The 72089-nt window shown below is 34.2% G+C and overlaps 3 protein-coding genes and 1 pseudogene across 3 annotated transcripts in view; 2 read left to right on the top strand and 2 right to left on the bottom strand.

Moving 5' to 3' along the window:
• Positions 1 to 28029: 28029 nt before the first annotated feature.
• LOC100721792 (olfactory receptor 1165-like) lies at positions 28030 to 28980 on the bottom strand. Its single transcript, XM_003467887.2, has one exon. It carries the CDS (start codon positions 28978 to 28980, stop codon positions 28030 to 28032), a length of 951 nt encoding a protein of 316 aa, XP_003467935.2.
• Positions 28981 to 36086: 7106 nt separating this feature from the next.
• Positions 36087 to 37018, bottom strand: LOC100716537 (olfactory receptor 1165-like; annotated as a pseudogene).
• A 9949-nt stretch (positions 37019 to 46967) lies between these two features.
• LOC100716816 (olfactory receptor 5D14-like) lies at positions 46968 to 48041 on the top strand. The gene has a single exon (XM_003467821.4). It carries the CDS (start codon positions 46968 to 46970, stop codon positions 48039 to 48041), a length of 1074 nt encoding a protein of 357 aa, XP_003467869.4.
• Positions 48042 to 71728: 23687 nt separating this feature from the next.
• The window catches only part of LOC100717088 (olfactory receptor 8K3-like), a 942-nt gene continuing 581 nt past the window's right edge, over positions 71729 to 72089 (top strand). The window contains exon 1 of the mRNA XM_003467822.2: positions 71729 to 72089. This exon is cut by the window's right edge and continues 581 nt beyond it. Within this exon, the coding sequence (XP_003467870.1) occupies positions 71729 to 72089 (361 nt within the window).

The raw sequence follows: 72089 nt of genomic DNA, 5'->3' as shown, positions 1-72089 counted from the left end.
CAAAATTCTATTTATTTTGACTACAAGAGAACTGTGGTTTTCTCTCTTGATTTCATCCTAGTTTTTTCATTGAGATTCCTCTGTCTTCTCTAAAGTCAAACCAATACTTTAGTAATCTAAAATAATTAATATAAACCTGCCTATTATCTTTTAGTAGGTAAGTGATAAAAGCAATATTTTATAAATAATAGAAAACAGTTAGTGATTGTGATATATATATTACTCTGTGACTACGCAGAGGAGAAAAATAATGAGTAATATTAGTAATAGCAGGTAACACAATAATTCATAAAGAATAAGAATATGGTGGGAAAGTAACAACAATTCACGTAACAGTTTAATGAATAAAGCATGACTGGAGAAGAATACATCATGGGCAATGTTAATTGGATATCTAAGTCGGGCACATATGGGGAAAGCCAAGCTGAACAATGAACATTGTATATATTAATTAATAAATAGCATTTGGAATCTATAGTGTCCCTAGTTTCCAACAAAAAACAACTATGGAAATTTATATTGCTGCAAGAAATATTTTAATTTGACAGGAGTGTGACTGAGAAAAAGTAGCACATATTTGTATGGTAGTGACCACAGTTTATACATAATTTATGCAAAGAAGATACTATGGAATTGATCTTACTGGGAGGTTCATATCCTACAGGAATGAGGCTGGGGTAATTAGCAGTAAATGTAATACATTAAGAAACTTGCAGAAGAATGGGAAAATATAGTTGTGGCTTGGACTAGCAATGTAAAATGAAGTTCTACAGCATTATTATCATGCCAGCAAAAAAGATTCCCAAAATGCTTCTTTGTAGATAGATGTCTCTGCTAGATCCTAATCTTCTCAGTTTTATGAACTTCTCAAATTAACAACACTTATTATGAGCATAAAAAATTTTTCACTACCGCACATCGTATCATTTATTTTAACACAAGTTCATTAACGACTTTTCTGTACCCATTCTTCTGATTAAATATAATACCAACCCCACTTTTATTTCCCCTTTTCAAACTATGTAATGTCATCAGGAAATAAGCAAGAAATGCTATGATATATCTTTAATGTTATCCTCTAGTCTGTTATGCCTTCCACAGCTTTAAACTATTGAAAACCATAAGTAAGAGACATTTTACTATGGTCTAAGTTTTAAATGTAGATTGTCTGTTGCTTTTGTCATTATTGTCTTTGAGACATCAACCTTCTAGAGTTTGTACTTTGAAAAGTGAAGAACTTTTATTACTTAAAATATTTTATAATTGCAGATGCAACATAATTTTCTGTGACAAGCATTTGGAGAATATGAAATATCCCACTAACAATACCACATTACTATTGCAAAAAATTTTAAATATGAGTAAAATTTCTCCATGTATTGTTAAAGCATGACTGCAAAATGTGTTGAACATTAAATTACTAGAAATAGAAAAACATAAAAAGGAAAAACAAAACAATCAATATAATATTGCAGTTACCACTCGGTAAAGGCTATAATACTATACAACTTTTGAATAGTTTAAGTCAATTCTCACAGATTAAAAATGAATAAAAAATAAATGGAAAAATCATTGTATGTTATTACGGCCTTTTGCATCCGTATTTACTGGGGAGGTTGATCTGCAGTTTTCTTTTTCAGTTGCATTATTCCCTGATTTTGGAACCAGGGAAATATCTGATTCCAGGAATGATTTCGCTTTCCTTTCAATTACTTTAATGATTTTCAGCATTAAAAACATTGCATCATTACTAAATTTTGTGCAACATTCAACAGTGAATTAATTTGGGCCTGGAATTTTCTTTGTTGGTAGTTTTTAATTTATTGTCAATATCATCAGGTAGTATTCATTTACTAAGAATTCTTATAACTTCTTGACTTAGTTTTGGCAGTTTGATTGTGTATAGGAATCTGCCATTTCTCTTGTGTTTTCCATCTTATTGGAATATCGATCCTCATAGTAGGTATAGATGATTTCCTTAATTTCTGTGTGATCCATTGTGATTTCAATTTTCATTCTTATCTCGTTGAATTTGTGATTCTTCTATCCTCTTTTTGATGAGAGTGGCTAATGGCTCCACAATTTAATTTATTTCAAAGACAATTTTTTGAATCAGTGGTTCTCTACTGATTCTTCGTCTTTATTGCTTTAATTTCATGTCTTTTCTTTAAAATTTACGCCCTTATAGGTGCTGGGGCTTAATTTGTGCTCTTTTGTTAGAAGCTTGCAGTTTAACATTAGTCTGTTTATTTCAGCTCATTCTATTTTTCTGATGTGTGAGTTCATCGCTATAAATCTGTTTGCTATGACTGTTTTCATTGCATCCCTTAAAGTTCCGTATGTTGCAATGGTAGTATCGTTTAATTGTATGTACTGTTCAATTTCAACTTTAATTTCTTCTGTAACTCATTGATTGTTCAAGATAATGTTGCTTAATTTCCATACAATAATGCAGATTTTGTGATATCCTTTGTCATTATTTTAAGTTTTATTGCACTGTGCTCAGATTGTATACATGGGATGATTTCAGTTCATCTACATTTGTATAATCATGTTTTGCCAGTTAATATATGCTGTATTTTGGAGGATGTTCCATGTGCAACTGAAATGAATGTGTATTTTGACTTTTTTGGGTATAACACTGCAGACATCTCCCGAATCCATGTGTTCATAGTTTTGTTTTTATTTGAATATTTCTATATTGATTTTTTTCTCAATATTATTCTCAAAAGTTAAATAAACCAGACCTATATGTGTAAACACTGTATTGTCTCAATGGTGTAAGAAATTGATTGAATAAACAAGTCCCAAAAGTACAAGATAAATTGTGACTTGAGGAAAAAGCATTCAAAGGAAAAGACAAACTGTGATGGGGAAAGGGGTAAGGAAGGAAGGGAAAAAGAAAACAAATTATATTTATATGCAAGATGATTAAGATAGTTACACAGCTAGTTTCTCTTTGCTCATTGCAAAGGAAGGTTTGTGCTAATACTGTTTGGATGAGATATTATGTCTATATTTTCTACTCTGAATAACTACTAAGAAGATAGCAATATGCAATGTATTACTAATTATAACTCTCATACTATCCTGTTTTGAAATTATATTTTATCTTTAAAAATCATTACATATATTTTCTCTAGTAAAAGTATTTTCACTGTCCTGGTACTTTCCCTTCCATGAAGACAGTTGAACATGATGGTATAGAGTCCAATAATTTCAAATATGGCATGCTGCATAATGCTTATGCTTTTTTATTTTAAAGATATTAACACAAAAAAGGACAGAACAAAGCAGACATAACGGAAAAATGTAAGCCACACAGCACTTCCAACAAATCAACTAGGTATTAACAGTAGCTACCATAAGGTCACTTTCTTTGAAATAGTTGAGCATGCCTTCATATACAATAGTATCAAAGATAACAAAATATTCTAAAACCATTCAAGAGAATGAAAGTACTACAGGGCATTCGGAACCAAATAATAGTAAATGCACAATGACTACTATATTATCTCATTTTCATAGGAAATTTGTTTCATAGGACATTTTATATAAACTTGTGTGATGTATTTCACACGTATTGAAATCCAATAAGACAAAAATGCTACAGCCAATGGAAATAGGAGACCAAAAGCATGGTAGGACTTCAAAGCAAGATGATATAAAATCGTCAATGGTTGCCATAATGTCTTGTTTTCTTCCAAATAGCTGTACATATCATCAGATATAAAAAAATCAAACAAAACAGAATAAAGCCATTCCAACAAATGAAAGGAAACATTATAAGATTTCAAAACAATGTAAAGGGGAGTCATAATTACCATAAAATGTTATGTACTCTTACCATTTCTTACACTAGGGAAACTATATGGTATTTATACATGTGAGTTTGATTTATTTTGCTTATGAGAATGGTTTCAAGTTGTATCTATTTATTTACAAATATCTCAGTGTGATAATTTTTTATAGCTGAGTAGTCCTCCATTGTTTAAAATACCAAAGCTTTTTTATCCGTTGCTCAGTTGATGGACACTAAGCTTGTTTCCAACATCCGGCTATTACAAATTGTGCTGCTATAAACATGGGTGTACATATATCTCTGTGGTATGATTCTTTGAGTTCTTCTGGGAATATGCCTAAAAGTTGAATAGCCAGAACAAATGGGACTTCCAATCCCAGTTTTTGAAGGAATCTTCAGACTGACCTCCACAAAGGTTGCAGTCTACACTCCCACTAACAGTGCAGGATAGTTTCTTTATCCCCACAGCTTCTCCAGGATTTGTTGTTGATAGTTTTCCTGATCCCGACCAATCTTTCTGGAGTGAGATGAAATCTCAGTGTTGTTTTAATTTGCATTTCACTAATGAGAAATGCTGATGAACTTTTTTTGGTATTTATTTGCCATATGTATTTCTTCATCTGCGAACTGTGTATTCAAATTGGATGAACATTTTTGGATTGGGTCTCTGAATTTCGGGTGTCTGGTTTTTTTTGTTTTTTGTTTTTGTTTTTTTTTTATAACTCTTTATATGTTTTAGACAGAAGTCCTTTGTCTGAGGGACAGTTCACTAAGATTTTTTTCCCAGTTTGTGGGTTTTCTTTTCACTATGATGGAGATTTCTTTTGGCATGCAGAAACTCTTTAATAAGATGTGATCCCGGGTATTAATTGTGGGAAATATTTCCGGTGCAGTTTGATTCCTGTTCTCTACCTACCCTTATATCTTCAAGATTTTTACCTACTTTGTCTTCTAGCAGATTTAGTGTATCTGTTTTAATATTTACATTTTTTATCCATTTAGATTTTAGTTTAATTCATGGTGATAGGCACGGATCTAGTTTTAGTTTTTGGCATATAGAGAGCCAGGTTTTCCAGTACCATTTGTTAAAGAGACTATTGTTCTTCCAGTGAATATGTTTGGCTCTTTATCAAAGATAAGGTATTTGAGTGTGTTTGTGGTTGTGGTTGTATCTTCTAATCCATTCCATTGATCTTCAGATCTGCTTTTCTTCCAGTACCATTTTGATTTTATTAAAGTTGCTTTGTAGTATAACTTCAGTTCAGGGATTGTGAAGCCTCTTGTCTTGATTTGCTGCTTAGAATTGTCTTTGCTATTCTAGGTCACTTCTGGTTCCAGATGAATTTTTTGAGTGATTTCTCTAGATCTGTGAGTTATATTGCTAGTATTTTCTTTGGGATTGCATTGAATATGTATGACAGTTTTTGGAAAATGGCCATTTTCACAATATTTATTCTTTCTATTCATGAACAAGGGATGTCTTTACATTTTCTGAGATTCTCTTCAATTACTTTTTTCAGGGTTTTGTAATTTTCCCTGTATAGATCTTTCACTAGCACATAGTAGGGAGATATGTATGGTTGTTGACATACTTTGGCCTCTAATGGATTGTATTTTAACTCACCAAATTTTTTCTATATTCTTAAGAAATCTGAATACCACTTACTCTATTCCTTTAATGAAAATCTATATCTTACCTGAGACCATACCATTATTTAGGAATATACAATTTTCTCAACCCTCCTGACAAGCCCAAGAATAATAAAGATTTTCTTTACTTTGTATAGTTGTAAATATTTTTCTTTTTATTAAATGGACGTATTGCTTTAAATCATACTTGAAAACTCAGACATTATCAACATCAATGAAATATTAAGAGATTTTTCAATTCCCATATTCTTTGTATAGTGAAGTTAAACAAACACCTCATTTTCCACTTGTTCATGGTGACTGATTTCAAAATCTTTTTTTCTCAGTTTTGAGAAATTAGTACAGAAACACTATTTATTGTCATCCAATTGTGCAATATCACACTAGATAATTCCACTCATGTAGAAATGTAACTTAGCATCTGTATATCAAAATTTTCACAATCTTTCCTACACTCTGACATCTAGCAGTTAGTAGTCACTGTTCCTCTCTGGATTACAGTGAGATACAGACTTTTGTATTTCACATATGACTGCGATAATGTGATACTTGTCTATTTGTGCCTGATTAATTTCTTTTAACCAAATGTCAAATGACAGAGTTCCCTAGGGTGAGATTACTGTGTCATGTGGTAATTATAATTTTCATGCATCGAGGAACCTTTATACTGATGTCTATAATGTCTCTAAGAATTCACATTAGACTCAACCATGTTCAAAGGTTTTCATTTCTTTATATTGTTGGACCACATGATGTATGTTTTTATTATGCCACTGTGCCTGTGATTTCCATTTCTCTGGGGGTTAACAATTGAAATGTCCCTTGTATCTCTTGTCCATTTTGATATTTCAATGGAGAAAGTTGCTTGCCCAAACTTCTCTAATTTAGAGTTTTGGAGAATGGAAAAACAGGAGTTCCAGGGATCTGTTGCTTACTGACATTAAAAAACTCAGTTCTTTACCTAAAGATTCTTCTCTTCTTTTGGAAGATAATCTGGGGGGTAAGCTTCTTGATGTTCGTGATGGCGAAGCTTAATTGTCTCAACTTGATTGGCTTGGGAGCTGCCAGGAGATTGGTGTCCGTCACTTCCCGGTAAGTCTGGGTAGGTCGTGGAAGCCTCACCTGTGCATTACATCTGTTCCTGGACCTTTTATCTTGGATACTGTTCCTGTGGTCTGCTTTCTGGGAACCACAACACTCATGCATCTGGGCTAGTCAGTCAGTCATGGACTTAATTCCCTAATCATGAGCTAATTTAAATTTCTTCTCCTTTAAATTATGGGTGTCAAATATTGTGTCCCAGCAATGCAAGAGCTGACTCACACAACATTAGACTCAAAGGGATGTTTTAAATTTTGACACTAGAATCTCAAGTAACAAATGCAAAAATAAGCTGGTTGGATTAATTTGATCTAAAAAGTTTCTGATTGCAAAGGAGACAATAAAAGTGGAAAGGCATCCTGTGGAATAGAAGAAAATAATTTTGGTCTTATATGAGTAGTTAATAAGTTGATTATTAATACATGAATGACTGGACTTATGCAACTTGAATCAAGAAAAAAAATTTAAATGCATGAAATACCTGAATAAACACTTTTCCAAGGAAGATACCCACATAGTTACCTGTTACATAAAAAATGTACTTAATGTCCTTAATCATCAGGGAAATTGCAATTCAAATTTAGAGTGAGACAGCGTGTTACCAATGCCAGTGTGCCATTATGAAAAATCAAAGAAGGCAGTGTTGCCAAAGTGGTGGGGAAATGGAAACCCTTGTGTGCCTCTGATGGAACTCTCCACTTTTCTACTTGCAGCTACACAAAGGTATTTAATAATCCAGAATATTTGCTCTCCCATATTCACTGCAGCATTATTCATAACCTCCTAAGTGTCCATGGCAGATAAATGGGTAAAGAAAATTGTGTACCTAAATACAATGTGTCCTGGAAAATACAATTAAATTTAAAATTTAAAACTACTTCATTACAGAAAACTTTAAATTTAAAATTGCTTCATTATAGAAAACTACATATTGCCATTAATTCTCTGAAAGTACCCTACCTGCCTTATTTCATCGTTCTTGCCAGTCTCTCTAGCAGTTCTAGGAGTCTTTATTGTGTGGCTTTAGTGAACTGTCATGCAAAACCTGATTTCCTGAATGTGTTCAAAATCCTTCTCTTTAATGGTAATTCTGACTTTGTGGGAGACCCAAAAGTTGCACAGTAGCAGATCTGATGAATAAGGTGGGTAAGGACACACCACAGTGTGTTTGTGAGGGTGCCTGCTTTTCCTTTTAATGGCACTTGGCATCAGCATTCACCATATATTTATTGTACTTCATAAAGACACTCATGGAAGAGGACTTTCAGAAGTCCTTCAGAAAGTCAGTAAAGAGTAGGAGAAGATATTGATAAAACAAAAAGAACTAATATTTGGCCGTAAGATGTGTAAGTTCCAGCCACCAGGTGTAAAAGTGGTGACTATAATTATTGTGATACACTGTGTTCTTGAAATTTGGTTCAAGTAGATCTCAGTGATTTTAGGAGGAAAAAAATAGTATCTATGTGAGGTGATGGACATATAATTTATTCTGATACCGATATTTATTTGATATCATACATATACAATATATAAAAACTTCATGTTGTGGCTCTAAAAACATACACATTTTATTTGTCAGCCATACATCCCTAAATTGGAAAACATAATAGAGACACAAGACATATGGCCATTTCCCTTAGAGGACATGTATGAATTCTGACATAATAAGAGGCTGGGATGCAGAGGAACAGTGCGAACTGACTTCCTCCTCACAAGTCTTACAGCACCTAGAAGATCAAATCTAACTAGAGAATCTGACTTTCTATGAAAGCTGATTACATTTCCTTACAATATTTGTCCTCTAAACTGCATTAGGCAAAAGATGAAAGAGCTAAAGACAAATATCAGAAGTGCAGAGCTCGATCTGCATCAGCTTTTCTGATCTACAGAAGACAAGTGCTTATGAGACGTCAGTCAAAGCCTCAGGAGGACCACTCACTACAATGTGCAAATAAGGTACACATCAGTTGAATTTTATAGAATATGTTATTCCCTTAGCTTGAGATGTAATGACATATTTACTAATGAATGGATGGAATAAATGTGCTCCAGGATGAGTCATTATTATAAATATCTTCAGTTAAAAACTAAAAGGAGTGATTTTCTTTACCTGGCAGATATTGGATGAGGCAGAGAAAATTTTACCTTAGCTGAATTATAGCAGTGTGAAAAACATTCCTTCATGAACACTACACACCACTGTGATTTCCAAGAGGACAACCTTATGGGAGGAAAATTACACTTGGTCAGTTAATTTTCCAAGGCATAAAATTGTACATATTATAGCTGGATTCTTCATAGCACCACCTGGGTGAAGATCTATATATATTAATAGGTAGATGTGTATTGTTCCACATAAAATAAAGATTATTTGACAGACTTTATATAGATTATATACTTTATAATCAGATTACATATATGTGATTATGCTATGTATATTAGAAATATACTTTCATCATATATTAAATTGTGTCTCATATATGTAGATATAAAATTGATTTCTCTGTTAAAACAACAGTGTTTTCTTTCTTTCTTTTTTTTTTTTTTAACTGGGGATCAAACTGAAAAACTTGCACTTGCCAAGCAGGCACTTATGTCAACAGAGCTAGACTTCCAGCCTACTAGCTCTTTCCTTTCTTCCTTTATCTGTCTTTCACTGGTCTTTCTAAACCTCTTCATGGAAAAATACCCACCTTTTAGGAAACATCCTAATTTTTTGAGACAGGGTTGAAAAAAATAAAATTAAAAGCTCCCCAGTATCTCCCCATACATTATTCTCCATATTATTTCCCCCTCCCTATATTTACCATGCATTCTATGCAGAAGAATTTACTCGTAAAATATTTGGTTTTCTTCCTCACAAGTTAATGTGTAAAAATAAGAATTGTTGTGTTCTATAGGAAATCTGTTTCAATCTTTATGAGATGTTAAACTGTTTTAAGAATTCTTTTACTTTTTACCCTCTTTTGAAAACGATGAGCATTCAATGTGCTGTCACTAATACATTGTATTTCATTTTGCACTTATTTTTATTATTAAACTACTTGGTACTTTAGCTATGCAAGTATGATGACATGATAGTTTTGATATGAATTTTATTAATACTTAGCATTTTAATGCTCTTATCAATCATTTGTATACAATCTCTTGTTGAGCATTTGCTTATATATTTCATCCAGTCTTTAAATAACTCAATGGCTCAACTTCTTTTTTTTTTTTTTTTTTTTTTTTTGTTTGTTTGTTTGTTTTATCGGTACCAGGGATTGAACTCATGACTGCCTGCTTGCAAGGCAGGCGTTTACGCCACTGAGCTAAATCCCCAGCCTCCTCAACTTCTTATTTTAAGTACAAAGATTCTTACATGTTCTGCACACACATGCACATCCTTTTTCAAGACAATTGCTTTTCAAATATTTATTAATAATGTATAGCTTAAATTTTCATTTCCAGCAGGTACCACCAGTTTTTAATGTTCATTAAATTTATTTTGCAGATTTTTGGTGACCTATTATTTGGTGTTATAAGAGTATGCTTCTTCAACATCTGGGAAGATTCTTCCTATTATTTGAAGTACACATTTGTATCTTTAATATTAATGAATATATATATATATATATATATAATTAGATTTCATTTAATCCAAAATAAAACTGCACTTACTGTGGGATTATAGTTAATATACTTTTAATTAAAAAGTAGAACATAGAAAGTGTAGAAAAGATACAGAATTTCAAAATATAACATTAAGAAATCATCACTGGCTGTTATACACTGTTGTCTTAGAAGTTGTTCAAGTTACAAAATCAAAGCATAAAAAAGATTCTTTTATTTATGCACATATAAAGTTTTCCATTATTGCTAACTTATAAATCATCCCTTGTCAAATGAAATATATTAGAAAGTTTGATAAAATTTATGTCATAAGAGACACTATTTCAGATATCTATATTCTTTAATATTTCACTTCATTGTCTATTCATTCTTGAAATAAAATATGACATGCATTCATGAAAAATAAAACAATATTTTTTTGCTAGTTAACAGACATTGTAACGGTGTAGAGCAGAGGGTTGTAGATGGCCATGAAATGGTCATAAGCAATTGCAGTTAACATAAAAGTTTCTGTCACACCAAAAATACAAGCAAAAGAAAACTGCATAATATAAGCAGTGAAAGAAGTGGATCTATCTTCCACAAGCAAGTTCTCCATCAGTTTTGGTGTTACTACACTGGAAATACATAAATCTACAAAGGACAAGTGACCAAGGAAAAAGTACACAACAGTGCAAAATTTTGGATTTATCTTAGTTATTATAATCATGCCCAAATTTTCCCCTACTGTGAGAACTGTGTAAATGGACAAAAAGAGAAAAAAAAAATTGAACCCTGAGTTCTGGATACTCTGAAAATCACAGGAAAATAAATGTGGCCATGGTGCTTTGATTTCTTACAGGTGACATCATGATTACTTATGAATTTTTTAATAAGTTATTCTGAAGAGCAGACCACATTGAAAGGAAAAACAGTATCAAAGAAGTATCATGCATTTGCATAGAGAGTAATGTAAAGTTAGCTTTTCTCCAAGTGTCACCCTCATCCAATGGCAATTGCTTCTCTCTTGAATTTCTCAGCATTACAAGATCGCTAGCTGGGTCTTTAATCTCCAAATCAAAATTTCTAACATGACAACCACAATTTGTAATTTACCAAATCTCCAGGGTATTTTGCTAAAATATAAGAATCATCAATATAAAAATAGATATTAAACATTCTTTTAATAGTCATCTTTTGTTAGAACAATTAACATAGGATTTAAAGGTAATTTTAAGTCAGAAAATATTTTTTAAAAATGGAAGAGAAAATCAGAGGAAATGCACAGAATACTTTACTATGATCTAACAAATTATATATGTATCATAGAGATGAATTCATTTTGCATCTGGTGAAATGTAAATAATACTATTAATACATTTTCATTTTTCTCTTTTTCTAGGCACGATAGAGAATTAAATGACCATAGAACTTGAGAGGTTAAAAAAAGTGTTAAAGTGCATCTATTATACGTGTTTCAACTTACACTTTTAGCATTTGCTGCAGAATGTTATTTGAGATATTCATATAAGTTTATTTGTATCTGCATCAATTCCCACACTGCCTCTTGGGGTATTTTATAGGCTTTTTATTAACATTTTCTTCAACTGTTATTAATTTGTTATATTCTTTCAATTAAGTTTTCATAACCAAGTGAAATAATCTCTCTTTTATAATGAAACTGTCTGAATTAGATATGAAAGTAAAAGCAGTAAGGACATGTAAGAAGGGGCCTTGAAATAAGAGAATGAAAAAAGATATAGACATAAGGCTACAGGAGAAATGTGTCTCTAAGTTGTTGGTTGTTCATCTTTGCCAGAACAAGTATACTTAGTCCCATGAGTTCCTGCCTCTACATGAACCACAGATAAATTCAGGCATAGAGCATTCAGTGGAGCACATCCTTTCTAAGGTGTCTTGGTGGACAACTTGAAACATCTATTATTTATCACACTATTATAATTAACATTTTGATGTACAAGAAATTTTTAGTGTTGGTGTTGTGTCTATTTGGCACAATTACTAGGTCAATAGCAAAAGTGAATCTGAATAAAACTTGATAAGCTTTACCAACTTCCAAGGAATTTTATAAACACAAGTGAGCTAGAAAGAGATCTCTACTCAAATAAACCTAGGTCTAAAAGAGTTTAGAAATCACCAAAACCCCATAGATTTACCCTCACTTTTTTCCATTGCCTCTTGGTGGTGAAACACACAAAATCCATGCACTTTTTCCTGTTACTGACAATTGAGGATTTCCTGGTCAGAAAAAGATCTATTTCATCTGCAGATTAGTTTCCAAACTGAGAACAAAGATAATGAAAGATAAATGAACTGACCTGAAATCAGAAGCTATTGGTTAACTGATTGGTTCTTAAGGTTGACAAATTTCAGGTCTTATGATTCATGGAAACCTAACATTTTTTATGACAGTGGTATACTTAAGATTTACAGTCAAGTAGAATTGAATTCAATGTATGTACTGCTAATGTGACATTTTATTTCCAGTACTGAAGAAATCTTAAGGATTATGAATAAAATTCTAAAAGCTGAATCTACAGTCTTACAATCAAACTCTGGGCATGAATATATGTCACCACAGCTATGGAGACAGAGACACCAGGGGATTATGCTTGCAGTTTTCTCAGAGGACTGAAAAATGTGTAATTAGTTGTTATGCAGTCTCTTGTGTCATTGGTAGATGTTTTACCTCCTGAAGCAGTAAAAATAATGACATCACCATGCCCAGACAATGAATTACTTTTATGTATTGAATTATTGAAATAATACATTTTAACCCACCAAAGAAAAAAATAGACTTTAGCTGTTTGAAGAATGAGAAAAAATAAAGAATTGAGAGATAGTTTAAAATTTTACATTCAGATGTGCAGTGGAGAATACTGATAGATGCTACAATCGGCAAAGAGTGAATACTGCCATCACTACTACAGAATTGAGCTGTCACACACACTTTTATTTGATGCAGTAAGAAGATTATTTTCTTCTCTGATACTCTTTTCTCAACTGTCTTAATCCAAGAAGAGTGAGGTAATGGCATCTAGCACATCTCCATGGGGGATACCTTGCCAGCTACAAAGCCTAAATTCCTTAGGGCTACCTCATACAGGGCCAGCAAGCGAAGGTCAAAAGATTGTCAGGTCAGGGATATTGGTGCAGAGTTAAAGAAGCTGCAAGGAACGTGATACATTGATTGGGATCCCAAAATAAACCCAAACAAATTCCCAATTGTAGTGAAAGTACTGTATCAATGCTTCTTGTGTTTGCCTGTCTGCCTTTCTGCTGTCTTCTTTTTTATTTCTTTTTTTTAGTTGCTTTTCTTTTTTTCTTTCAAAAAGAGAAAATTCAGAAAAGAGAAACAAAAAGCAAAAGACATATACAACAGCAAGCTCAAAACAATAATTATATAGATTTTCCAAACAGAATGAAAGAAATTTAACAATGGTTCTTTTCTTTCTGTGAGAACATTTTTAATTTTTAAACATTTTTATCAGTACATATCTGCAGTACGCAATAGTGACAGTGGTCTTGGAGAGTTGATGCATGTAAATAATACACTTTACTTTTTTTAGATTGTTTTTATTTATTTAAAGAGAAAGAAAAAATACATGGAGAAAAAAAGAGTAGAAATAATACAAAATTAGAGAAAAATAAATGGTAAGAAATCACCAGCTGATAAGTTACATATTGTCATCTTAGAAATAGTTGTTCAGGTTACAAAATTAAAGTATGTAAAGTGACATTCAAATAGTGGCACTGCCAACAGTTCTGCTCAGTGATCTAACAAAAACTTAGTAGTATGCTTATCAGTTCTGCACACTTGTTTTTTTATCTTAAATAGGGTAAGATTAAACATATCAAAACATTACAAAAGAGTCCATAAAATAATTTAAAGAAATACAGATTTCAAGGTAAGTCCATTGAAGATCTTCACTGTCTATCTTTTGTTTCTAGTTTTCTTCCAAATAGTTGTCCCCAACTTCACACACATTAAATACATACTAAATATTATAGGTCTAATCAAATTATTACAAGATGATGCAGAATTTTTCGGTCTTCAAGATCTGACATTGGGGAAGACAATAATGACTACCATAGTGTCTCTCATTCTCTCAGTCGTCTCTGTGTCACTGATACCACCATGATGCCGGGCTCTTCCCAATTCCAAGATGTCTTCGAACCTGCAACAGCAACCGCAAGACCCAGTCCCTAGTACTCACTGGGACTCAATGTAGATCTTTCTCTTGGGTCCACTACACACTGCACCATTTGTCTTCACTGTGTTGCCAGCAGAGCACAGGTCAGTCAGCAAACTGCACCGTGTCTGGCTTCAGAGCTCTGAAGCGTCTTGCACGCTCTTCTGGTGCAGTGGCTTTGGCTGCTTCATGGGGTCCCAAGTCTCATTTTCCAGCAGTCACCAAGAGCCAATACAACTTTTCCCCTTGGATTCACTGCTCACTGTGCTGCAATAAGGGCCCAGGATTTGCAGAATCCCATTATTGGCCATGGTTTCAGCATGACCTTAAATCCTCCAGTCGTGCCTAGTACAGCATGGAACGGGGCTCAGTGAGTACATCAGGTTTCATCTCTCCATCCATGCTTTACTTTCCTCTTCCTAGTTTTATTTTTCCCTTTGGTTACCGCCTTGGTTAATAAGAATCATTGTCCATTCATTTGGCCCTCTCCATGCTGTCATAGTCTACCATCTAATCTCATTTCTCTGCAGAAGCTCTGCACCCAGTACCTTAGCAAGTGGGCATTTTTCTACTCCCCTAAATAATACACTTTAATACTTTGTAAGTTTTTTTTCCCTATTGGTTCTTTATCCTCTTTCTATCTGAAAGTTTTGCTTTATTTGCTAAAGATCTATCTCTCTATTTCTTAATTTGGTTATTTAAATTAGCTTTCTGTTTATACTTTGAGTATCTCATATTAGAAAAACTGTGAAACACTGAAGCTCATGTGTCTGATATGTTTTCCTAAATGTTATTGTTTTAAGGCACATCAGCTTTTTTTTTTAGAAATAAATGTATCCTTCTTTATAACTATGTGATAATCTATTGTTTATAGACCACATGTAGAATATTCTATTCTCTTGCAATCTCATAAGGTGTTATTTTTTTGACATGATTTTCATTCTTTCTGGAGTAAAATTAAAAAGTCAGTGTTATTTAAAATTTGTGTTTCTCTTATGGCCACAGAGTTTGAACATTTAAAATGAATTTATTGACTATTTGTACTAGTTGTTCTGAGAAATATCTATTCATTTCATTCAGTTATTTGGGTTTTTTTCTCCTTTTGTGGCTGATTATTTTAGTTTAGGTGAGGAATCTGATTTTTTGCATTTCTTATACATTCTGGTTGCTAATCTTCCGTTTGGGGCAAAGACATGCTGAAAATAACCTAAACTGCACAATGTATAACATAAATTAGATTATCAAGTTAAAACATTCTGCACAAGAGAATGGGGGATGTGGCTCAGTTGTAGCACTCTTGCTTTACATACACAAAGCCCTGGGTTTGATCTCCAGCACCATAAATAAATAAATAAATAAATAAATAAATAAATATGACTTTCTACACAGCAAAAGTGATAAGCAACAGACTGAACAAAATGACTCACAGAACAGGAAAAATATTACAACTACACCTCAGTGGAAAATAGTTCTTGAAAAGTTTTTCAATAGCATTCTATTTTGGAGGTACAAGAAAAGATAAAATATAGGTACAATGAAAAGACAGCAAACATTTTAAGAACTATGCATTATGGTTCTTTTTCAACATAATTTAATTTATTATGCAAAATTTATTAAGAGGCTGTCATGGTTTCTATTTGTAGCCCTTAGGCCTCATGTTTTGCATTGTGCATTTGTGATTGCTTCACAGTCTACGCTTGGATTGATGGTGTCAGTTCTACACACACCTAAGTGTGGCACCAGCATGCAATGTAATGGCAGGAAAAAGGTGTGTGTGTGTGTGTGTGTGTGTGTGTGTGTGTGTGTGTGTGTCTGTCGCTCTCTTGCCAGTTTCCAGTTTGCTGTTTGCAGGTGCTGTGAACTGCGGCCCCACCAAGACACTCTGCTTTGGAACCAACTGAGTATGGACTGAAACCTCTAAAAACTGTAAGAAATAAACCTTTCCTTTCCCAAATTTGGGCATCAGGTATTTTGTTTCAGTGACCAGTAAAAAATAACTAAGACAGGGGCATTTAGAATCAATAATCTTTTGTTACAGATACTACTTTAAAAGTATCTAATACATTTTGTTTACTATCTTTTAAAAACTAAACTAGAGTGAATTCTCATTGCTGATCTGAGTCACTAAGTACATTTTCTTAGGAGAAAGATAATCAAAGTGTTTCCTAAAGCCATTCAGTTACCAGTAAAGTGTGAGAGTGCATGAGGGTACATATCAAGTTTATCCTTCAGGAAACCTTTGTTCTCCAAACTATCGATACGTTCAGGTTTGGCTTTAGCTACATAGAGTCACCACATCTACTTGATTGACCAGGCATGTATGTAGAGATCTGATTGGTGGGGATTGATTTAAACATGAAGCATAGGTACCAAACGTTCCCTTAGAGTGTGTCAGGTTCATGAGTCTGAACCGGAAGTCATCTCTGTTCTTTCCTTTCTTCTCTCAGCTGTTTATTGCTAAAAGCCTCTCTGGGTATTCCAATAGCTTGAACTGTGAATGGAGCTTTCCGTCCAGATCATCCAAGCATAGCACTTAGGAAATAAAGTGTAGATCAAATGCTACCAAAAAATCTAATATTTTCAAATTCTTTTTTTATTGTTTTAATTAAGATATAATTTAAATCCAATGTTGTGAATAATTAAGAGATCAATTCAATGAATAAACATAAATAAAACTGTAAAGGAGATACACACACAGAAGAAAGATTATATGCGTATACATTTTGGGCAATTACATTCAGTGAGAAATCAGTTGTACACTAATTTTTCAGTGGTCTCTTTTTATGATGTTAGAACGACAATTGGACAGTTGTAAAAGAATATCTGTGAAAATTAAGGTGAAAACTATACCTACAGATAATTCAACTACCAGGAGAGCCCAAAACTTATGAGATAGAGCAAATGTGCAAAGCCAGGGGTTACAAACAGGCACAGAGCAGTCTTGAGTCCTACAACTCAGTTTGGAGACAGAAATTAAGAATAGCTAGAACACAATTTGCCTAAGAGAAACAGATACTTTCTACAGCTCAAACTGTACATGACACACTTTATTTATTTACTTATTTATCTATTTGTGGTGTCAGGAATTGAACCTAGGGCATTGTTCATGCAAGGAAAGAACACTACCAGTGAGCCACATCCCTTGTCCTTGACACACTTTAAAAGCAGAGTATTACAGATTGGTTCCCCATGCATTTTAGTCAGTCTTCATTAGGAATATTTCTACTATTCATCCCTTGAATTAAAGCTTTCATCTGCACATCCAATAATATGTCAGTAAAGCTGCAGATAGAAGCCAAGAAAATAATCAGCATGCTGTATTCTGTATTCCAACTTTATTTTAGGATATATCCACTAAAATGTTTCTTTAAAAACATTTATGTTCTAGTAGATATGTTTCTAGTTCAGCAGTTTAAAGAAAAAATAAAAGCCTATTTATTTATTTATTTATTTATTTATTTATTGGTACCAGGGATCAAACTGATAATGTAGCACTTGTCAGGTAGGCTCTTATGCCACTGTGCTAAGTCCCTGGGAATAAAAGACTATTTACCCTCACAAACACTTTGAAATATTTCTAAAACTTTGATCCATTGCTTCTTTGTGGGTAAACATTATAATCAGTTTGTCCATTTCCTTTTTATTTACTTTTTAGTCTGGTTTAAATACCTCTTGTGGTTTCTTCCCAAAATATTTCATATATTATCTAGCTCCCTGAGCAAGTGTCAGCAGTAAGATCTAGAACTTCCATCCAAGTCTCTTCTTACACCAGTTAAGGATAACTCTCAGAGACTGAAATATTTTAGGTAGATAAGGTAGTTATGAATATTACATCCTCTTAGATCAAGCTGGGCTCGCAACACAAAACAAAAAATATGGCCAAGGACACATTCACTAAAATGAGGCTGCAAGAGAAAGAGCATACCTATCTCTTTAAAAGTTGAATAAACAAAAGGGGTAGTACAGTTGTGCCACATAAACATCATTACCCCTTAGTACTTTTACTTAAAATTTTGCAAATCAGTTTGCTAAAACTAAAGATACGCCATCAGAAATTTGTTGGCCAAAAGATATATTGACAAGAACGTATAGGGCTTAAGTTCTGTCAAAGGACATCCAAACAGGAAAACAGGTGACCTGGCACAGGTAGTAATGTGGGAACAACGCTGTGCTTGTGCATTAACAGACCATGAAATGCCATTGTGAGGGTAAGGGAGAGAGATCTCCAGACCCAAGGTGAAAACTGTTTCCACCAGACTCAGTAAAACACTGGATTGATTATATTAACATGATTGTTTTCCTTATTTCTATTTCTAGTCTGCTATAGGGGCACTGAACCCAGCAATGACTACACCTAGCAACTTCAAGTCATAATCTTTCAACTGCTGGAATTACAAAACAAAAAGGAGGCATTGTTGGGGACCAGGCTGTGCAAGGCTGACTTTGAAAGGACCTCTGGATGTACTGGAAAGCACATGTTTACAGATGCTGTTTTATGGTGCTGAATCTCATTCAAATGATTAAAATGAAATAAAACTTACAATTTTAGAGATCAAGCGTTCTAATTGGCAAGGTTTACTGCCTTTTTTAAAATCCTGTTACTTTTTCCAGGCCTTTGTCTCAGATGCACACTCCACTTGCTATACCTGTTGAATTTTTGGAAACCCACTAAATAAAGGCATTTCAGAAAAGTCTTTATCTTAGCTCTCAAAGAGTTTTGATCTTCCTGAGTCCCTCAAAAACCTACTGCATTGCCTGTTTTATTTAAGCCTTCACTGTAACTTGTTAAAGAGACTAAGCGGTAGGCCAAGTCCTCAACAGAGAATTTTCTCTTCCTTTTTACCTACAGGCAGTTATAAAAGAAGAGTGACATATAATCATAGAAGTACACATACAATTTAACAAATTTTGAATGAAGCTTGTAGCACTTTTGAATAAAAATCTCCCAGTTTTACACCTATGCAGCACACATTTTAAAATAACTAAAAAGCTGTGTGTCAATATATTTGAGCATATTTTCTGTGAAAAATATCCTATGTAGATCAATTTCGTGATGCTCTCCTTCAGATCTTTTTTTCTGACACAGTAAATGGGGAGTTTAGTAAAGAGATCACAATGCACTAAAACATGGTGATTATTTTAAAAAGAGAATTACTAATTTATATTTGAGCACACAATAGTGAAGACAGACATGGTTACCAGGAGAAAGCACTGGTAGAAAATGCTTTTCCAAGACTGCCCTTTGAAGGAATCTTCATGGTAGTGGCACCTGTCACGACCTAGGGAGAAAGGGTGTTCAGGAGGCTATAAACCCATTGAATATACAAATGAATGAAAATACCAACCTGCTCAAAAAAGTATTTGATCACAGCACAGAGAGGATGGCAGAACACTCACAGCAATAGTGATTTACGGTGTTAGATCCACAGTAGGAATTTTGCAGAAGAAAATAGGAGAGTATAGAGAAAGGAGCTCATCCCACACAGAGGTTCTACCTACTTGAAATGCACAGAGCTGCACTCAACTGTGCACACAAAGTGTCACAGAGAGCCACAAGGTGGTTGTAACCATCACTGTTATCACAAACATCCATGTAGTCTCAAAATCCCATTCATAAAAGTATTGTATCATTTATTCTTTCAAGGAGGTGTTTCCACCACATTTACCTGTAAGACTTTTGATGCAAATGCAGAGGAACTGTTTTAGGATTTCAGAGATAGAAGAGACTAACATGGAAAACAGTTTTAGATGTACCCTGGCTTAGCTGAAAAATCCCAAACAACTGAGCAAAGCAAAATGGACAGATTCCTGCCTCAGACATTTGGAGAAGGGGATTGGTCTTTGGCAGTGAACTAGGTATTCGGGTTCGCAGAAGGAGAACAAAGGCAGTTCATCAAGCTGAGACACATTTGCATGTTGGCTCTGCTTGGACATTACAGGATGTTATGGGAAGGGCTGGTTATAAAACTTCACTAAATAGGCACAAAAGTTACTACTTCAAGATAACAAAAATTGAGAAAAAATAAGTGACTGCAGAAAAGTCATATGGGAACATGGAGTTTGGATGTTAATCCTGATGATCAGATTCATCCCTAGGTTTCCCAAGAAAGAGAGACTGTGGATGGACAGGAAACTCAGGAAGAGGGTTGCCAGAGGTGCGGGTATTCTGAGAAGCCCAAGAGGAGAAAAGTGACACCAGCGCTGTGATTTCTTTCATTATGTTAGAGAAAAAAACCTAACATGGAAATAAATAGCCAGAAAAATTTTAAGAAGTAGTTTATTTTGCAGTGAATTTGACTGAGGTCTGTCCGAGTCATGCCTGGCAGGGTTTTGTGTCTTTTATAGAGAGAGCAAGTAGAGAGGTTCAGAGGCAGATTTGTTGCATTACAATTGCAAAATTGCACAAAATCTTGAATTGCTAAGGGAGTTTAAACATTTTAGGTTATATTCCAAGGCCATCAGTTAACAGAGTATAGATTATGAAAAGAAGACATGTCCTGCTACATTTTAAGTTACACTGAAAGACCATCAATGATACAAAGGCAGTAAAGACAGGAGCTACGTAAATTAAGCAGTGTCCCATTATCAGGCCTGTCCAGACATGTCCACCTGGTTTGGAAGGGCATTTCTGCCAGACTTCATTTACATTTTTAATTTTACTTTCAGTTCCATGCCAGGCTCCTGGTAGAACATATCAGATATCTCTTCTTCAGCTGCTGTATTTAGCAGAGGGTATAAGAGCATGGAAGTAAGCTCCCCATGAGAAAACATTTAGGTTGAGAAAATAAAAGCACATTCATGTTTTCTGCTTTGGCTTTGCACTGTGTAATGTGAATCATCTTCCACTTCTGAAGTGACGGAATATAGAATATTCTTCTGTCCATTAGTGACTCACTTAACTGATCCATGAAACAAACAAACACATGAGAAACTGTAGTCATTATATCATGAATTTCTTCTACAAATCACACACACATACACATGTATAGTGGAAGTGTGCTTGTGTTTGACTATTGTTCAAAGTTCAACAATATACATTAAATGTACATTCAAATTTAAGCCAAATACATGGGGAGGACAAATGAAAGAACAACAACAAAAACAGGAACACTCCTTAGTGCATGAGTTAGGGGGGAGTAACAAGGAAGCCTCAATACCACCCACCATTAATGAAATTAAGAATTGTGCATCTCTTTGAGTATTTTTTAAGTCAGAGTAACAGAAATTTATTGTCTCAGTAAATGTGGTATTGAGCACTCATCACTTGTGATGTGCATATATTTTAGTGTTATATTTTCTAGAAATATTCTGTGTTTCATAAAATTCTCCATTTGAACAAGTCAAACTTTAAAAAGTATTGTCAAATAATATTGATATTTTTCAGGGCCGTTCTTACTATAATAGTATGATTAAATGCTCTATAATCCCATTGAGTTGCCTTGTGAATATTTGGACTAAGAGATGTCTTAAATTTTTAATTATTTTAATCTGATTTGAGATAGAGCATATATATTATTTTTGTTTCTGTGTCTCTTTGTCATATCTCTGTATCTGTCTCTCTGTCTTTCTATCTGTATATCTCTATCTATCTATTTATCTATCTATCTATCTATCTATCTATCTATCTATCTATCTATCTTTCTATCGGTTGGATTTTCCAGCAATTATAAACCACAAAATATGCAGTCACATGAAACTATTCAAAAAAATTATACCATGACAAATTAACTCCGTGTTTGTTTGGAATCATAATTAATGAGGTAAACTGTAAGATGCAACCATAGATCTAGGAAGAAGTTATGAACTTAAATGCAAGCTTATAAAACACACAACTATAATCTTATGTTCACACACTGAAAACTCCAATTTTTAATCTGATCTGAAATTAAATAAAAGAGAGAGGTTCTAGGAATCTTCTCAGAGCCTACCCTGGACACATGGATACGTTTACTGCATGCCACACTCCCAGGGTCCCTCATTGCTCACCCAGCTAACAACACCATCTCATTAGATGCAGGAACGTGAGCTACCTTATTTGACACATTCGTGGTGACTGGGAACCTTAAGTATAAAGTCATTATTGGAACAATGAGATAAACTGCAGTTTCATATACCTTTCTGTGTTTTACAGAATTTAATAACACAAGTCAAACAGTGAAAGTGTGTGAAGAAAAAATAAGAGAGACCTGAGCAAAGGTGAAAAGCACAGGGATACATGTGTTTCAGTGTGACACTTCTAAGTTCAACAGTATTTCTCCTTGTTTTCATCCATGTACTTAGAGGAAAGCTCAGTCTTTCAGAGTTCTACCTTGCCTGGTTCCTTTGCCTTAACTTTACATCAAAAGATGTCCATTGCTGCAAATAATAATTCAGCACATGTTTCAATATCGGATTATTAATCTTTTACAGTTTAAATTTTGCTAGAATTCTTATAGATTCCTCAAAATCAAACCCTCATCTCTACACAGCTTATTCTTTTGAACTGCCTTCTACTCTTAATATCTATCATGTAATCTAATCTCTTTGAACTACAAAATGCTATTCAGACTTAGGTATATTCCTCATTAAAACATACTTGGAATCAATGTCACAGTTTGATCATATTTAGTTGACTGATATCCCTAAACCCTGATCCTGTACTACTGATAAGAAATAACTTCAGGTAATATACATTCCATGTCTAACAAAATTCTATGTGAGATTTGTCTCAGAATTTATCATTTTGTATTTATTTATACTGCTTTCATCCCTGTTTAAAATTTCTTTTCTGTTTTAATTATTGTCTTTCATTCTATATGAATGTGTCTCACAATTTTGTCATTCCAGTGTTGCATAATGAGACACACCTTGTGCTATATATTGATATTGATTTGGTAAGCTAGATATACTTTGTCAGTAAGTCACTTTTTTCAAAATAGTTATGACACTTTATAGACATTTTAGACTGGAACCTGTCAACCTTAGTGTAAATCATGTGTTATATACCTATCCATATGTGAATCTGGTGAGTTTTTATATTTCTCTGAATCCCCTGTCCTTTTCTACAAAAAATACAACAATCCTGCATGTATTAAGTCATCTTCTTTATGACTTTTTGACTACCACTGTTACTACAAAAATATGAGTTTAAAAGAGAGCACAGATAATAATTTTCAAGCATATAAGTCTGTATTTTTTACTGTAGTAGATATTCAACAAAATCTTTTTTTCTCCTATTTCTTGACACATATTTAATAAGTTTAAAAATGTTGACAAGTATAAGCCACTCATAATTTTTGAAAAGTGCAGATAGAAAATAAGTTGTCAAAACAAATTGGCAGAATCATACTAGAAACTACACTTTTCTATATTCCATTCTAACTGTTCTGTGAGTCTTAAACATTTCTTTCAATATGCCAACATAAAGGATGTCATATTTATTTTCTTCTTATTCTTCTTTTAGAATTCTGATCCTTATCTGACTCATTTTGCCTCCATTTTTATGTGTGTGAGATTCAGGCTGTGAAAAAGGTATCTTAAGACAAAACCAAAGCACTCTTCCAAATGTGCTTCCTCCTGGAATCCTACTTCACAAACCACTGCCAGCTGTATAAAAATGGGGGATATTCAACTGACTGTCTACTCCTACTTGCTTTATTAAGATTCTTTGAATTTTATTTTAGAATTGTGCTCAAATTCCTACATACTTTTATGTGACTTTCCTTACAAAGCACTTAAATTCATGCCCTTCCTGCTGGATTACCACAGTCTGTCACATGTCTGCACAGAAAGCTTCTATTGTTGTTCCCTCCATTGAGTCACTCAGTGTCTCCAATTCCTCAAGCAGAAAACATGTTCCAATTTCTTGAGTATATTCATCCAGTCATCTTTTCCAAAAATGATTACTTATCTGTTCTTCAAATTCTAAGCACAATCCCATTGCAATATCAAACTCCTGGCCACCAACTTTAAGTCAAGTTTGGTGATTAAATAGACATCAAGTTATGCTTTCACCTGCACGCTTTAAAATAAAATTTATTATTAAGCTTCATTGCACTCACCTATGGTTATGTGTTTTAAAATAAACTTTTCCTGAAATGATTTCTTAAAAATGAGAATTAATCCTATGAAGTTGATATTTGCCAAAGCTATTAAACACATTCACAGTACTCAAATGAAGATCAAGGGTAAAATCTTGGCAAGACTCAATGATTTAGTAAAAAGTTCAATATTTGTATATCTTTCTCAGACAATGAGATATCACTCCTCCATGTTCACAGAGGTGTTCCTCTACAAGATTCTGCATTTCATACATTTCCATATGAAAATGAAAATAAAATACTTAATCATAAATCAGACATTATTCATATCTTTACTTATTGAAAACTTCTTTGATTTAATAAAGATATATTAATTATATCTAAAACTATGACATTTTATGCAAATTATTCTAGTTTCTAATTAGGGAATGAGAATTTCATTCAAAATTTATACTAAGTAACCTCTAAGAAGATAAACATTTTTTGTTAAGAAGGACAAGTACATGTAGTTTAGAGAGTCTCTCAAGACTGGATCAGACTCAGGGAACAAGTTGAATTTAAAAACAAGGTAAATTGAGCTTGGGAAATCGCACCTTAGAGAATTGTGAGTGGGTGTTTGCTGACAGCTGAACACCAGAGTGCTGGGAGAAAATTCCTTCTTCTTAATTCATAAAATAATTACCTTAAATCATTAAGCCATGTGGGAAATTGGAGAGCGTTAATTTTTTGTTCCTTCAAAAGCATGATCAACTCATCATAATCAATCTACATATTTTAATACATTTTGAACTCACTATTAAAAATATAAAATTTTTACACTTTAAAAAGTACTTATATTCTACATCAGGGGGTTTTATTTTGGTTGTTTCTTAAATTGATTCACCATACAGCATATATATCTTATATTGTGTCCTTTCTGTTTTACTTTTATTTGCATGCTTCCACATTGATTAAAATTTATAATGCACATATATTTTCAGTGGGACAATTATAGTATTTTTGAGTATATGATGCGTTTTTATTATAGAAGCTCTGTAGTAACATTGGAAGGAAATACCCTCTTCTATTTATTGTCAAAGTTGGCCTACTGTACTTGTGTTTTTGTAATGGTTAGGGCTAATAATTTTCTCTTTGGTATATAAATATGATCATACAGGTCTCCATAAGAAACAGTTAAAATCAACACTTGAAACAGTCACTGTGGAAATTTTTGGAAACAAGGGAAATAAGGTCTGAAGATGTTACCCTTGTTAGCATGAACATTGTTCCAAGAGCAAAATAAGTGCTCAAGCTCTCTTCTTCCAGACATAAATCTAGATATTTCCAAGCATCTGTTAGTGACTGTGATAGTGAGAGTCAAGCCCTCACTCCTAGGTACCAGCTACACTGCTGTGCTGAATGTCATGACACTAAAGGGCTATGAGGGGTGGCTCACTATACATTCATTCATTGTATTGTCTGGAGAAAGTTCTCTGTCAACCTACAGGAAACAAGATACTGACAAGGACACATTAGTTCCAAACAATAGCGCTCTATCATAGTCCCAGCCCTGGCATCTTCTGCTGAGATGAATTGAAATATATTATCAAAAAATGAAAAACTAATAAATTCTTGAATTTAACAGAGGAGAATGTCTTTCAGAATTCAGAGACAGAAAAATGTGGAAAATCAATTCTAAAATCATTAGAAAAGTAATGCAGTGGATTACAATAACATGCCTTTTCTTTATAACAGAGTAAAATTAATGGAAAACACGAAAATGTTTTCATTACATATAATGACTGATAATATCCATAATCTCTAATTTAGTAAATATAAATTGCAAGTAAATTCAAATGTCATATCTAAAGTTTTGACAAAATAAACAAATTTATCAATATATTAAAGACTTTATTGGAACAATAATCATAAATATCAAAAAGAAAGCTAAAATGAAGTATTCTACAATTAGAAAGTAAGTAAATGTGATGTGTTATGATAACCCTAAATGATGAAGAGGAGAAAGTACAACATAACTGCATTTTCAAATTTTGTTATTAAACATGTAAATTAATATAATGACTTTGAAATACCGAGAGCTAAACATATGCACAGTGCTCACAACATAAAGCTCATTTAAATGAATAAATTATATACTGTCCAATAATATTTAGGTACACTATGCTACAATTTTAAAATTAAAAACTCAAAATAATCACACTATACAAGGATATACACAGAATCTGGAATATTTATATGGCAAAATATTAAACAGAAACAACACTAAATTCACTACCAAATATATGAAATTTCAATAGTAATATTGGTAATTTTAAAACATGATAGGTGAAAAAAACACCAAAATATTTCATTACCTTAGTTTGTCAAAACACCAAAATATTTTATTACCTTAGTTTGTCAAGAGGAAATAAGTGGAATTTAGCAATCACTATGTTTAGGTAGAAAAATTTGTAGATAAACAAGTTTATTAATCTGATAAAAATCTTACTATAACTATTGCTGAGAGTTGGAGGTCAGTAATTTTTGGGACTTGAAAATTTCTATATATTGATCTACTTGGGAGTAAAGTGGTCGTTTAACAAGTTCTTACAATGTATTTTAAAACATAAGTGAAGACTAAAGAAATTAATCAAATTCATATTTTTGAAAGAGATTTTTCATATATATGTAAATACGTAAAATAGAAACTACTAGTAATGATTTAAGGAGATAAACAGATTCTAAATTTTTAAACAATGAACAATCTGTAATTGCTTATATGACCTTAGGAGAAATAGGGAAGTAGGTCAATTATGGATTAATTACTCTGGAGGAACTGTATTAAGTTCACTGAATACAAACATGAAGAAACAGTCAATGTTGTAGTAATGAACAATATGACTTAATAATATGTTTGTGAGAAACAATGGATGTTATACAAAATTTCTCTATTGTTAAAGTAACTACGAGGATATAAATATCAGTCGCTGATAAAGAATAAATAAATTATAGGGCAAAATATGAAATTTAATGGTTATGGTCTTGTGTCCATAAATAATTTGTATAAGCATTATGCAAAGCGAATTGAATTTTATCCTTGATTATCAGCAATATTTAAACAGTTAGTAGTGAAATATAAGAAAAAAACACGTGATGTATATAGATAGTAGCTAATATTTTCAAAATCAGTTTGTTGAAATTCTGGTCAGGTTTTCATAATTAAAGGCCAAGGTCCTCATTTTATTTGAAATGTAGTATTACAATGAGAAAAGGACTGTTTTCTAGAATTTTTTGATTATGACATATGTGTTCCTCAATATTAATCCTGTAATTTCAGCTATAATCTGTGTTCACTAAAATTTCATTAAGCAGAGTTTAAAGTCAAAACATGAAGCATGATCTCCTATATACATATTTCTTCACTGATGCTTCTATAGTGTCTGGTGGGTAGATGCTGCAATATAATTAATTCAGAAACTCAGATGAAATGGATGATTGCATTATACTATGTCACCCAGAGAAAAAATAAGTCCATCTAAACACTGAAAACTATGATGCTTTTAAAACTTTCACTGATTACATGATAATAAAAATTTACCAAAAGCTACAATATCCAAAGTAAGGTACATGAAAATATGAGACATAATTAAGACATAAAAAACATGCATTTGAGTTATGTGGATTGAGAATGCAGTTTGGATCTGACCAGCTTCTTGACGGTGTCTTTCACATCCCTGTTCCTGAGGCTGTAGATGAGGGGATTCAGCATGGGGATCAAGACTGTAAAAAGCACTGTAGCCACTTTGACCAGGAGCCATGAGCTCTTGGAGCTTGGCACACAGTAGAGAAGGAGGACAGTGCCATGGAAGATGCTGATGGTAGTCAGGTGGGAGGTACAAGTGGAGAGGGCTTTCTGGAGTCCACCTTTGGAAGGCATCCTGATGATAGTCACAACTATGACCACATAGGATGCAAGGATGATCAAGAGGCTGCAAGTTTCAGTGACTACAGAAATGATGAAACATACCATCTGGCTTAAAGAGGGGTCCGAGCAGGACACAGACAAGACAGCAGAGTACTCACAGCCAAAGTGATTTATGACGTTAGGCTCACAGAAAGACAGCTGCACAAGCGAATATGTGATTGTCAAGGAACAGGTTCCAGCCCCCATGTAAGTTCCTGCTACCAGGAGAACACAGAGCTTAGGTGACATAGTGACTGTGTAGAGCAAGGGGTTACAGACGGCCACAAACCGATCATAGGCCATCACTGCCAGCATAAACATCTCTGTAATCACACATGCACAGCCAAAGAAAAACTGTGTCATGCATCCTCTGAAGGAAATGGTTCTGTCTTCCACAATCAAGATTTCTAGCAGTTTGGGTGTAAACACACTGGAATAGCAAATATCCAAAAAGGAAAGATGGCTGAGAAAAAAGTACATGGGCGTATCAAGTTTGGGGTTGATCTTTCTGACCACGATTATGCCCATGTTCCCCAGCAGAGTGACCATGTAGATGGTCAGGAACACCAGGAAGAGGGGTATCTGGAGGTGCGGGTATTCTGAGAAGCCCACCAGGGTGAATGAGGTCACCGAGCTTTGATTTCCTAAATTAAGTAGCATGATCCTTAATTAGGAAAAAGTAGATAAAGTGAAAGGAGTGGAAGGAAAGTATGCAGCAGAACTTGAGAACGTTGGTTGGCAGAAGCTGGGTAGAGGCTCCATATAAACCACGGGAGATGAGTGTGGTCAGCAGACATACCCAAGCTCTCTGCTTCATTCTGGAATATTCTTTCAGCACATTTTGCTCTGAGCAATAAGTTTTATTCATTAACAACTTACAGTTTTTATCTGTAAAATTGCAATATTATAATTATATATAAATCAATAATTAATATAAATAGTATGTAAATTAAGCAGGGAAAAATATATTTTGAGGAAATCCAATCATAGTGGTCTTATGATTACCAATTCAGAGTTTTTGAAAAACATTAAATGTTTTAAAATATGAGAAAATATTACAAATAATTTTGAGGGAGGACAAATTTATATTGCCAAATGTTTGGTACAGAAGACAGTGTTACAATAGAAATTCTACAAGAAAAATGCATCATATAATCAAAAACAGAATTAATCATATCACTAAAATTATGTCCATTATGAAATTTAATAAGTGAGAAAACCATTAGAATAAACGTTAAACAGCTAGGACCCAATGTAAGATTTGTATGAAATGTGATCCTAAATCAATTTAAGAAACAACCAAACCAAAACCTCATCTGTGATTAAGTACTTTTTTAAATTTTGGGAGCTTCATATTTTTAATGAGTTCAAAATTTATTGAACTATGTTGGTAGATTATTATAAGTTGACAGCTTTTGAAGAAACAGAAAATTAACAAATTACAATTTCCTACATTTGATTAACGATTTAACATAATTATTTTATGAACTAGAAGGGAAAAAATTTTCTCCCACTATTCTAGTGTTCTGCTATCATCAAACACCTAGTCCCAATTCTCTAAGATATGAATTTTTACCCTTTCTCACTTTATACTATTGCTAAGAACTGTGAAAATGTTTTCCTAAGAGGTTATTTCGATGATTTGATCAATACTTCCAGTAATAATCGTATCACTACAATTTTCTATTATATGGTTACTGATAGGCTTTAAATAATATAAAATATAACGAACTACATTCTTGTAATCAAGGGTTGAGAGGCGAACAATTAGAACCAGGGCACACAGTTTGTAATATTATTTTTTGATGGTTACCCAAAGTTTAACACAAGGTAGTGCAGACAATCTGTCCACAGCACTAAAGACACAGAATATTCAGCCTAGGGCCTGGAATGCACATTAATGTCCTACATGAGTCCAAATGAAAACCTAGAGCCCATGACGGTGCCTCCCTAGAGTCCAACTGGAGGTCTAGAGCCCATGAGAAGGACTCACACCAATCTATTTTATGGATCTGTGCAGGGGAGGACCAAAGGTCAGAAGTGGAGGCTAGAACGTCTATGCCAGCGAGTGAAGGAGCTGTGCTGGTAAGTTGTGGGTTCTACACTGGAGCTGAGAATTCATACTAATAATAAAGACCGGGGCTGTCCTGAAAAGCACTATAGACATCCTCAGCAACACAGAGGTCTCGAGCTCCTCTGACGATAAGCATAGTTGAGTACATGCCAGAAAGCCAGCGTGACTAGATACTTCTGGAGACTAAATAGCACACATCTTCCCCTCCAGGATCAATAAGTGATGCTTGATGTTAGGAACAGAGATCTCAAAGTGAAACACAGCCACTCTCACCAACAAGGTCCCAAGCTCCTTTGATGATATTGATCAAATTTACACTGGGAAAGCTAGTCATGATAAGCTCCTCCAGGAGAACCCACAGCTTAAATAGCAACACTTAGAGAAATTCACAATGTCTAACTCTCTGAAGATTCACACTCTGAAACTATATTCACAACCACGTTGTTTGTTTCACATTAAAATTTTTAACATTAGGGAACTACACCCAGGGGAATTGCAATTTGTTGTAACAAGCTCAAGCTACAAGGCAATTAGGGGAAATTTTGTTTGTTACTTAAAATTTCATTTCTTCTAAATCAAAGATGTCCTGTTATTCATGTCTTAAGGGGAAAAAGCTAACTTGAATCTACATAGAGACTATACTTCTGAAAAACATAGAGAGGAAATACAGCAACAAAAACATAGCCATATCCATTCCTGTAAACTCAAAATAACAAAGTTGAATGATGACAGACAATAGCTAAAGTCATTCTTTCTTTTTTCTTTTAGAGATGGCTTAGCATGGTGTGTAAGGCAAAACTGACAGGCAAAAGATAGTTAAAACCCATATGGGCACAGAAACATTTTTGCAATAGCATCTATATTTTAAACTACTGATTTTAACATTATGATGTAATTCTAAATCCAGTTTCTCAATTTTGTCTATGATGGCACACTGGTTTTGATTAATGATTCTGAGCATATGGCACAAACTTATTTTCATCTCTCAATGGCTGGCTTCTATACAGTGAAGCTGTAATTTTCTTAATACCTGAATGTTTTAGAGTCATAGACCAATCCATGACTGCTTCAATAGGTAGATGGGGGCTGCATTGCATAAAGAGTTTGAAAAATAGTGGTGTTCTTAATTCTAGAGACCATGTCATCATCTTACATTTCAATATAGAATTATTTCAATGGAATTCTGCAAATTCAAAGTTAGAGACTTGTTTCAATGCAAGTTTCCTAGTACTCTCGGTCATGGAATCAATGAGAAATTGATTTGGTTATTAATAGTCACTTACTACCATAATAAGTACTATGAGAAACAATAGAAGAAAATATTTAAAAAGTGTTGAAGAAGTCAAAAACTCCTTTTAAGAACATATGTTATTTTTGAACAGATGTGACAAGAAGTTTGTTTTAAAAAGAATATATGGATCCAGTCCATTATTTGAAATGATTAAATGGTTTCAAAATGAAAAAAAATGTTTTATTAATTTTAAAATACAAAAATTGAACTTGTCCTCAAGGAGTCTGAAAGAAGATAAAAGGAAACACAAACTTAGATTGTAGCAGCAAAACTCTGAGATGTTATAGTAGGAAAATATTTAGATTAATTTCTTTTTAATCATTAGCAATGTGCTATTAGAGCAAAAATGTGACTTTAAACACTAAGAAACACTAATATGTTACAGAAATGAAGATATGTAATAATGAAAATATTTTCAGAAGTTATTATTTTTAGAAGTCAATAACAACATATATAAAAATGTATAAGTACTTTAATATAGTAGGGGTATTTCAAATAAATACTTAAATACAGGGTAATAAACAATAAATTAAAAGAGTTTTGAAGTTGCTGCAAAATATTAGTTTTAGCTTTCCTCATTTTGTCTTTATTTAATTTGTATCCACACATGTACCTGTGATTATGTCAGATAGGGAACTAAAAATATGACATTCTACAGATAGATATTCAAAACGATGTACACTTTGTGTATGACAAATGTTTGAAAGTATGTAAATTTTGGTCTTCCCTCCAGAGCCAGAAAGCAATGCACCATGTGAGAACTAGAGCTTCTCTAGGAGGACCAATGGTTCAAACAGTAACGCGTTGGAGAACCAACAATACCTGAGCAGTTCAATGCATTAGCTTCTCCTCCACATCTCTATTTATGATGGCAACTTTCCACAGGTGGAACATCTACACTCAGCACCATGCTGATATAATCCAGCTGGTGTTAATTTGACCACCAGTTCTTAATCCATAATCATATGATAGCTAATTATACTACTAATGACTTGTTAGTTCATCAAAAAGAATGGATTGTGTTTTCATTGTTTGATTTTGATCAGTTTTTCATGCCTATATATTGTAATCTGAATAATTACTTTGAAGATAAGAATATGATATATTAACCATAGTTGATCTCCTATTTTTTCATTTTAAAATTAAAAAAAAAAAACAGTGAGTACTACTTTGCCATAAAGAAGGAAAAATGTGAGTCATTTTAGGAAAATGGATGCACTTGTGAGACCATATGGTTAAGTGAAATAAATCAGACACACAAGCACGGTTTCTCTTGCATGAGAAACGCAAAGTGTAAATAAAGATCAACAAAAAGATAAATGATGGGAAGTAGGGAGTGAGATGTTTTTCAAAAGGAAAGGGAACTGCATATACAGTGGGAGGCAGAGAGGGAGGGAAAGGGATGAAAAGGAATCAAAATGTGCTGTGTACACAGGACAGGAGAAAGAGAAACAGCCAGGGCTCCCAGACCAATGCCCTTAGGTTGATTCAGGGCTGAACGTAGTCCAGCCCTTGCCCGACTGTGTAAGTCATCAGAAAGTGAGCTGGAGCAACAAAAGAGGCTGAGGACAATCACACTGAGACAGCAGGAACAGGCAGAAAGAGATGCTCAATTAAACGTGAATCTGAGAAAGCCATTGCCATTAAGGCAGCATTGGAGCAGGGGTGCATCTGCAGGAAGGCCTGGAACCCATCACTCAGGAAGAAAAAGCCGGAACTAGAGGCTGCTCAGCAGCAACAACTGGCCCTGAGGAAGAGCCCTGAAGATGTGAGGCTGAGGGGAAAGTGCAAAAGAGCCTGGCAGCTGGGGAGAAAGCTGCAGGGCAGCACAAAGCTGCATGGAGAAAGTGCACTGACTCCGGGATGAATTAAAAGAGACTCGGTGCCTGCAGAGCCTGTCCAAACAGGAGTCCGCCCACCAGCTACCGAAAGTCCAAGAGGCTGTTCCCAAGTGACTACAGGAAGAGGAAAGAGCACAGGACCATGCTAGATTGGCTGCATGGCATGACAGAGGCCGCTCAGCGTGTGACTGAGGAGGCCAAGGAGGTTGTGAAAGGAGCAGAGCAGGGCGTGGCAGTCTTGAAGCAGCTGACGTGGGTACAGGCTCAGAGAAGGTACAGGTGGGGGTGGAAGCACAATAACTAGAATGGCACATGCAAGAGGAGGAGGTGGTACCGCGCAAAGAGGCAGCAGTGGACATGCAGCAACAGGACACAGGGTCCAGGAAGAACTGCAGCATCTGCAAGCAAGTTCAAAGGCTGAGATCTAAACCCAGAGGCAGCACACACAGGAGACTGAGCACAAGCAGCTGCATGCACGGCTGCAGAGATCCACACGGCCCGCCCACAGCTGCAGGTGACCCTGCACCAAGGAGCAGGGCTGAGGGTTAGCTGTGGGCTCTGCACACACAGGAGGAGGAGGAGGTACAAACACAGAAGCTGCTGAGCACTTCTTGGAGGGGATGGCCTCATGCACAGAGCACCACCGAAAGCCACACTGGTTCATTTTGTCACTGGTTCTTGATTTTCCTGTAGCAAAATACTACTTTTACCACATCTGACAATATCACCCACAGCATAAATTATAAAGGTGTTTTCTATTTTATACAATAACTCATCCGTGGAATATTTGCAGGAACCTCACGAATAACTTATCTATCAACAACATAATTTTTCAAATTGCAATTATATATTGCATTAATTTCAAACTGCAAATATAATAAAATATGTTCCAAATAAGAAACTTGAAAAACTAAAGATAAACAAATTTTCCCCAATATGTTATTTTTAAACGTAAGCCATCCATGCTGTTACTTATCCTTTTTAATTCTTTTCACAGATAATTTATGGTAGTGCTACTATAATATTTCATGCTATTTTTTCTAAATTTTCAATAATACATTCTATTCTTATTATATCAGAGACATGAACATTAAAAAGACCAATATGGAGAAGTCAATGTATACAGTAAAAAGGAAACAAAAGTCATTTAGAAATAATATCCCTGAAACAAATATAGTAATGTTAATTTTGGTATTTATTTTACCACTACTCTTTGTATGTCTATCAAAAACTACACTACATTGTTATTTATTTATCCATCCTCATATTGATGATGTGACAAGTATGTATTTTCTTTCCATATTTCCAAACCCACATATAGGTTTTATTTTGTTTTTCTGTTTCTGAAAATGAACTTATAATACCCATGATAATGAGTAAAGAACTCAAATAGCAAAATCGAAATAATAAAGATATTTGCCAAATAAAAATCGGCTGTTACGCTTTCCCCAAAATTCCAGAAACATGTGAGGAAAATGCACAGATATACACAGAAGGAGCAGAAAGGAATAAACCACATGTCCCAATGCATTACCATGCAGAACATGTGATTTATTTCCAGCACATGGCAGAATCAAGCTTCAGAATGAAAGGAAATGAACAAAATATGTTCCAAACATTTTATTAAAATGTTGAAGCCATGGATCAACATGAGAAGAAACAGAAAAGACGAGCATTACAATTTCTAATTGGTACCGTGACTTAGATAATAAAGCTAGTAATGAAGAACACACGGCAGTGACAATGCTGGAGCATAAGACAACAGAGCTGTGAACCTGTGTGAACTATGCGGATCAGTGGGCTCCACTTCCTCCCTTAGTTGAAGAAAGGGAGTGGCAGTTCCCACGCTAGGTCTTGTAAGGTCTTAAAGATTTTCATTCAGGAGGCCAGGGCTTTAGCTCAGCAGCATAAGTGCCTACTTGGCAAATGCAGGGTCATTGTCATGAGTTCAATCCTCGGCATCAAAAAACAAACAAAACAAAACAAAACAAAACAAAACAAAAGATTGTCATTCACATTGTGACACTCTCACAGACAAGGTGGCCAATGACTAGAAAGAAGATGAATATTTGAGGAGCTCCATACTGGAAGCAGTGTTGTTGCTGAGCAAAACTTGTCTTGTCTCCTCAGCCTGGAGATGCACCTCCTTAGCAGAAGTGTGGTTCTTTACAGTAACACTGGTGACATATCTATATGGAGATTGTTTTTACTATAAAGTTGGCAGGCAGTTCCTTGTGTACTGAGCTATGTCCATGGTTGTTGCATTACTTTATAAATATACACAATATAAACACAAGTCTTAGTTCTAAATTTAGATTAGATCCTCTTCATTCAGACCTCCATATTTGCTACTGGGAAATCTCTTTGGATACAGCAAATAGGCAAATAATGTATTTATATTAAACTAAAAATCATTGTAAGGCATTCTGAACATTAAACAGCTTTGATTTATTTCACTTAAAGCATAGTCGTATATTACTTTGAAATTAAATCACCATCAATTTCTTTTAAAATGGATATGATCAAGATATAAAAAATGTATTTATTTGAATTGTATTGAGTGAGAAAAAATCTTAGATATTATCAGCTTCCTGACTGTCTCTTTCACATCTTTGTTCCTGAGGCTGTAGATGAGGGGATTCAGCATGGGGATCAGGACTGCATAAAGGACAGTGGGCACTTTGACCAAGAGCCAGGAGCTCTTGGAGCTGGACACACAGTAGAGAAGGAGGAGGATGCCATGGAAGATGCTGATGACAGTCAGGTGGGGGGTGCAAGGAGAGAGGGCTTTCTGGAATCCACACTTGGAGGGAATCTTGATAACAGTGATGACTATGAAGGCATAAGAGGCAAGGATGATCAGGAGGCTGCAAGCCTCACTGAAGATGGAAATAATGAAACATACCATCTGGCTGAAGGAGGGGTGAGAGCAGGATAATGAGAGGAGAGCAGAGTACTCACAGCCAAAGTGATTTATGATGTTAGACTCACAGTAGGACAGCTGCACAAGGGAATATGTGATTGTCAAGGAACACCATCCTCCCCACATGTACGCCCCTGCCACAAGGAGAGAACAGAGTGTACAGAACGCAGTGACTGTGTAGCGCAGGAGTTATAGATGGCCACAAACCGGTTATGGGCCATCACTGCCAGCATAAACATCTCTGTAATCACAAATGTGCAAGTGAAGAAAAATTGTGTCGTGCATTCTCTGAAGGAGATGGATCTGCCTTCAACAATCAAGATTTCTAGTAGTTTGGGTATAAATACACTGGGATAGCAAATATCCAAAAAAGAAAGATGGCTGAGGAAGAAGTACATGTGTGTTTGAAGTTTGGTGTTCATCTTTCTCATCACAATAATGCCCAGGTTCCCCAGAAGAGTAGATGGTTAGGAACACCATGAAGAGGGGTGCCTGGATGCGTGGGTATTCTGAGACCCCACCAGGATGAATGAGGTCACAGAGCTTTGATTTCTCCCTTTGTGTGCCATGGTTCTTCATTTAAAAATGAAGAATGAAAATAAAATTGCACAGCAGAAATGGATCTCTTTAAGTAGAAAAAATTCATGCGGGGCTCCTTACCAATGACTACAGTGGATACTTACCCTTTCCTAGTATTCTGCTTCCCTCTGGAGTCCTACATGGCCACTTACCAACAAGTGATGACACACAATTAACTCAGTCCTTTTGTCCTCTGCATTTTTGTTATCTGGAATAAAACAGTAGCATTTATCAATATTGATACTGTATGCAAATTATATGTAAATCTACCTGAACTCAGAGTGCTTCTTAATAAAATATATGACATGAAAGAAGACAAAAAAAATCAGACAGGTATTGCCCAGGTCATAGTAGTGAAAGGATCGATCATGTCAGAGGACACCATGGGAGTATTACATCTTTTTAAATTGCAACTATACATAAAATTGTAACAATTTGGAATGGGAGGCATATATTGTCAGACAGCTATGTTCTTTAATTGATATGCTGGAGTTTTACCTATTATAACATGTGGTCTAGTATCAAGTTCTCAAAATATACACAAGAGAATTTTTAACTGATCCCATCAAAAACTTGATTTAATATTATGTTGTTAAAATTACATGCTCAAATATCAGTATGTTTAATGTTCATACACATGATTCATATGAGGTGACATACTGTGGAACATTTTGGAGACAACTTTTTTCAGTATTGAGCTACATCTTATTTTTTTATTATTTATTTTAAGATAGGATTTCCTTAAGTCCCCAGGTTTTCCAGGTTGGGCTTGACTTTACAATCTTCTCTTGAAATCTGTCCCTACAAATCCCAGTCACAGAGCATCGCACTGCACATTAAATAGAAAGTTGGGTGGGCCCTTTAAAATGATATTATGCAGTTACATGTGTTCTTTTAAAAAGATTTGTTTTTCTATTCGGGCATTTGGGGTATTTTTGTTGTGATACACCACTCTGGTTCAGAATTTTGAGGTAAAATCTGTGGCTCCGGAAAGGAGGCCTCATGAATTGTGTTAATAAATGTCCTGAAAGTTGACTTAGAGTCAGAATTCCTGGAATAGTTAAGAGTACATCATTCATCCTAAGCATAACTAAATTGGCTTGCTGGAAAGCTGGAAAATGAGCTCCCTAAAGAAATGTACAATTTAAAAACTGACAGTGCCTCAATGTTCTCACATGTCTTGTGCTTCATTTTCATCAGCTACAATTTTACACCCCATTTTTTCTCCTTAAACTTACTTTTCCCATATCTCAAGCTCCTCTTTTTAAATCTTATCACTGAAATAAACCACAGCACCATCATAAGTCAATTATATACTTAAATGTGTGTTTTAAAATGTCTTTTATTAGTGTTGACTTTTATCATCTGGTTTTAAACTGAAGTATTTATTATTTTGTTTCAAAGAAAAATAAAAATACTTGAGTACTCTTTCACAGTTTTATAAATTTTCAAGACTCACTATCTTAGCAAAATCTATCTAGGCCAAAATGTCATGATTGTAGGAAGTTTGCAGTTTGTTGCAATATATATCCATTAGTTAAAATTTAAAATTAGTATTTCTAGCACCATTCGCTCCCACATAAAAGTTCATCAGAGGATGACTGATAAATCATGGCCCTCACGCTTACAAATTCAAAATTTTTTGATACACTTAAGAATTGCATTTTTATTATTACATTTGTAGGCTACTTCATATTTTTTCTTCCCATTGCTACCTGCATGACTTTGAACCCTAATTTGTCAATGCCTTGTCCAAACTTCGTACTTTAATTCAAGGCTCTCTGTTTGCCTAAAATCCTTCACTGTAATTTTAGTTTCCAATAATCTTACTGGTCTTCAGTAAATTTAACCCCACTTTTCTATGCTCCGTTACTGCTGGAATAACTGGCTTTTAAAGCATTGTTTCATCTCAATTTCAGCAGAGTAACCACAGTGCATTAAACATACTGTCTCATGGATCCAGATCAACTTGGAATGTTCAGGAAAAATACAATTTGCTTTCTTTCTCATCTCACACTCGTTTGGAATACAAACACTGTCCATCGCATTTAGTCCTTTAAAAAGCAGAATAGGACCATAGAAATTTTAAAACAATACTATAGTGCTAATTTTGTTAAATTAGTCATAACATTTGTTTGCTTTGTTTGTTTGGCCCCTCCACAGTACTGGCGATGGGACACAGGGCTCTGAACCATCAAACTCCAACCTCATCTTTTTTAAAAACAAATTGTGATTCTGAGTATACTTTGAACCTAATCCAGTTAAGAGGTAGGGAAAATTACTGGTTTTAGTAAGTAAACTAAGCTAATTTTTACAATGCTAGAAAAAGGACAAAAAGGAGTTGATACTTGTATTGTAACCCTTTCTAGTTTCAAGATTCACACTGTCTTAAACTTTCACCTATTCTCCTCCCTGTCTTCTGACATGTTGTTTTCTCACTGCATTCCCCACCATGCCTTATACTTTCTGTCCATTCCTGAGTCATGGATTGTGTTGTCAATTCAGTACAGACTGCATATGAAAAACGTAACTATCAAAAGGTCTTTCCCTCTTATTCCTGCTGCTACCATAAGAGTCAATGAAGAGCTTATAAAACTGCAACACAAATTCTCCTTAACCCTGAATAATTAAAGTGTGTTTGAGAGCAACCATTACAAAATCCATCAAATTGAAACAATTCTTTAAGGATTCTATGGCATCTCCCAAAATGAATGGAGCTTAATTTGTCAGTTCCTATCCATATTTCAAAATGGTGCTTTATGAAATAAAAAGTTACTTTGCTTTTCTAATCCATTGAAATGGTCTCATTTCTTCTTTAGTACTTTATACAATATCTCATTTCCATTGAAAGTTCCCTGAAAACTTCTCAAAGAAAAATTTTCTGAAAATATAAATAACACATTTTACTTGTTTTTCTGTATATTTATATTTTTTAAAGTATGTCATATTTTAAGTTTTGTACAAATATTGATGTTCATTTCATTTTATATTTCATCACTTTGTTAAATTTAATGAGGATCCAACTTCTATATAGCATTTCATTTAAAATACCTAGTGTCTCAAAATAACTCAAGGTCAGAAAAAACAATATGAGGACCAAGGAGAGTGTCATTTAATACCTGGAATATGACCCATCAGTTGAATTTAGCAGACATTTCTCTGTTTCTGCTCATACATGTTTTTCTCTGTCCAAAAGTTTTATTGATCTCAATCTATCTCTTATAAGAATGAAAAGATATCTAACATTGAAGCAACTCAACAAATGCCAGGTTTTCTTAATGTCAATATTTTATTTGATGATATCCTTGTCTTTTTAGTAAACCTCATGAGCAGTCTCTCTCAGTGCTAAAATGGTGTTGAGCTTTTTCTTCTTTATTTAAAAGCCCTGAGTGATTTTACATACTTGAATATAATAAAGGAGTCAACTAATGACCTTTTCCAATTACCAAGATATGTGGAAGTGGCTTAGAATTTCTCTTGAGTAAGAGAACACCCATGTGGCTAGGCTCCGTGTCCTTGTTGGTTTCTCCCCTGAATGTTTGCCTGTGGGGACACAGCCCCCTGAGACTTTGCTGACATGACCTGTAAACAAGGAAATTAATGGAAAATAACCTTGTTTTCTATTACCTACAGTATAATGTGTACATATCATTACAAAAATATAGTCCTTGAAACAAACTAACAAGTAAAAAAATACCTTCCCTCTGTAACAAATGTGACAGTTTTGAAAAGAGAAAAAATGACAATAATAATAAGAGCAACTCCATTTATTCTATTATTTTCAGCATTATTATGCCTGATGGGCATTTAATACATTTCCTTTGCGTGTTTGCATATTTCTTTAGAAAGAAACATTCTTTATGTTGTTTTAAACAATCCCTTGATGGTGAAACAAATAAAATTAATATAATGTTTTAAATATAATATCAATTGTGGAGCTTAGAAAATTTGGAATTTCTAAGTATCAGGGTTTTGCTATCGATCTAGCAGTATTCTTCAAAACATTCTTATCAATGAGCACACTGAGACTTTAAATCCATCAACGATAGCCCCCGCACATATTTCTGTAGGCGCTAAATTAGGGAAGAAAGTCAGCGGTGTTAGATGTGACCCACAAAACTATACCTACACTGATTGAAAAATATTAAAATTTTACAAAAACACAGTTAGAGTGACATTTAAAATCAAAATATACCGTGATTATTCCAATGCAATAGAGCTAGAAATGGAAAAGTTTTAGAAATTTGTAGATGAAATTCAGCAGCTATTTAGGGTTATTTTTACAAGTGTGAGCTATTTTTAGTGTGTGGCTAACAAAAATAAATGTTTGCTTTGAAATTTCTGCAGCTTACAGGTATCAAAGTTTTGGTTTAATTTTTCAATCAAAGGAAATTACCATTAAAGTACAAGACTGTAAAATCAAGTAAAGGCACTTTAAAACAGATCACTGTAATATAAAAGATTTTCTTTTTCTTTATGTTTTCTAATTTTAAACATAACTCAGAATGATATATAAGCCAAAAGTAAAAATATAAAGATAGCTGAAAGGCATGTGTTAACATAAGCAATCATAGGATTCATATTTTATAGTATCATATATCTGTATTACTAATATTCCAATTCTAAATGACAGTGATCTGCATTGGTTTTCCAAAATGGCATGAAAGTTTTGGTTATGAAGTTTGTGTATAGAATATTACTTTCTTAATATCCTCCAGCTGTGTGATTTTCTTACAGCTTTATGTAAATATTTTCATAAAATGTATAAATACTTTAGATTCAGAGAAACAGACTGTGTATATATTGTGGATTGCTCACATAAACAATGATGAAAACCACTAAGTTCTATAACAAGTCATTTTTATTACTTAAGCAGCTATACAAAAAGAAAGAATCTTTATGTAACTTAAATCTACTTGTTTACAAAGAGATAAAGTTTCTTGTTTATGGTACAAAAGTGAAATTATTTGTAAGAATTATGATAGGAGACAAGAAAGAAACATCATAGTAGACTGCAATAAGATTAGGACAATTCAGTCACTAAACCTCTTAAATATTTTTGTTCTAAAAGCATATTTATTAAACTATGCACACATGTAATACATAGATACATTTTTATGAAGCTGAGTTGGAGCATTTAACTACAATTCCTCCCTGGACAATCAACACTAACAGAAGAAGACAGCACGTTGAAAGGATTATTCAGTGTGATAAAGTGAGATTCATCCCAAAAATGCAAGAGTGTTTCAGCACATACCACAAAACGAAGTGATCCATTCCATAAAGTGGATGTGAAACACATACATTGCTATGGGCAATGCTTTTTTTCCTAAGACTTGGAATTAATAAGGATGCCATATTACAGCACTTTGTTTTCAACATAGCAATGGAACATTTAACCACAGAAATAAGGCAGATTTCTTAATAACATACAAAAAGTGAAGAAATTGAATTATTGTTGTTTTCAGTTGATGTGATAATATATAGAGCAGTCATCAGAAGTTAAAACTAAGAAATTCAGTAAAGCTGTGGCATACAAATCTAATGGAGAAAATTTGTAGTATTTCTAAATACCAGTAATGAATTATCTGCAGTGGAATTCAAAACAGCATTACATTTAAAAGATCTACCAAAAAAATAGAAATAGATCAAAGAGGTGTAAGAGCTCCACAGTCAAAATTTTAAAGCACTGGTGAAAGAAAATCAAGAATTAAAACATAGAATAAAAGATATCCAAAATGTGCACTAGAAATTATAAAAGTAAGTGCTTGCCTGGCAAGTGTAGTCCTGTTTTTGATTCCCAGGACCAATAAAAGTGAAAGGAAAAGAAATGACTAAAATAAGAAGGAAAAATTGGGATGGGGAAAGAAGAAAAGAAAGAAAAAATGCATAATTACACTACTAATCTCTTCTGGCCCAATAAAAAGAGTGGATTGTGCTTTTGTATTTAAAAAAAAAAAAAAAGGATGAAACAAAACATAAAACAAATCAGAAAAAAAAAAAAAAACCAATGTAAATGGCACAGATTTCAAAGCAAGACAATAGAAGGTCAACAGTGACCACCATAATGTCTCTTGTTTTCTTCTAAATGGCTGTCTATATCTTCACAGATAATGAATTCATACAAAACAAAATAGTATAAAACTGATTAGAACAGAGTAATAAATGCATTACCAGCATCCAAAACCAAGAAATAGAAAAAAATTAACCATGGCTGACATAATGTCTCTTATTCTCTTCAAAATAGCTTTCCAGGGGCTGGGGATTTAGCTCAGCGGCATAAGCACCTGCCTTGCAAGCAGGCGGTCGTGAGTTCGATCCCCAGTGCCGATAAAAATGAAAAAAAAAAAAAAAATAGCTTTCCGTACCTTTATGTATGTTGAAGTTAAACAATACAAAACAGATTGACAACACACTGAACAATGAATAGAAGCACTACTGGATTTCACAGCATGATGATACAGAATCAGCAATGGATACAATAATGCCTATTTCCTTTATGCATTAAAGGAAAAAAAAACAAACAAAAAACAAAACAAACAAACAAAAAACCAAACCAAACAGATTAGTAGGAATATAAGAAATAACAAAGACAAATAAATAACAATAGCAAAGTGCCCAAACAATGACGATATAAGCCTTCAAAACATGGTGGTAGCACCCGAAGTAAGGTTGATATTTTACAGTGATCTGCAAGAGTTCCTCAGGTCACCTGACAGAGGCATACAAAATTGTTCGAATCCTATGAATATTAACTGATTTGTTCTATGAACTCATAGAATTTGTAGCACAGTCACCGCAGCTATCTTAATAAGTGTGTTGATACAAATATCGATGTATTTTCTTTGTCCTTTTACTTGTTCCTCCTATTCCCTGAGATATTGTTTTTCCCCTTTGAGCATATTTTTACCCTTACACTGCAATTATTGAGAATTTTGTATTTATGTACTGTTACCTTTTCTTATCCTATAGAGACAATACTGTATTTACTAATGTGAATTTGATTTATTTCACTTATGAGTATGGTCTCAATTTGCATCCACTTACATATAAATATCTCAATGTGATCATTTTTATAGCTGAGTATTACTCCATTGTATAAAAATACCACATCTTTTTTTTTATCCATTACTCAGTTGATTGGCATTTAGGTTGTTTCCAAGATTTGGCTATTACAAATTGTGCTGATATGAACATGGGTGCACATATACCACTGGGATATGATGCTTTCAATTCTTCTGGGAATATGACCAGAAGTGCAATAGCTGGGTCAAATGGTACTCCGAATCCCAGTTTTTAAGAATGATTTCTTTAGGTTTGTGTGGTATGATAGTGATATTTTTATGGGGATTGCATTAAATCTGTATAAAAATTTTTTGAGAGGGGTATATTTTCACAATATTTGTTCTTCCTATCATTGAACAGGGAATGTCTTTCAATTTTCTGTGATCCTCTTTAATTTCTTTTCTTCCAGTTATTATAATTTTCCTGGAATAGTTTCTTTACTTGTTTTGTCAGATTGATTCCTAAGTATTTCATTTTTTTTTTGATGGTATGGTGAAGGCTGTCACTTTCTCTTATTTCTCGCTCAGTGATTTTTTCTTAGTGTATACTAATGCTGGTTAATGTTTGAATGCTTACTTTGTATCCAGCTACATTGCTGAATTTATTTATTATACATAGGAGCCTTTCAATGGAGGTTTTGAGGTCTTCTATGTAGAGTACCATGTTGCCTGCAATAATGATAATTTAACTTCTTTTTTTTCCTTTCACTACTCCTTTTATTTTCTCTTTTGTCTAGTCACTCTTGCTAGTGTTTCCATTACTACACTGAATTGGAGTGCTAATAATGGACATCCTTGTCTTGTTCATGATTTTAGTGTAAAGGCTTTAACTTTTTGGTTGTTTAATATGTTTCTGGTTCTTGGATTGTCATGGATGTCTTTTATCATATTGAGACCATATAAAGACCATCTATTCCAATTTGCTGTAAGAGTCTTACCATGTATGAGTGTTGGAACATAACAAAATCTTTTTCTGCAACTATAGAAATGATCATGTGATTGTTATTTTTGACTCTATTGGTATGGTGGACTACCTTTATTTGCATATGTTGAACCATACCTACACTTTGAGATGAACTCCCTTTATTATGGTTTATAATCTTTTAGATGATTTGCTGCATTTTGTTTGCCAATATATTATTGAGAATTTTTGCATGTATGTTTACTAGATAAATTCGCCTGTAGGTCTCTCTCTCTCTCTCTCTCTCTCTCTTCTCTCTCTCTCTCTCTCTCTCTCTCTCTCTCTCTCTCTCTCTCTCTTTCTCTCTTTCTCAGAGTCACTCTGGAAGCACTGAAGTTTGGTAACTGTGCCATTATGTATCCCGGCACATCACGGGAAGCGATCGGTAAGAATGCCCCAGTTCTTCCTTCCATATTCAAGTTGTGGCAGAGCATGCTCCATGAGGCCATGAGTTCAGCGTTGGAGAAGACAAAAGGAAGCAAAAGTCTTAGCCATAGACAGTTTGCTACATCCTCATGTGGCTGACTTTTGTCTTCATGAACAGGAATGCAGCTGATTGTTTTGCAGGCTAGTTTCACAGACTGGCAGAGAGATGATACCCATTCAAGACAGAAAGTGGAGGCTGCATAGTAAATAAATGCAATGGGACAGCCACTCAGTCATTGGTCGTGTCTGTTAAAGTACCAGAATCTCTTTCTAAAAAGCCAAATAGTTCAGTTGGATTTATTGTATAACTTTAAAATACAGAAGTGCTGATCAGTAATTGATTAGGTGTGCTAACCAAAATTCTGAACAAATCCTGTCAATCAAATAACCCTCAAAAACTATGACATATTTTTAGTTTTATGGCCCAACAGATGCTTCTACTACAAACTGGACTAGGGATAAATTTCCTTTTTGATTAGAGGTTTGCCCAAAATGGGCATGTTTCTGGTTAATTTTTGCAGAAAGACTGAAGTAGACTGCCTATCAATGCCAACTTCTGCATTCAAAATCCCCAGGATTACTCAATTTTGGAAGCTATATTTAAATTTTGGGTTTTAATTACAAAGGGAATTTTAATCATGTACAAACAAAGCCCGAAGTTGATTTCGTTATATAATTTCCTGTGAAATTTGGAGCAAATTCTACTCATTAAAGGTGACGTAAGAGAGCCACATTTGATTTAATTGCCTTATGATGCTTGCAAGGCATAATCTGGAGGTGATTCTCTAGAGCTAGAGTCCTTGAGGAAATAAACTTAGATGTAATAACCTCGGTGCTCCAGTTATATGTGGCATACAGAGAAACAGGAAAGGGTACCCTGTTTCCCTGTAGTACATAGCTTCATTCAAGCTTCCTGTGAAATAACGAAAATGTTATTTTCCTAATAGTATAACCAGGAAAAATTTTATTTTCATATTTAGCTCAATTTCTGTAAACATTATTCTGTTTGAGCCTTATAGTATTCAAGGAAGAGCTTATAGCTTGTGGAAATACTTTGTCTCAGATCCACTGAAAAAGACTTCAAAAAGAAAAGTGGGGATAAATATGCAATATTCTGTGTATATGCATGATGGAGAAATAGTCTTCTGGGAAAACTTGCTCAGTATTTCTGGTGACATTTAGTAAGATATTCAACACAGGAAGTAGCATTTATGGAAAAGAGTTTCTGAAATACATATGGTAAAGTATTAAATATATTTAATATTTTACAGAATTCTTAGGCAAGAAACACATTTTCTTAATGAATTGTATTGATTTGTTTAAATAAGTGAAATGCACATTCATTGTTCTTTGGAGCAAATATTTCACATTTTTTCCAGCATCTTCACTCTTTGATGTATTTATGTAAAAAAAAAAAAAAAAAAAAAAAAAAAAAAAAAAACAAAAAACAAGAAAAAAACCACATTTTTTGTCTGTTCTGTGACTGGGATGCTTACAGAATTTCATGATGGAACAGTCATTTACTTCCACAAACCTTGTGTTTTACAGGAACAAGTCTCCTCAAGAACACATGCAGTGCAAGAAAGCTTGGTGATGGCTGTAAGAAATCTGAGTGTGGAGACAACCTTTGCCCTCTTAGGTTTCACTGATTCCCCAGAACTTCAGATCCCTCTCTTCCTTGTATTCCTGATCATGTACATTGTCATGGTGGTAGGAAACCTTGGGATGATAATAATCATCTGGGTTAACCCCAAACTTCACATCCCCATGTACTTTTTCCTTAGTCGCCTGTCATTTGTGGACTTCTGCTACTCTGCCATTGTTACTCCCAAATTGCTTGAGAACCTGGTCATGGAAGACAAAACCATCTTCTACTGGAGCTGCATGTGGCAGTTCTACCTGTCTTGCTTTGCTGTGGTGGCTGAGTCCTTCTTGCTGGCAGTGATGGCCTATGACCGCTTTGTGGCCATCAGGAACCCCCTGCTGTACACGGGTGCTATGTCCCAGAGACTCTGTGCTCTGCTCGTGGTTGGATCCTACTTCTGGGCTCTGTTTTGCCCATTTGTGCTCTTCTGCTATGCTCTTCAGCTAAGCTTTACTGGATTTAATGTCATCAACCACTTTTTCTGTGAATATACATCCCTTATTGCAGTCTCTGTCTCTGACGTGCACATCCCTCAACTGATGCTTTTTGGCTTTGCCACCTTCAATGAGGTGAGTACACTTTTGATCATCCTCACCTCCTACATATTTATTTTTGTGACAGTCATAAATCTCCCAACTGCCAGTGGGCGTCAAAAACCCTTTTCCACCTGTACCTCTCACCTGACAGCCATCACCATCTTTCATGGGACCATCCTGTCCCTCTATTGTGTGCCCAACTCCAAGAACTCAAGACAGACAGTCAAAGTGGCCTCTGTGTTTTACACAGTTGTCAATCCCATGCTAAATCCTCTGATCTACAGTCTGAGGAACAAGGATGTAAAGGATGCCTTCTGGAAAGTAGTAGAGATGAAAGTCCCTTTCCATCGAATCAATCCCAGGAGATGTTTTCAGCCTTAGTAATTACTGGGGAGAGGTTTAAGGTTTTTAAATGCTATAATAGAGGTTTTTAAAATTAATAGTAGATGAATATGTTGAATTGACAAATTCAAATCATATTATCAAACCAAAGCAATTAAATTCTAGGATGATTTTTTAAAATGTTTTGTTTCATTCTGTTTCTTTGAAGTACACACACATACACACAAAGAGAAGTAGAAAGCGTGATAGTTTTCAGGATATTCAGGTATTGAAAGAATGATGGTAACCATAACAAAAAATACTTTCCTGATTTGTTAATGTGAGTAACAGTAAGTGTCTGGTTTTGCAAGCTTTTCGTGCAGTGCCACTGTAATATTGTGGCATTCTAGGAGACAGAAGTTGTTATGCTGTGCAATAAAGAAGTCCCTATAATCAGATACCCCATCTTAGGGGTTTTGTGACCTGAGTGAACGGAAATTGTGGCAAATGAAACAGTTTTTGCATGTGCAGAAATGTGCAGCATAAGGATGATTCCTTCTAGGTGTGAATGATGCTACAGACCACAAGGAACTAGTAGAAAAATAAGCAGCACACACTAAAAGAAGACTTTCATCACCTAATGTCTATTTAATTTTTTTTTAAATTTTGAGACACATTTTCTATGTGACTGAATTTTAATATAATATCTTGTTCACAATGGACTTACATTTGTGATCCTCCTTCCTCAGGCTCCCAAATACTGGGTTTACACAGGCATGTGCACATCTGACTTTTGGCCCATTTGCTATAATACTTCTGACACTTTTAGTATGAAGGAAATCACGGAAATGATTTTTCTCTTTCAGGAGGGCCTATGATTAAGATCATTTCAATATTTCCACATAGAACTTGCATATTATTATTTGAAAGTTTGCATTTCCAGAATTATCAGGTCAGTATATTTCTGTAGGCATCACCTGATTTAAATTACACAAAATGTATATAATAAAGTGTCATCTGAGAATATTGAGGAATCATATATCATTTTTGTGAATAACGAAACACAAATATCTGAAATTGAACACACTAAAATCAAAGCAAATTTAGATACGAAGGCTAACCCTGAAGAATTTTAAATAAATTATAAGTTTCTATGAGTAAAACATTGTTATATTGTGATAGATAGCTATATGAGATACCATTATGCTTCTTTCTTATTTTACACTTCAAAGTACAGTTGTAAAACAAAGTTTAAAATGTACCTTTCACGTATGTAAAATGTTCTTTATTAATAAAGTAGACAATAAATTAAAATGGCAAATGAAAACTCTAAAGAATTACTACATACATAAGCACTATAAAGGAAAAGTATCACTGTGGTGGAAAGAGGTGGAAAGTTTAATTAACTAATCTGAATGTAATATATGATTGGACATTAAACATGAAAATCCTTCAACTTGATTCATAATAAATCCTAAAATGAAAAATGCCTCTATCAATTCTCACACATCAGTAAATATCATGTTTAAAGATTGCCTTTTATAAACAAAGCTGAAAGAAGAACACAGTTTTTAGCATAATGGTGTCAAGTTACCCAACTTATGTGAGGACATCTAAAGTATTAATGATATTACATATGGATTTGACCACCCCTAAATCATTCACAGTTCTACAGATTTATCCTGCATAAAAAAGAAATATTTTAGGCAAACTGTTACAATATACTCCCACAAAATATTTCCAAATTAACAAAGACAAGATTTTTTGATAAAATGTGTAAAATAGAGGGAGAATTAAAATCATGAAAGTCAATAGAAAAATACGGAATAAAACTAGAAAAATAAATATCCATAAATGAATAATTATTCATGGACCAAAGTCTCTCTCTCTCTCTCTCTCTCTCTCTCTATATATATATATATATATATATATATATATATAGTTTTTCCTCAAATTTCCTCTAAATGGAAAGTTTTTCTTTCCAGAACTAGAGCTTCTTGGATAAATGTCAGACTTGAAGAGCAGATCAGAAAGTTGGTAAGAATACTGGAAGTTTGAATTTTCCATAAAGCTAGAGCAGGTGTCACAGCTCTGCAAATCTCCTTGAAGTGATATTGGAGGTAACGTGAAATGTTTGCCACTGGTTTAGAGTTAGAAAACAAATGCAAAAGACATGCTGAGTATAATTGATTTAAAACTACTAAATATGCTTAAGGCTGGATGCCAAAAAAAGCATAAATTAAGCTTTGATGAAGTTTTATCCAAATATTTTAAGGAAAAAGACAGACACTATGGTAACTACTATTCTTTAAAAAATTATTTAGCTATTTCTTATGTTTATTTTAATTAAGGGAAAAATTTTAAAAATTAGGATATATAGTAGTAAGACTATATATAGTAGTAACTCTTTTTGATCTCCTATTAACTTGTTTTGAAGTCCTGTAATACTCCCAAGATCTTGTTTTGACTGATTAGACTCTGTTCCATTCTGTGCGATAGTAGCAAGTCTGAGGGTATAGGCAACTAATTTGAAGGCAATAAGATTCACAAAGATGCCCATTCTGATTTGACTATTGTCTCCTTTGGAAGTCCTGTAATGTTCACAATGCCTAAGTTTTATTGGTCTTGTTCTCCACTGTTTTGTCCAACTTTATAATATCTAATGAGATAGACAATTCCTTTTAAGGAAACAAGAGACAATGTTGATAACCATTGTTAATAACCTTGTACTCTGTTCTACATCATGTGCTATGTCTATCCTTGGTTTTGACTTACAGCTTTGTTTTGCCATATTTGACTTTATTCTCTCCCCCCCAAAAAAGTAATAAGAACTAAGGAGTAATAAAATCCAAAATGTGTAAATTTTGTTGTAAAAAAGAGAGGGAGGGAAAAAAAAAAGAGCTCTAACGGATATAACAGCAAGTGTGTTTAGGGATGTTAAATAGCTGACTATATTAATGTTTTTGGATCATTGAACACAGCTGTTTGCAGTCTCTCTGTTTGAATGTCTACTTTGTATTCTTTGATACTGTGATTTGAGCAACTATTTCCAAGATGATAATATGTAATCTATTAACAGGTGATTTCTTACTGTTATTTTTTTTGTAGTTCTGTATTATGTGTAACCTTACACTGCTTTGTTTTGTTTTGTGTTTTTCTCTTTTTCCTCTTAAATAAAAAAAAAGAAACTCATTATTCTGAAAATTGGTAAGCAAAAGAAACAAATATGTTTTGTATCTTTGTCCTAAAAATTGTATCTTCAGATCACCTAAAAGTTAATGACAGGAATTTTGGAAGAAATCAAAGTGGAAAACACTATATAATTAGAAAATCAGGGTTTTTAGAACTCTCAACTAAAACAACAGAATTATAGAAATTCTTTTAAAAGGCATTAAGATCATTAAGAAATTCATGTGTGAGTGATTTCAACATAAATTTGATGGAACTGGCATTGCTGCACCTACTCACTATGCTGGAGCTCACTGAAAGCTGATGGTCAGTATACACATGGGCTGCAACTGGCAGTACCCACAAGCATCTCTGTAACATTCCCACTGGGAAGAAAAGAATGAGCTAATACAGATCCTTTATCCAAAAGTCTTTTGAAAGTATTGCCGTGGAAATAAGTTAAATGACTCTAAATGAAACAGTGAGCCACATATAGAGAACAAAACATTCTTTGATTGGTCCATGTTTTTTCTCCAAAATTTTTCTTAAACAATTCATCATTATTAATGCACACAGGGTAGTTACATAATAAAAAGAATCTAGGAATTGCTGCCAAATGGATTTGGATCTTGACCCAAATTAACCATATCTATGGGGAATCTAGGAAAGTGTAAATAATTGTTTTTGTAGGACTTACATGAAATGAAAAATACATTTGCTACTGTGTTGTTGTCTGCCTGTTATGGCAGCCTCTCAGGAGACTTTGACAGGAGGATTACAAAATTTACTGCCAATCTTGGAAATTAACAAGAAACTATGCCAAATTTCAAAATAATTATTAAAATGTGGGGGCTTGAGAAATAGCTCAGTAAGCTAGTATGCATGAGGTCTTAAATTTAATCATCCATATGACAAAAAATTTACAATTATATATATTTTCAGTATGACTTAAGCATCAAGTGACTTTTTTGACTGGTTTTAGTTCTGGGGATTGACCACATCCTGTATCACTGAGTAACATTTCAAGGTTTTTGAGATGTTTAATTGAATGATCATTTTTTGAATCATTACTGCTTTTAAGTAAACTGTAAATAAACAATACTAGTAACATCAATTGATAGGGAAGTATATTATCCAACAATTAGGGTTGTGTTTTAAATGATCCTGAATTTATAAGACTGAATCAGGCAATTACTGTCCCTGTCTGCTTATCAATCAGAGCCACGTGTACCCACACACATGTTCTCCAGACCGCAATAAGGAATATTTGGCCAAAAATACACCTGAGAAACTGGGGAAAATCAGTGCCCCAATGCAGCTCCTGTAGATGTTTGTACTGATGCTTTTGAAGCACAGATTGAATTATTTCATTGTGGTGCTTTAAAAGACTTTAAATGACTGAAGTTTTATAATAACTGACTTGAAATTACTCTGCAGTAACTTCTTAATGAGTTTGTCCACAAGAGCACTCCCCATGTGGTTCAGTTTTTTTTTTTTTTTTTATTATTCCAAGAAATGCTAACTTAGTGGTGTAAATACAACTCTGGAGGATAGAAACATTGACTTACATTTTTCTTTCCATTAAAACTAATGTCAACACATGCCATCCTGACTACGTGTTTCTTTCTTGATAGATTTTTACTAAGAGCTTTAAAAGATTTCTAGCACCCCACATCCAGCAGTCACTGATAGACAGAAGGAAAAGTTCTATATCAAAATCAAAGAATCTGTTGCTGCCTGGTTGCAAACTGAAGACTCTTCCCCTCAAGATATGGCACAGAACTCATTTCACTCACAAAGGCTGTGACCTTATCTGACGTCTTCACACAAAAATGACACCTCCAAACCAAAGGTTTTGGCCCAGATCTACAATCCCATCACGTTGAGTGCAGAGCATAGTGTAAGTGAATAGTGAGCTCAACCTGGGCATTAGCAGCTAACTCTGTCTTAGAATAAAGAGAAAGGGGAGGGGCTGGTAGCATAGCTCAATGTTATGGCTGTGGTTACAATTACCGCCACACATACAGAGGAGCCTAGGGAAAAAAGAAAATGAAAAATAAAGAGAAAGGGGAAAATCAAAATCTAGTTATATCATTTTTAACTTTGGAAAATATCTGTTTTTAGTACTCTCCTTTAAATATAAATTAATCGTTCTAGCTTTGCTTGGAGAACTGTGGAGTTCTAAGCAAGCAAGTGTGCGCCCACTTTCCCCAGAGCCCAGTTTGTTTTGGACACTCGAACCTTTTGGGTGCACTGGAAGAGTTAGGCGGGTCTGAGGCACCTGCATCAGCATCCCCGTTCAGGCTGTTCTGGAAGAACTGTGGAGTTCTAAGCAAGCAGGGGGGCGCCCACTTTCCCCGCAGACCAGCTTGTTTGGGATCCTCAAGCCTTCAGGGTTCACTGGAAGAGCTAGGCATGTCTGAGGCACCTGCATCCACTTCCCGGTTTTGGCGTTGCTTGAATAACTGTGGAGTTCTAAGCAAGCAGGCAGAGGCCCACTTTCCAATGAGACCAACATGTTGGGGTCCCTTACACCTCCTGGGTGCACTGGAACAGCTAGGCAGGTCTGGGGCGCCTGCATCCACCTCCCTGTGTGCTTGGAGATCTGTGGAGTTCTAATCAAGCAGGCAAGCACCACTGGTTCCAGAGGCCCATTGTCCTGGGGTAAGTGCCCCGTGCACATTCCCCGGAGCCCAGCTTGTTTTGGACCCTCAAGCCTTCCAGGTGCACTGGAAGAGCTAGGTGGGTCTGAGGCACCTGCATCCACATCCTCATTCCAGCTGTGTTTGGAGAACTGTAGAGTTCTAAGCAAACAGGCGGGCACCCACTTTTCCTGGACCAAAGTTTGTTTGGAACTGTCACACATTCTGGGTGCAGTGGAACAGCTAGGCGGGTCTGGGGTACCTGCATCTGCCTCCCCTTTCAAGCTCCACTTGGAGAACTGTGGAGTTCTATGCAACCAAGCAGGTGCCCACTTTCCCCCGAGCCCAGCTTGTTTGGGACTGTGGAGTTCTAAGCAAGCAGGTGAAAGCCACCAGGGGAATTGGTTGCCAGAGTCCCAGGGGCTGCAGACATAGAAGTGGATTTCCAACAGACCCTGAGGAAGCTTTCCAATAACACTTGAGACACAGAAATATAGGAAAATTACAAAACAAAGACCAAATTCAAATCTCAAACCTCCAGCCCATCCCAAGAAACTTTAGTAGAGATGTATATAGAAAAAAATATAGGCCATATACCAGAAATATCAGACATAATAGCTACTGAAATAAACAAGTAACTCCAGGAAATTTTAAAGGACTTCAAACTAGAAATAATCTCCCAAGTAAAAGAAGAAATGATAAAAGAAATGAAAGAGATGCTGAACATATCTAAAGAAAACACAGTTAAAGATTGGAGGAAATAAACAAAAAGATAGAATCCCTAGATGAGCAATATAAGAAACAAACAAAGTACATAAAGCAGATGCACAGAGGCATACAGGAAATCAAAAAATTCCACTGAAAGCCATAAAAACCACCTCAATGAAAGTGAAGATATAATTTCAGACATTGAAGGCAAGACTTCAGGTAGTGAAAAGGAAAAGAAAAATCTTTCAAAAATAACAAAGATTCAGGAAATAACAATTCAACAAATGCAAGGTGATGCAAAGAAAAACAACATAAGATTGATAGGGATTAATGAAAAAGAATGTGACTACATAAAGGACATCAAGAGGACATTTAGAGAAGTAACAGCTGAAAATTTCCCAAGCAGGAGATTGGAAACCAACAACAGGTTCAGTGAAGCATATAGAACTCCAAATAGTTATAACCAAAATAAAACTACATCCAGAAATATAATAATCACCATCCCAGAAATCCAACACAAGAATAGATTATTAAAAGCTGTCAGAGATAAAACACAGATCACTTGTAAAGGAAAACCTATCAGAATCACAGCAGACTTCTCAGCACAAACAATAAAGTCAAGAAGAGCATGGAGTGAAGTATTCCAGATCCTAAAGGAAAATTATTTCCAACCTAGATTGATGTACCCTGCAAAACTATCCTTCAAAATCGATGATGAAATAGGATACTTACATGACTAAGAACAGCTGAAGAACTTCACGATCACCAAGTCAACCCTGCAAAAAATATTGAGAGACAGTTTAGATTCACAAAGGAAAAAAACCACTAAGCTAAGCAGATAATTAAACAGAACAGAAAGATAAACATGCAACAGCAGAAACATAACATGTCAACCATAAACCAACATATAACAGTTATAACCATTAATGTAAATGGCCTCAATGCACCAATTAAAAGAAACAGACTGGCACAATGGATCAAGAAAAAATCCAACCATGCCTACAAAAAACCCATGTAACCGAGAAGGATACTCACAGACTGAAAGTCAAAGGATGGAAAACAATACTTCACGCAACCGGAACCCCCCAAAAAATAGGAGTAGCCATTCTGTTTGCAAACAATGTGAACTTTAAACCAATAATGATCAGAAAAGACAAAGAATGTCACTACATACTCATTAGGGGAATACTTCAAGAAGAAGAGATAACTATCTTAAATAGATATGCACCAAAGTCCAGAGCACCCAGTTATATAAAACAAGTATTAACAGAAATGAAAAATCAAATTATCAGTAACACAACTGTAGCAGGGGACCTTAACACACCATTGACACCAAGGTACAGATCAACTAGACAGAAAATCAGCAAAGAAATACCAGAACTGAATCACACATTTGAACAAATGGACTTGATAGACACATACAGAGTGTTCCATCCAACACACCAGAATACAAATTCTTCTCAGCAGTACATGGGTCATTCTCTGAAACAGACCCTATATTAGCTCACAGAACACATTTAAATAAATTCAAAAGAGTTGAAATTATCCCTTATATGTTATCAAATCATAGAGATTAAAATTAGAAATTAATGATAAAAGATACTGCAAAAATCCCACAAACACATGGAAACTTGAGTAATCAGAGGTCACAGCGCAAATTAAAGAAGAAATTAAAACCTACAGGGGTTGGGGGTTTAGCTCAGTGGCATAAGTGCCTGCCTTGCAAGCAGGTAGTTGTGAGTTCAATCCCTGCTACTGAAAAAAAAAGACAAAAAAAATACCTACAAGAAAATGAAAATACAGATAACTTCCCAGAATCTCTTGGATGCAGTGAAAGCTGTCCTAAGAGGAAAATTTATTGCATTGAGTTCCCACATCAGGAAAACAGAACGAATACAAATAATTAACCTGATGCTACACCTCAAACAACTAGAAAAAGAAAAGAAAGTCAAGTGCAAAGCCAAAGAAGAGAGGAAATTATAAAAATCAGAGCAGAAATCAATGCAATAAAGACTAAGAAAACAATCCAAAGAATCAATGTATCAAAGAGTTGGTTCTTTGAAAGAATAAATAAAATCGATAAGCCCCTAGCCCACCTTGATAAAAAAGGGAAGAAAAAGTTCAAATTCATGTAATAAGAAATGAAAAAATTGAAATCACTACAGACTCAATAGAAATACAGAAGATCATCAACACCTATTTTGAAAACTTCTACTCTCAAAGGTTTGATAACACAGAAGAAACAGAAAGATTCCTAGAAACATATGAAGTACCAAAGCTAGGTCAAGAAGATGTAAAACTGCTGAATAACCCAATTTTTATTAATGAAATTGAAAATGTAACTAAATCTTTACCTACAAAGAAGAGGCCAGGGCCAGATGGAATCACTGAAGAATTCTACAAGAAATACAAAAAATACCTAATGTTGACATTCCTCATACACTTCAATGAAATTGAAAAGGAAGCATTCCTTCCCAAGTCATTCCTGGAAGCAAATATTACTGTAGTACCAAAACCTGAGAAAGACCTACCTAAAAAAAGAGAACTATAGACCAATCTCCTTAATGAACACAGATGCAAAAATCCTCAATAAAATATTGGCAAATAGTATGCAGCAAATCATAAAGAAGATTATACACCTTGACCAAGTGGGATTCATCCCATGCATGAACAGATGGTTCAACATATGTAAATCAATAAATATAACCCAACATATCAAAAAGCCAAAAGTAAGAATCACACGATCATTTCTATAGATGCAGAAACAGCTTTCGATAAGGTCCAACCTTCATTCATAATAAGAACTTTACAGAAAATTGGAAGAGATGGTGTTTATATCAATATAATAAAGGCCATCTATGACAAACAAACAGCCAGTATCATACCTAATGGGTAAAAATTGAAGACCTTTACTTTAAAATCATGCAAAAACAAGGATATCACTTATCACCACTCCTATTTAATATAGTACTGGAATTTCTAGCTAGAGCAATTATACATGAGAAAGAAATACAAGGGGTACAGATAAGAAAAAAAAAAAAGAAGTTAACTTATCATTGTTTGCTGATAACATGATAATCTACATAAAAGACTCCAAAACTCCAGTGGAAGACTCTTAGATATAATAAATAAATACAGTAATGTTGCTGGATACAAAATCAATACTAAAAAATCAATAGCCTTCCAATACACTAACAACAAAATCATAGAGATAGAAATAAGAGAGGACACACCCTTCACACTAGCCACCAAAAAAGTGAAATATTTAGGTATTACTCTTACTAAAGAGGAGAAAGACCTATACAGGGGAAATTATTATATACAGAAAAAAGAAATTGAAGATGATCTCAGAAAATGTAAAGATAACACTTTCTCATGGATAGAAAGAATACATATTGTGAAAATGGCCAATCTCCCAAAGATTTTATCCAGATTCAATGCAATTCCAATAAAAATATTGTCAGCATATCTAATAGATCTAGAGAATTCACTCCTAAATTTTATCTGGCATGAGAAGAGACGTAGAATAGGGAAGATAGTTCTAAGCAACAAAGGCTAGGCAGGAGGCATCACAATCCTTGAACTGAAAGTATACTGCAAAGCAACTGTAGTAAAATCAACATGGTACTGGAATCAAAACAGAGTTGAAGATCAATGGAATAGATTAGAAGATACAACCATAACTGCAAACACACTCAATCACCTTATCTTTGATAAAGGAACCAAAAAGGTTCACTGGAAGAACGACAGTCTCTTTAATAAGTGGTGTTGGAAAAACTGGCTCTCCATTTGCCAAAAACTAAAATTAGACCCAAGTCTATCACCATGTACTGAATAAAATCTAAATGGATCAAAGATCTGATTATTAAAGCAGAAACACTAAATCTATTTTGGAAGACAAATTGGGTAGAATGCTTGAAGACATAGGGGCAGGTAAAGAATTCATGAACAGAACTCAAATCTCATGGGAAATACTTCCCAGGATCAATAACTGGGATCACCTCTTATTAAAAAGTTTCTGCATGTCAAAAGAAATATCCAGCTTACTGAAAAGAGAATCCACAAATTGAGAAAACATCTTAGTGCACTCTCCCTCAGACAAAGGACTTCTGTCTAAAACATACAAAGAATTAAGAAAATCAGACCCCAAAATTCAAAGACCTAATTCAAAAATGGGCATCTGAGTTGAATACACACTTCTCAGATGAAATACAAATGACAGATAAATCCATGAAAAATGTTCAACATAATTAGTCATTAGGGAAATGCAAAATAAAACCTAACTCCTGAGGTTTTCATCTCACTCCTGAAAGAAAGGCCAGGGTCAAGAAAACCACCAACCACAAGTGCTGGAAAGGCTGTGGGGAAAAAGGAACTCTCCTACACTGTTGGTAGGAGTATAGACTGATGCAGCCATTGTAGAGGTCAGTCCGGAAATTTCTCAAAAAGCTGGAATAGGAAGTCCCATTTTTCCAGCTATTCCACTTCTATGCATTTTCCCAGAAGAGCTGAAACATCATACCACAGTGATATATGTGCACCCATATTTATAGCAGCACAATTTGTAACTGGCAGATCTTGGAAACAACCTAAGTATCCATCCACTGAGGAATGGATAAAAAAGTTGTGTATTTTTATACAATGGAGTACTACTTAACTACAAAGAAGGTTCACACTGAGATAATAATATATCCATGGGCACAGCTTGAAACCATACTCATAAGTGAAATAAATCAAACTCACGTGTATAAATACCGAATAGTTTCCCTAGTGTAAGAAATGATAAGAATACATAAAAGTATGTGGTAATCAATACTTCCCGTTATATTGCTTTGAAGTCTTATAATATTTTCACTCATTAATTGGAATGGTTTTATTCTGGATTGTTTGATTTTAGTGTCTGTGATAGTATGAACAGCTATTTTGAAGAAAGCAAGACATAATAATAACCAGTGCTGATTTAATATCATCTTATTTTGAAGTACCATCAAGCTGTTGTTCTTCTCTCTCCGTTGGTTTTATCATGTTGTACCTTATTGGATTTTATTATATGTAATAGTACAGACAAAAATGTTTATAGGCCAAGAAAAAATATAGAAACCATTGTTCACTTTCTTTTAGAATACTCTGTGATAATTTCATTCTATTGAATGGTTTCACACTGTCTTGATGTATTTGGTGCTATAGTATATGAAGTTATACTCAAATATTTCAAGGAAAGAGAAACTATGGTAACTACTATTATGTCAGGTTATCTGGTGGTGAAACATTATGTTACTTAAATTGTTCTTTTCTGACCTGTGTTGTTATGTTGTTATGTCCTCTTTTATCCCAATCACCCCCTTTTAAAAATTATTTTTAATTATGGGTAAAATAAATTAAAAATAGCAGGATATATTTTAGTAACTTTTTTGTTTTCCTATTAACCTTATTTGAAATGCTGTATTGCTCTCACCATCTTGTATTGACTGATTTTACTCTATTCTCTTTTGTTTGATAGTGTCAAGTTTAAGGTTATAGGCAACTACTTTGAAGGCAATAAGATTCGCTACGATGCCCATTCTGGTTTGACTTAAGTCCTGTAAGGTATCCAATGTTTAGGTTTTATTGGTTTTGTTCTGTACTGTTTTCTTCAATTTTATTATAACTGATGATATAGGCAACTCTTTAAGACAGCAAGAGGCATTATGGTAACCATTTTTGATCACTTGGTATTCTGTTTTCACATCATGTACTATGTCCATCCTTTCATTTTAACTGATTCCGTTCTGTTTTGTCACATTTGGTTTTATTCTCTTCAATAAAATTAATAAGAACTTTGGGAGTAATAAAACTCAAAATGTGTAATTGTTATTATAAATAAGACAGGAAAAGAAAGTGCTATAAATGATATAACTGCGTGTATATTTAAGTGTGTAAGATAGATAACCATATTACTAAATTTTTGTTGGATCATTGAACACAACTGTTTGCAGTCTCAGTGTTTAATGTCCACTTTGTATGCTTTAAATCTGTAACTTGAACAACTATTTCTAAGATTACTTTATGTAATCTTTTAGCTAGTGATTTCTTACTGTTTATTTTTTTTTTTTTGAAATTCTGTATTACTTGTCACCTTTAACTGTTGTGTTTTGGTTTTTTCCTCTTTAAATAAAATAAGCACAAAAATTTAAAAATCCAAGAACTAGTAGTTCATTTTATTATTTGCCAAGACCATTTACGTCAATATAATTTCATGTTTTATGCTACTAGACTCTTTCTTTTCAATACAATTTAGAAAAGAAAAATACAATGAACCATGAGATTCTTAATGTCTTTGAGTAAATTGTGGTTCAGGGTTAATATCATGATCAGTAGTATTTTATAATTTTCCTTCACACAAACACTGAGAAATACAATGGAAAAAAATTATGACAAACAAAATGCCAAGCAGAAATTTGTGTTCAAAATAACTCTTGACCACCCCAAAATTCACTTTTAGGTGGCTTCATATATGAAATTTACTAAATATTGAAGAGGAAAGGCATAACAATTATTTTTAAATCCTTCTGAAAATCTCCAGAAACAAATTTTTTTCCAACTTTCTGAGGAGCTCTTGCATAATTTCAAAGGCAGGTAAAGTCCTTATGTATGTGAAAATTCTAAATAAAAGTTTACTGAATGAATATAGCAATATTACAACATTCCTTGTTAGGGTTGTTGCAGAAACCTTGTACTGATTAAAAATAAGATGTTTCACACCAAAAATTTGTAAGGCCACTTATATTACACTAGTGGGCTTGTGGAAATTTCCAAATTACCATCACAGAGTGAGATTTGGTTTCATTTATATATGGTTTGCAAGCAGGAAGTACAAAAGCTGAGAGCAAATTATCATATAACTGGCTACTTGAATCAATTCATATGTCATCAGGCTGGTTTGTTTCAAGCAGGTTAGTCAGAGATGTTTTTCATAAGTGAAACTGGGGAGGGAGCTCAGGCTCAGGGGGTACTTGAAACTAAGCTTGGCTTTGACCAGTTTATCTCAGTTGAACAGTCCTTGAAAATGGAGTATGTTTACATATTCGAGAGCACAGGCAGTTCAGATAGGTGTGGTAAGACTGAGCCATGTCAGCCTATCTCCAAATTGTAGCTGACGTGGTCAGGCAAGATTAACTGAGTCTAATAGTCTAAATATGTGGTGGACTGTGTGAGCACACCTTGTCTTAGCAGAGCATCAGACTGTTGATTTTAGCTTTTTGTCACAGGTTATGATCAGGAATTTACTTTTGTTATAACATCCCCAACTTTAATGCCACTCACTATATTAATTACCTAAACTAGAAAGTTCTGAATCCATCTCAATAGATGCCAAAATTTTTAAGTTCTTTAGGACATTAAGGACACCTTTGACTAAGCTAATATTAAAATGAAGCTTTCAAAATCTGGCAGTGTGCTATTTTTCTTCATTATGTATTTCATTTCCTTTCATATTTTTTACTTATTTTCCTCCTCCAAGGTTGTTTTTACTGTTAATTCCAACAGAAAATTCTCTGTGTTAATCTAAAGGTATTTTTCTTAATTGATAGTAATAGGTATATATGCAGGCATCTACTTCCACAACCTGTTCCTATCACTGTAACTCTACTTTTGTTTATTAAGCTCTATTGAGCACTAGTCACAGTGTACCCTCTTCAAATGTCAAAATTTGATCACGATGTTGGAAAATATTATTATGCATCCATAAGAGTTGCACCGTGACTGCCATAGTGTGTGTGTGGGTGTGTCTGTGTGCATGAGTGGGTACATGAATATGAACCAAAAGAGAAGATCCATAAAAGCCACTGAATGTAACAATGATTGATAAGTGCAGCACTAAAGTTTTAAAGTCTATCCAAGGTAAATAATCCTAAATACAGGAAAAGAACAATAATACCATACACGATTAGTAAGTAAATATATTACCAATGGTAATTTTCATATGAATGACACGTTTTAGCAAAGACTTATCTGTGATAAGAGATAATTCATTCAGATCAGATTAGTACAAGAAGGAACAGAAAACAATTATCTTAATTTCAATTTGTATAAAATATTAAATTTTTCTGATAATTGAGAGATATGTGAATATATAAAGTTAATTTTATTTGTATGGTTGCTCATTGTGAAATCTCGTATGACTTAATATTAGAAAAAATCAGTTATTTATTCATAAAATATAAGAGCTTTTTATTTTTTTAATCGGTACCGGGCATCAAACTCACGACTGCCTGCTTGCAAGGTCGGGGCTTATGCCGCTGAGCTAAATCTCCAGCTCCAAGAGCATTTTATTTTCTCTCATTGTTGAAACAAAAATACCTAACATCCAACATGAAGGAAGAAAAGGTTTACTTCTTACAGTTTTAGGAGATTTCAATATATAATCAATTGGTTCCAAGGCACAGTGGCATGGCACTGGAGCATCACTTCAAGGCAGCAGCCAGAGCAAAAACAGAGAAAACAAACCTCTTCTGCCGGCATATATTGTAAACAAGCCACCACCACCTCCTTCCAGGACATCTGTAGCACTCACAAAAACACCTTGCCCTCCTTTGTACAGGATGAGGATGAGGATGAGGATGAGGATGAAGTTGAGCTAAAAACACTAGCTCCCTGCTGAGGCTCTCAGTTAAACTTCTAAACTGCTTAAGCTGACACAATATATCAACCATAACATAAGGTGAATAAAATCTCCTGTCCTAATTAAATTAGATTTCAAAACTAAGCAGGGCAAAACAGGAAGCTGGATAAGAATGAGGTCTGGAGCCCCATCTTCCCAGGCCACAGCAATTGCAACTACATTCAGGTGTGAGCTACCTTGACAAGAGCTAAGGAACCTGAGATTGGCATCAGTATAATAAAAATGAAGCTGGAGAAGGCAGGAAGGGCAGAGGAGTCTGTGTAACTTTTTCCACAACTCGCAGCAGTACAGCAAGGAAAGCAGTGTTTCCACAACATGAGAAGAAAAGGCATTAGGAATTCAGTCAAGGATCAAGACTTCAAATGTAGGACCAAGCCCAGCATGGTGAATCCTTGCAGTGGGAAGAGCTCTGTGTCTCCTATGCAAAGGCCCATCCCTGTGGACAGAGCCATGGAACTGCTGTCTGTGCTGCAAAGTGATGTCTCCATCACATCTCCTCCAAATTCATTCAGCAGCCAGGACACAAAAAAAATAGCACATGCTTTGATCTTGCACTTTAGTGCCTCTATGTTGAGAGCTATCATGAGAAGAAGGGGAAAAAAAAAAAAAACACTGTGCACAGCCAGAGCCTAAAAAAAAAAAAAAAAAAAAAAAAAAAAAAAAATTGTTGAAGAGTTCCCTTTGCTTGCATCACTGCCAACCATACCATGGACGCAGGCCACACTCCGACCCAGTGCAGAGCTGCACAGTGAGAATTAGATGTGACTCAGCATTAGAATAGTTGCTCCAAAGCCTATCCTCAGCATCACTCACCTAACATTGAATCTTTCAGCTGTCCCCAGAGCAGCGTTCACAGACATGTCCTAGCACTAGACTGACTTGTACTTTAGTGAGAAACCAGGGTTTTGGCTCCCATCACTGTCTGCTGAGTCTTGGAAGACCTACAAGATGGACTTTGCATGTCCTTGTTTGAGCACATAAGGCATTCACCAGCTTCTCAAAGCTCCAGTGATGAAAATAAAATCGTACTGACCCAGAAATGGATCTGTGGGTCAAGGGAAAAGCAAGCAGGACACAAAAACAACCTCAACATTTGAGATCACCTTATTCTTGTGAAAGGGGCAACATATTACACTGGAGGAAAAAATATCTTCATTAATAGCTTGTGCTAGAAAAATTGGTTGTGTGCATGAAGATAGAAGCAAGATCCATGTCTCTCAGGACACACTAAAGTAAAATTAAGGAGTGAATAAACTTGAAAATAGAAATACTTAATCTGCTGTAAGATAAAACAGATAAAACACTCAATAATGAGCATAGGCAAGGGCTTGCTAAAGGAATCCAAACTGCACAACAAATAGCATAAGAGTCAACAAGTAGGGTCATAGCGATGCAACAATTGAAGATAAATCATAAAGAATGAGAAAAATCTTTGTTAGCCTCATCTCTTACTGCTAGTGTCAATAATATATGCAGAACAAAATCAAACACAAACAAACCAAAAAGACCTCACCATAGTAAAAGATTAGGTTTTAAAAATGATAACTAAAAATAGCAGACATTTTCCAGCAAGAATACAAATCGCTCAAAAATATATAAGGAGATGGTCGACATTGCTGGCCATTTTACAGATGCAAATAATAGCAGCAGCAAAATTATTCACTGCTCTAAGACTGGATATCATTAAAAAATAAAAAGTTACAGATTTTGGGCCAGCAATGAAGATAGAGGAACCCTCCTATACTGCTCACTGGAAAGTAAGCTCCTACCACCACTGTGCAAATTCCTGTGTGAATCCCTCAGACAACTCCAAGTAGAAAACTCGTTTCACCCCCTCTTTCCAATGTGTGTGTCTTGCCAAAAGTGTTCCTAAGAGCACACATTGTAATAGCTAAATTTTGGAAATGGCCTATATATCCATCAAAAGAAAAATGGACAAACAAAACCTCGTAATTAAATACGAAGTACTACTGTGACAAAAAAGAAGGGGCAATTTGTGTCATATATAGGAAAATTGAACCTTATGGTTGAAGTCAAATAAAAGTCTATGTGTCAGCCACCCAAAATAATTTTCTTTTGTCTGCAGAACACAACATATTAAAATCTAAGTAATAAAGGGTAAAGGAATTTGGGAGGTAGATCATTTTTAAATGGAAGACCACAAAGATTTGTACAAGGAAGTATTAGAAAGGAATATGGAAACTATTAAACTCATTATGTATGCTAATTTGGACTAATAAAATATAAAAATAAAATAAAATTTAAAAAGGAAAAGCAAGGATGGATGTAATGGCACACACAAACATGTAATCCTAGCACTCGGGAGACTGAGGCAGGAGGAAAATTGAAAGTTCAAGACTATCCTGGTCTACAAAGTGAGCTCAAAATCAGCCTGAAAAAATGCACACATGCATACACACTCAAAGTAAAGACAATAGCTGGGTGTGGTGGTGCATGCAATAATTCCAACCTACATACAGAATGCTGAGACAGGAGGATTGCCTTGAGTTCAAAGCCAGCCTGAACTGCACAGCCAAATCCTATCTCAAAAAAAAAATCCAAAAACAAACAAAAAAACCACAAACAGCCACAAAATCCAAAGCATAACAAAAAAATAAAAAAAAATGAATCCATGTTTATATAAATACATAGTGGTATTATTACTAAAATTGCTTTTTGACCAAGACTCCAATAGTTCATTATTATTCTTTGAAAAAGCATAATTTCCAGTTGTGAACTACTTTAATTATGCTAAATTAAAACTTGTATACTTATAGGCTTTAATAAACAATCACTTTTTGCACATTTTACATACTATTCACTATTACTGATGTAACCAAGTGCTTTTTTATCTGTTATTTCATACCTCATTTACATATTGGGTTTCTCATATCAGAGAACCCATGTAATGTTAAAGCTTGGATGTCTCATTTACTTGACTTAGCGTGATGGTCCCCAGTTACATCTATTTTTTCTTCAAATGATCTAGGATTGTGATTCTCTTTGGCAGAGTAGTACTCTACTGTATGAAAATGCCACATTATATTTATAGATTCACTTGATGATAGACATTTAAGCTGCTGCCAATATTTTTATCTGTTATAAACTGAGCTGCTAGAAACATTACATATACATGTGTCATGGTAATATGATGTCTTTAACTGTTTTTCGAAGGTATCTAGGAAGTGTAAACCTAAGTCAAATGGAATTTCTATTTTTGTTTTTTGTTTTTGAGGAATCTCCATACAGATTTCTAAAGTAGTTGTACTGGATTGAACTGCTACAATGAGGAGGGTACCTTTTTCCTATAACCTCTCTAGTATTTGTTATTATTTGATCCCTTTAAGATAGCTACTCTTTCTGGGGTGAAGTTAAATTCAGTGTTGTTTTAATTTACCTTTCTTCAATAGCCAGTGATATTGAATATTTTTCCTATGCTTATATGGCATTGTTTCCTGTACAGCTAGGATTCTGTTCATAAAGTCCTTGCCTATATCTATGTCTTCAAGTGTTTTACCTTATTTGTCTTCCAGTGAATCAAGTGATTCTGTTTTAATATTTAATTCTTGGATCCATTTTTATTTCAGTTTCATGCATTGTAAGAGATTTGGGTGTAGGTTCAGTCTTTGGCCTGTAAAAAGCCAGTTTTCCCAGAACATTTAAGGAAGCTGTTTTTCCTTCAACAAAATATTTGGCACCTTTGTCAAAGGTAAAGCAGACAAATGTGCCTGGATTTGTCTCCTAATCCTCGATCTGTTCCATAATCCACTAGATTGTTTTTGCTTTTCTTTACTGTTTGCGCACAGCTGTTTTTAATTAGTATGCTTTTAATATAAAGTTTAGAGCTATGATGCTCCTGTCTTGCCCTTGTTTCCCAGAATTGCTTTTACCATTCTAAGTGTCTTTGATGCAATGAATTTTAAGATTGTTTTCTCTATTAATGTAAGGAATAATATTAGTATGATATTAGCACTGAATTTTTTCCTTCGGAGCTTTTCACTTTTTAAATTAAGTTTCTTGGCATAGTTAGAGACATACACAACAGTTGCACTCATCACAGGGAACTCATGAATTTATATAATATTTAGTTCTTTTTTTCCCATTCATCTTTGCTCAACCCTGCTTCCCCTTAATACTTGTTCCCCTCATTACTCACAAAACTTCACTTATATTTTTCCTTCTTTTCTCAGTTTTTACTTTCTTCCATTCCTCCTGTGTTCTTCCTTCTTCTTGAACAATCTCTTCCTATTTCACAATATGTGTTATACATGTTGATCCTTATTTATACTTGTGATTTCTCAAGCCAGAGAGACAATGAGATATTTACACAGGAGCGACCAATTTGCTTCACTTAAGAATATAATCTCAAGGTGCATCCATTTACCTAGAAATGTCTCAAGTTTATTTTTCTTTATGGTTGAGTAGCATCCACTGCATGTGTATGTGTATATGTATATATGTGTGTGTGTGTGTATATATATATATATATATATATATATATACATCCTCTTTGTCCATTCAATGATTGATGGTCAATTGGGTGGTTTACAACATTTAGATATTACAAATTGAGCTTTATTTAAATTGGTTTATTTAGATAATTCACATGCCATAAAATTTACATGCCATTAAATTGTCGTAGCTTATGAATAGTGAATAAATCTGTCCAAATCTGTCTAATTCTAAAACATTTCTATCTACACTGTGTGCCCAAGTTGCAATTCCTCCCATTTCCTGAATTTCTCCAGTCCCTGTTAATCATTTATTCACCCTATTTGTTTTCCTATTCTGGATATCTCTTCTGAATTTTATATAGTAAAGAGGATCCTGACTGCCTGGTAACCTTGAATCAATTATTATTCAAGTTTTTGCTAAAACACCTGTTGCTACTTCACTCCTTTATGAATTCTTATGCTCACCATGAGGTATACACTCAACATTTTAAAACATATATTGCAGTACTATAAAACATAACTATGGACTGGAGATATAGCTGGTGACACAGCACCTACTTCACAAGTGTGAGTTTGTGATTTCAATCCCAAGTCCAAAAACCAATTGAATAAATTTAAAAAAAAACATACTTAGAATGTTTTACAGCAAATAGCTGATGTTCATTTATTTTGCATAATTAAAATATTTTGGCTGTTAGCTGCTCCTCCTTTCTCCCAAGCCCTTGCCTTTTGCAATCATCATTTTATGTTCATGTTCTGTTTCACAAGTCTGAATATTTTCAGTGTTTAATGCTTTGTGGATAGAAATATACAGTATTTGCCTTGTTACTGGCTCATCCCATTTTAGGATACTGTTTTCTAGGTTCAGCCTTGCTATCATCGCATCTGGGGGAGGATGTATGCCTCACCTGGCTATGTCTTAGCTCTTCTGGATCACATGGCTATCAGGGTCCTACCAGGATCAGATCCCAGAAACACCTGTCCCTACGCTATTGCGTATTACAGATTTCTAGGCACTGAGTGATGCATTCTGTGTGTCAATCACAAGTTATTTCTGCAGTCATCTATGAATGGGTAATTAAATTTCCACAGATTGATTATTTTTCATTGTGTTGCAGTAAACATAAGAGTAGGCAATCCTCACTGGGATCTTAATGCCAATATTTTGGAAAGCTACCCCTAAAGTGGGATCGCCACATTGTGAAATAAATACATACTTAAAAAATTTAATAGATGACACAATGGCACTGTTAAACACAGTCCTGAGAATTAGTGGGTAACAAACATCCATATAGTTGGTTAAATTCTCAAAGGCTTCAAGGATAAGCAGCAAATTGCACAGCATCTCCTCTGGGACAGGTTCAAAAGCTCTTTCAAAAATAACAAATTGCCCTCAAACCCTCAGAATCCACGTTAAAAGACATATGCACAGGAGAATCAAGAATGCATTTTCATCCCAGGTAACAGAGGCAGAAGTTTCCTGTGGTGCCAGGCGTTAAAGTGGTATCTCAGGACTCACAGAAATGATCACATTTTTGCTCTGACTTTGGCATCTAATGAAGAACATTTATAATTCTGTTTCTGTGTTTTCTACACTGCATAACACCCGAGCAGTGACAAGAAATCTCTCCTTTCATTTTGACTTTTATTTTTTAACATTTTCACCTAATCAGAAAGGATGAATGCTCATAAGTTTAGAAGCATATACAGCATACATATGCTCATAGGCATACATACACTTACATGTTTCTTAGAAAATAGAACACTGTGTATTATATATAATCATACAACAAAGATAATGTAATCAATGTATATATATATATATATATATATATATATATATATATATATATATCTTAAAAATATGGGGTAGGATAAAGCATAAAAATAGAGCATAATTTTCCTTAATGCTCCATTTTGAAATTTCAGTGATTGAGACAGTTACTGGGAGCTTTTAATGTCCAGTTATTTCTAGCTTCACACACTCTGTGAGTTGCTGGGAAGTATATTAGCATTTAATATTTATATAACTAAATATACAAACTATAATTCACTCCTGATCCCTTGATGAGGAAAATAGAATTTCTACCTCAGGCTGTGGTGTGAAAATTACTGAGTTTTAGGAGAAATTAATATGCAGATTATTGAAATGGTAGTGTTTTACATTTTGTAGTAAGTTTTTCTCCAAGTAAAGATTTTAAAAATAAAATAGGATTATATGGGTAGACTAACCTACTGTTAATGATTAAGTTTTGATTTTTCTCATTGAATCCCAAAGCTATTAAAAAATATTTATCTTTTCTCACTTAACAAAATTAAGTTTTATCTTATTCTTGTGTTTTAAAAACTTTTTCATGATAATCTTTTTATTATTTAATATGGGAAAATTATCTTTTTGGAGCAGGAATATAGATCAGAGAATGACCATAATCTCAGAAATTTCTTCAGTGAACAAAGTGTAAGTTAAATGTAATACATTTTTCATGTCTTTTTATTTATCCACTTATAGCTTACTTACAGAAGTGTGACTCTACATTTCATACTATGTTATTTATTATTCATTATTTTTTATGATATTATTTAATAATTTACTTTAAAATTATCACAATATTTTAAAAATGCTAATTGTCTTCAAGATACTATGTGGCTGATTTCATCCTATATTTGCACTATATCATATTTTGAATAAATTCTTATGGATGTAATTCAAAGTAGCACCTCAAATAGCATAAAGAATTTATGAATTTCTAAGATTTATTCATTTTGTTTTATCTCTAGCTGGTTTGTAATGTGGTAAAAGCTTTATACAATGATACATTAAAGTGCATTATAAGTGTGTCACTATTTTACTCACCAACATATGTATGCTTTTATCTTGAGGGAACTTTTGCTTTTCTTTATATAAACCTATTCGAATAACTCCTACTCATATCTTAAAATTTGTTCATTGTATCTAATTTGTTATCTATTTCAGTAGTGATTAAAATATTCCCAGAGGAGTATTAATATATAAGTAAAGACACATAAAGTAAGCTTATGTAACATTTTATCAAAACAGTTTTGAAAGGTAGCAAAGTAGCACCACACAAAATTTAATGCACTGTTTTAAAATTTTATCATTAGAATCTTATTTATTCATTTTGTTTTTATTAGTGCATGTTTGCAACACATAATTTTGTATTCCATTTTTAGAGTTGGTTCATATATATAATATATTTTGATTACTTTCCTCATTTCTCTTCTCATTATCTGTCTTAGATTTACTCTTTATTTTCAAGTTGAATTTTTCATATAAGAGAAACTATGATATATTTAAGTTTGTATATACGGTATAGTTCACGTTATAGTCTGAAGAAGTCTCTTTTTCCTACAAAAGATTTGTTTATCTTTATTTACAGTAGGTTAGTAATATATAAAACATTAATTTTTTTTTCTTTATCTGTTCTATGGCTGAACTACTAGGCTGTCTCCAAGACTTGGCTATGATGATTTGTGCTGCTGTAAATGAGTATACATAATCGCTTGACATAATGTCTTTTTTTCAAGGAAGATACCTAGAAGAGGAGTAGTAGTGGGGTCAAAATTTTTTCTAATTTATTTTTTTAAGAATAACCATGCAATTTTTTACAACTCATGTGAATCTCATCTTATTGAATATAAACATTCAGTGTCATTGTGTAATTGCTATACATATGACAATTATGAAATATTTTACACATTTTTAAGCATCTGTAGCTATATATAGGTATCTCAACACATATTACCATGTATCTATGTATCAATCACTCTAGCCATAATATTTCCTTAATTTAAAAAAAAATGGTCATTGATGTCGACACCATTTTAAGCTCCAAAATGATTCTAATATGATGTTTAACACTTTAACTCTCCTGTATCCATTGAATGAAAGTAACAGTTCTCTTTTCATTACAAATGATGTATTTCTGAAAGTGAATAATATTTTTGATGAAAAGTAAACATATTGTTAAATAGTGTCAATTGGATATTTTCAACAGATTATATTTTCATGGCTTCCATTTGTCCAGGTAATAATAATGGAACACTATTGATTAATGATGATACATCTACACAAAATAGGTATTCTGATCTCTCTGGATGGAGGAGCTCAACCTCACGGTGGTAACCGAATTCATTCTGCTGGGAATCACAGATCGTCCTGAGCTGCAGGCTCCACTCTTTGTGCTGTTCCTCATCATCTATCTTATCTCACTGGTGGGAAACTTGGGAATGGTCATCCTCACCCAGGTGGACTCCAGGCTGCAAACACCCATGTACTTTTTTCTCAAGTGCCTGGCGATTGCAGACCTTGGATATTCCACAGCAGTGGGGCCAAAAATGTTGCAAAATTTCATTGTAGATCAAAATACAATCCCTTATTATTGTTGTGCTATGCAGTTAGCTTTTTTCCTTTTGTGCATTGCTTGTGAACTTTTTATTTTGGCTGCTATGTCCTATG

The sequence above is a fragment of the Cavia porcellus genome, unplaced genomic scaffold (assembly GCF_034190915.1).
Source record: "Cavia porcellus strain 051 isolate PalLab524CR breed Dunkin Hartley unplaced genomic scaffold, mCavPor4.1 scaffold_17, whole genome shotgun sequence".
Lineage (NCBI taxonomy): Eukaryota > Metazoa > Chordata > Mammalia > Rodentia > Caviidae > Cavia > Cavia porcellus.
Note: the sequence above shows the minus strand (reverse complement) of the source record. Positions and strands in the feature narration are given on the sequence as shown.

Excerpts from the sequence above, each read along its gene's own strand:
- LOC100721792 (XM_003467887.2), bottom strand. The coding sequence starts at position 28,980 with ATGCTACTTAATTTAGGAAATCAAAGCTCGGTGACCTCATTCACCCTG.
- LOC100716816 (XM_003467821.4), top strand. The coding sequence starts at position 46,968 with ATGCTTACAGAATTTCATGATGGAACAGTCATTTACTTCCACAAACCT.